General features: G+C 39.8%; 2 protein-coding genes and 3 pseudogenes across 3 annotated transcripts; 3 read left to right on the top strand and 2 right to left on the bottom strand.

Moving 5' to 3' along the window:
- Positions 1 to 3,964: 3,964 nt before the first annotated feature.
- LOC145061966 (uncharacterized) lies at positions 3,965 to 5,559 on the bottom strand (annotated as a pseudogene). The gene is made up of 5 exons (XR_013687357.1): positions 5,346 to 5,559; positions 5,185 to 5,263; positions 4,949 to 5,094; positions 4,734 to 4,847; positions 3,965 to 4,639 (listed from the first exon to the last, which is right to left on the bottom strand). The product of XR_013687357.1 is annotated as an uncharacterized LOC145061966 (transcript).
- A 10,690-nt stretch (positions 5,560 to 16,249) lies between these two features.
- LOC145061968 (putative mitochondrial protein AtMg00860 pseudogene) lies at positions 16,250 to 16,855 on the top strand (annotated as a pseudogene).
- Positions 16,856 to 25,421: 8,566 nt separating this feature from the next.
- LOC145061969 (uncharacterized) lies at positions 25,422 to 28,462 on the bottom strand. The gene is made up of 2 exons (XM_079009567.1): positions 27,184 to 28,462; positions 25,422 to 27,079 (listed from the first exon to the last, which is right to left on the bottom strand). The coding sequence occupies exons 1-2, from the start codon at positions 28,460 to 28,462 to the stop codon at positions 25,422 to 25,424; spliced, it is 2,937 nt and encodes a 978-aa protein (XP_078865693.1).
- Positions 28,463 to 28,720: 258 nt separating this feature from the next.
- Positions 28,721 to 29,302, top strand: LOC145061971 (pentatricopeptide repeat-containing protein At2g34400 pseudogene; annotated as a pseudogene).
- Positions 29,303 to 48,862: 19,560 nt separating this feature from the next.
- LOC145061783 (jasmonoyl--L-amino acid synthetase JAR4-like) lies at positions 48,863 to 52,162 on the top strand. Its single transcript, XM_079009348.1, has 5 exons — positions 48,863 to 49,197; positions 49,650 to 49,957; positions 50,051 to 50,152; positions 50,224 to 51,050; positions 51,401 to 52,162. The coding sequence occupies exons 2-5, from the start codon at positions 49,674 to 49,676 to the stop codon at positions 51,940 to 51,942; spliced, it is 1,755 nt and encodes a 584-aa protein (XP_078865474.1). The 5' UTR covers positions 48,863 to 49,197; positions 49,650 to 49,673; the 3' UTR covers positions 51,943 to 52,162.
- The last annotated feature ends 19,927 nt before the right edge of the window (positions 52,163 to 72,089 follow it).

Here is a 72,089-nt window from a genome sequence, read left to right on the forward strand (position 1 = left end):
ATCATGAAGACATTCTACATCAAGGAGGTGTGTAATTCTAACTTGATATACTCATATGAATCAATGTTGTTATGCTAGTTAGGATGAATACCTTGGAAAGTTCATATTTGCATGTATAATAGAGAAAACATAGATTCAAGGTATTTAGGATTGCATGTACACTTAGGAGTGTTAGAATGCTCAAAACCCAACAATGGTATCAGAGCCAGGTTTGTTTTCAATTATATTTGATGCAAATTGCTGAAAAGTGCTGAAAAAATCGATATTCTGGCTTTTTGGGCACTGGACTCGCTGAGTCCATTGATGAACTCGCCGAGTCCATGAAGAAAATCATCCTACACATCGATTAGGTTGATACACTCGACGAGTAGGAGCCCCAGACAACATATTTTCGAGTTTTTTTTTGCTAGAAATGGACTAGGAACATTACCCTAAGCTATTTTTGAACTTATAAACTTGTTTTTTATGTTGTAATGTTCATACTAATCCAATTTCAAAGATAATTCTTAATAGATTCATGTTTTGTATTAGTTTAAGTGTTATGCTAATTACATGAAAAAGTTTAATTCCAATTATCTTGTTCATATGAGTTGCTTAGATTAATAGAAAATGTTGATTGATTATGTGTCTTTGATCCATTTTAATCTAAGAATTGATCCTAAAATGTGTTTGTGTAACTTGTCCTCAAGTTACATGAAAAGTCACATTAAAGTTTCTTAAAACTCATAAAAGTTGGCAAAGGTTACAAAATGAAGAGTCTCGTCCTCATTAAATGGTTTTATGATTCCATAACTTGTCCTCAAGTTATGGAGGTTCAAGAGTCACTTCATTAAATAATAAAAATGTGTAACCTTAATTAGTTCCATAAGTTACAAAACAAGAAGAGTTACATTCTTTAATAGTTTAAAGTCTTCCATAACTTGTTCTCAAGTCATGGAACTTGAATAGTTTTTAATTAAAACTACTTTAAACACATAAGTTATGGAATTAATTAGTTTTTAATATTTTCAAAACTTGCCCTCAAGTTTTGGAATTTGAAAAGTTTTCTCTTATGAATACTTTAATCCAAGTTAAGCCCTTAGAATTTTAAAAGTTGAAATTCAACCCTTATACTTTATAATATTATAAGTTAATTATATATATATATATATATATATATATATATATATATATATATATATATATGTATGTATAAGAGCAAGTCAGTCTTACCGTTAGTAGGCCTCATTCACGAAGTCGGTCTATAAGGGGGGTATAAGGTTACTGCCTATAAAATGGCAGTTTAATGGGTGTCCACTCTCACCCACCGCTTCCTTGACTGGTGGAGGGTAGTTAGCCGAACGGGTAGGACAAGGAATATAATTCTCCCTTCATTAAAAGTATTAATGATAAATACTAAGTAACTAAACTCTTATAAATTCTCAATCTTAGTTACTTAGGAAAATGTGAATTTGGTGCTAACCCATGAAATTATACTTTGCACTTTGCTTAAGTCGTTAGTGGAGCGTGTGTGGTTAACCGGCACACTAACCTAGATTTAACAAAGTAGGCAAAGGGTAACTTAATGTTTATCATAGTATCAGTGGAGCGCCTGTGGTTAACCAGCACATCGATTGAGGGGTAAATATTAAGGGTACCAAGTATATTTTCATGGTTATTCACACCTTTATTGTGATCCTCGGCATCCCAGTCATAAAACCTAAAGGGCATGCTCGAGATTGAAACATGTCATTAAAAAGTTCAATGAATTTCAAAAGATCTAGGAGTTTTAAATCCAATTAAAACCTAATAATACATTTTTTTTATCTTGGTAGAAATTGGTGAATCGTCATTCGTCTACCTTCAAATATTTTATAACTTGGATTACGGTATCTCTCTTCTAAGTTATAAAATATTTTGTTGTGTCATAATATTAATATTTCATATTGGGTGTCATATTATGGACTTTAGATCAACTATCTTGAATATCTCCAAAAAGATGTCTAAGTTCAGACATCTATGATCTTCCTAAATTTCTTAGAAATTCACTTCCTCCACCTCCTCCAATTATTCTCCCTAACCCACAAGTTCAAGGTCACTCAAGCCCTATTGGCAAGCAAAGGTCTATGTGTGATCACATTTTGGAGATGTAGTCACATATTGACAATCCGGGAGAGTTGGGTGTCAAAGTCTAGAGGAAGTTGATGATCAATCACTTTCTAAGTCACATAGTGAGTTCCTTTGGGACACCTATGAAATAGACTATGGCAAGACCCTTAATGATCTTATATATTTACTTGGTGCTGCTAAATCAACAATGATTTGGAACACTGGTAAAGCAAATGTGATTGGAAGATCAACTTCCCAAACATTGTGGACATTGACAATGGTGACATTGGAAATCTAGAAAAAACATTCTCTTCCCAATGGAAAGGGATCGGCCATATTCAACTTGGTTGACCAAATGGTAAAGAGAAAAGTTAAGCCTGTGATAGTCCCATGTACCATTACCAAAGGGTTCATTTGTTAAAATTGCCAAAGGGGCACTGTTTGCGAAGCTGCCAAATTTACCTAAGGATGTTAAAGTCAATAAGTTTGACTCTACTTCAGGTAAAGTCCATTGTCTAACTCTGTTAACACTACTAGAAAATATCTCTTTAATGACGTGTAAACAATGACACTCGTTGATAGAGGACGCGCATTTGTGCGTGCCCTAAAAATAATGTCAGTTTTGCAAAATTTGAAGGATAGAGGACACGCATTTGTGCGTGCCCTAAAAATAGTGTCCAACAAAAAAAAATTAAAAACACGTAGGGCACTTATCATAAAAAAGTGTGTTGTCACTTTATATTTTTCTTTATGAACACGCGCTTCTCCAATTTTTAATTGCTAAGGGGGGAATGAAATCCGAAAAGTATAAAACCCCGCCTTGATACTCTCGTCCTTCTCGTATGTTGTAAAATCTTCTTCAATTAAAAGAAACCCTAAAAGCATTGTGTGTAAAAGCTCGATAATTTCATACATGAAGTTCCTAAAATCTTCATGGATCAAAAGAAACCCTAAAACCCCGCCTCATATTTGATGTTCCTGTAAGTGCTTTTGTTGTCTTGATATGTTCTGCAATAATCTAATTCCTCAACGACGTTGAGGAGGGGTTATTTCCATCGGTCGGTACTCTATCCCATTATTTCCATAATCTACCAAACATTGGACTAAGTCCAGTGCATTATTCAACTAAAGATCCATCTGTGTGGGGTTGGACTGGTAGTAGAGGGGCAAAGATGTCTAGGCCCACGACCAAGAATCAAAAGATCAAAGCGTGTTACCCAACTTAAACCCTGATCAACGATTCTATGGGTTTCCTTCATCAAAAACGTCTCAAGTTCTTCAACAGGATCAAGGGGTACGCTCGCATAATGGAATGGAATGGAAAGAGAGACGCAAAAGAGGAATTACGTGGGGTTTACACGGAGATCACTTCTATAGGTAAAATACTGAAATTCGAAAGAATCAGTGATAGCATTGTGCAGTTATCACTCTTTCACCCTTTTTGTATTTTTGGAGCTCTGCAACCATATGGAGGTCAATAACGGAGGCTATCCTCTTTTCTCGACTGTTTTTTCCCTCTAAGTCGTTAAAGACGCACCCTCATAAAAATACATCATATACTTATTTGATGTCTTGTGCGTATTCTTGTTGCTACTATTCTTAAGGTATAAAAAACACATCATATACTTAGTTTACAAGATTATTGTTGATTTCGTTATCTTATACTTCTACCTGGGAGCCATAGCCCTCGTAACTCATAAGTGATTCCAAATTTAACCCTAATTACATATTTAAGAGAACTCATTCGCATCTACTTTTTTTTTCCCAATTTATCCAAAGTTAACCCCAAATTAGCCATTTGAAACAGAGGATTCAGCATGTATAAGCTGGTTCATGGGAACTGTATCTTCTATTGATGTTGTTGACCCTTTTCACTAGCCTAATTCTCCATTGTGAGTTCTATAGGTAACACAATAAAGATAACTAAAATGATTTAATTAGGTCTAACTGGAAATGATTTAATTAGGTCTAACTGTGAAACACAATAAAGATAACTAAAATGATTTAATTAGGTCTAACTGGAAATTAAATTGTATGTTTATTATGATCTTGGAACTATTTTAAATTTATATCTAATTAATGTTGATGACTTTTTAACTTGTGTATCATGCAAAAAATTCTTTCTTTGGGATATGTGTTGAATCAGGTTGAATAGCTTGTTGTCGAGACACGTGTAAGGAACAAAAGGGAATAACAACATAGCAACCTAGGTGATATCCCCACTAACTTTGTCCCACCACTAACTCTAGCCTGCAAAAATAATAAAAGACCAAACTAGCCTCCATATTACGTGATCCATTTACTGACCAATATGCCCTTCTACCTGCCCCCTGTTCACTCATCACCAAACAATACCCATGTTAACCTCAAAATAACAAACCACCCACAACATTACAAAATGACCAAAATACCCTCCCACATATAATATAATCAAGTAAACAGCCTCCAATGCTTGGATGCGTATTTCAGTATCGGTTGCAGGTTCCCTCTCAATTGAAAGTGCACTTCCTAATTCAAGTGGCATCTTTGAAGTATCTTGTTCATTATACACCTGATATAAAAAATAAATAAATATAATTAAATCACAAAAATGAGAAACATTCTTATGAATTCTTTAAAAAGAAAATAAAAATGAAAATATAGACCTTGTTTCCAGCAACTGGTAGAAGTAAAGCTGGCCAAAGAAACTCTGATATCAGAAGCAAATTTTGTATTTGATTGTCAGCTTCAAAACAGCAGGTCTGAATAGTGCCTGATACCTATGAAGGGTAAGATGTGAAATATACTCAATCTTCAAGGGGTAAAAATGGTTATTAATATTCTTTAAGGGTTTTAGTTCAATTTTGAAGTTTGAACTTACCCCTTTCTTTCTCAATATGCTTGTGGAATCAAATTGTCTGATAATTTGTTTCAACAACCCACGTTTGGAGTCTAAAAGAAGTGATCTTCCTTCTTTGTTTTTTGAAATGTTTACTAGTATTGATCCAACATGTCCAAATGGATCATCTGCTTAAATTCAATAAAAAAAAGTAAAATTATAAAATCAGTATGAGAATTTAGATATAATCACATGTGTAATTTCTAAAATGATTGGACCTTTTTTCTCATTGGATGATGTACAAAATGATCTCACAAGTTTCATGACATACAACCCCTGCACCTTATCATCTCCCAACTACACACATGATCCACATAAACTACTAATAAAATCATTCATCTATAAAAAGCAATCAATAAACTAAACAAATTAAAGAAACGTGAAGCAATGATTCAACACCAGAATCAAGCTGTGTAAGATTAACAAGAAGCGTGACTAGTAATCCAGTGATCTCACAACCTTGTTTGTATAGAATATCCATGGTTACTTTAATTATACCAATTTCAATCATCTTTGATGCCAAATCAGAATTTTGGGAGAGATTTACGAATCACGAGAGCTTGTGTTGCTGCTTCAGAGACCTCTTGAAACATGATTATTGAAGTTAAGCCATGGTATGAAGAATGAAAGTGACAAGATGACAAACATTCATTTTACTGTTGTTCTACATCATCTTCCTTCTGTTCTAGCTTTTACAACTCCAATCCCAAACAGGTAATAAGTTTTTTTTTACTATTGTTGATAATATGAAGAGTGTGTAAGAAAATTAGGGCCGCTACAAGAAATACCAACAAACATTCATTGATTAGTTTTGTTAATTGTTATAGCATTCTACCTTTTTTTATTCCCATTACTGTAAGGGTAAAATGGTATTCAGTCTACAAAAGGAATCTCAGTTTATGTATTCAACAGTTTATCCATATAGATGTTGTTATCCATTAGGCCATTTTAACAATACAGTTGTTGATTCAACATTACTGGGAAGGAAAATTTGGAGAAGGCAGATCTTGAAGTGGCTTTGAAGGGTCTATAAGACAGGCTTATGACCAAGAATGTGGTATGCTGAAAATTTTTCATTCTCAATATAAAGTTTCTTGGATAAAGTATGAAGTAGTTAGTTAGAAATGACAAATGTGCCCTTTTGGAACAGGATGAATAGATTGTTGAGAAACTTTGCGAGTCTGTAGCGGTAAGCCTAGTGGGCAAAAAACTTGTTTCTTTTACTAGGGTATCATTAATAGTTCAGGCGAGTCAACTCTGTTTTTTTTGTCATTTTATAATTACTTGATTTGTAAAATCTGAGTAATATTGAGTGTAGTGCAGGGTGCAGGGCGCAATGTGAAAATTGAAATTGACCTTTCTTTTGAAAAATTTAATGATTATATTAATTATTTATGAAATTCAAAAAGAAAAAAGTCAAAAAAAGGATCCAAGCTGCTGACTTTGTTGTTTTGTGTAGGCTCAATTTGGTGTTAATGCTATGATTGATGATTGGGAAGAGAATTTGGTGCTAACAGGACCAAAGATGATGAATTGGTGCTTTTCATCTTGGAGATTGTTTGTGGAAGGAAACAAATAATGTAAGTTCCATAATTCCAGTAAGTAATAAATTTAAAAAAAAAAAAAAAGAATATTCATGTTTGATTATTAGGTTGTGATTACACTTCTTGATGTCTACACTAAAGGCTTGTACAAAACCTTGAGAAAGCTCAAGAGGAGCTCTATGGTTGCTGTAAAAAGACTGTTGGACAAAAACCTAAGCAACATGTTAAAGTGCTGATGCCTGAAGAATATTCATGTTTTATTAATATATCTTGCATTTAGCTCATTCTTTTATACCTTTCCCTCTTGAAGTTTTTTCGGTTTTTGTTCTTATATAACTCTTGGTGTACTTACTATTTTCAAATGGTAGTTATAAGACATTAACTATATTATATCATTACCCATTCAGCCCCTTTACTATTTTCAAATGGTAGTTATAGGACATTAACTATAATAATAAACTTCTCACACCCAAATAATAATAATAATAATAATAATAATAATAATAATAATAATAATAATAATAATAATTGTTATTATTATTATTATTATTATTATTATTATTATTATTATTATTATACAATCAACAATTACTATTTTCTTAAGCATGTTTTTATTTTCTTTCTAAATGACAGGTCACCATGCTCCCGAAGAAACCTATAGATGGAGCTCATGAGATACAAAGTTACTGCCTTGGCCATACAGAGTGAGTGAGTTACTGGAAATGCCATAGTTGACTGCTCAATGGCAGATTTGTCTCCTGCCTAGCCTTTGTCTACAATCAGGAATTTCCACATGGGTATTTAGTCTCTGGAAGTGGCGATTCAATAGTAAGAAACATTACAACCTTAACTTTTCTACAAAATTTGTCATTATGAGTTTTTTTTATCACTCTAATAATTTGGACATTCTTTCTTGTGGTGTAGGTTCGCTTATGGGATTTTACATCTGGATTGCTTCTTCATACATGTGAAGTTGGATCAGAGGTATCTTATTCTACTTCTACAAATGATTTATTAAATTACAAATGATATTTTAAACGTATAGTTTTAAATTATACTGACTGCTTATAGGTGGGACATCAACAGACAAATGGAACAGAAAATAATCATTTTGTAGTTACAGATCTCAGTGTGACACCTGATGTTTTTATTCTAAAATACAGGTTGCCAGGAATATTGGTGTTGAGTTGCCAGGAAAACTCTCACATAGACATGGTTAGTTTCTGCAGCACATCAATTGGGTTGTGTAATTTTTGCAGAACTTGTTGATGCATGACTATGGACAATTGACACCAAATGTGGACTCTTTGCATCTCAAGTCAAATTCCATGGCCCATTGTTCTTGTGAGACCAATTAGCTACTGTGTTATCCTTTCTAACTGACTAAACAATCTATTTTCAAAGACTTCTTAAGAGATCAAGATCATCACAGAGTTAAAACGATGGTTTTGTTGTATTAAATGTTAGTTTTCACTCACTCTCTTGAAATCAAGCTCAATTGATATACCTTAAACCAAATCAAGTTTTATGTTGATCAGGAAACCATTGGGATTTGACTACTTATCTAAAACAATGTATCTTGAAGTTCGTACAGTTCGTCTGCAACAAACAGCCAGGACAGACATACGAATGAAAGTGGAAATCCCTCAAGATACAAAGCATGTGGAGCCGCTAGATGAAGCTTGTATATGGCGCCAAACAAGAGGCACCGCCACTAAAACTTTAGGAGCCGAGAACAAAGCTGAATCCATAGAGAAAGTTGAACTACAATTTACAAATCTGCCCTTCTGTTTTCTTGAATATTTTATTAATCCAATATTATCATATCTGTGAAACTTAACATCAGTTGTTGGTCTTCCTCTTGGTGATCCATCAATGAAGTGGCCAACTTGCATCATGTAATAACATTTTAGGCGAAGATGTAGGTATATGTTTTTTTAATGAATAATGTAATCATATGTATGAATATGAAATAAAGTTTGTTATTTAGTATGTGATAATCATGTATAGGGAGAAAACAACTTCTATTGATTTGTTTTATCTTTCCATGGATTGATTATTTGTATGACATTAAATTTCATGCAATGGATTGTATTTTTTATATATGGTATTTTATTTTTTTGTTATGAGACAGTAAATGCAAATTTAATTTGAAAATTAGTAAATCTATAAATAATATTTTTTTTAAACATTTAAAATTACGATACGCAAAAATGTGTGTCATCTTCATTTATGACATGGCCTTTCTTGACAGGGGCTTCCTTAATACGTATTGCGTGTCATAACTGCACGTCGTAAATGCGTGTCATAAATGTGCGTCGTAAATAGATGACGCGCAAAAGCGTGTCGTCTCTCGTTATGAGAGGGCCTTTCTTGACACGCATTTGCGCGTCGTCTGAGCATTTTACGACACGCATTGCGCGTCATAAAAGGATGTTTTTTCTAGTAGTGTAAGCTCCTATTTGGAGATTCTTATTACATAATGTGACTGAGTCACATGGTGATGTTATAAGAATCAAAGAAAAGAGAGAAAACTTATAGGAAGTATATGCTGCTTTTGATCGCGAAGATGGACTTCGATCGTATCAGAATTTTGAAGTTGATACTTAGGAGTTATGACACATTGCTTAGGAATATATAACAACAAGGTTTTCATATGGATTGTAAGGATAAGTTTTACCGAAATTTTTTTAAAATAAAAGGAAATTTTTGATTTTATTTATTTTAAGTATCCTTACAATGGCATTTGTGAAAAAAAAATTGTTGTTTATATGATTGCATTGCTAGTAATATAGGAAAATGTTTTTGATTCTTTCATTTGTGGTAGTGTCTAAATTTACCAAATAATGAAAGTTTCTCATCACCCAAGTTTCAATTGGACCGAAACTTGGAATCATGCAAGTTGTATAGTATGATGAATGAGAACTTTCAAGCATTGGAAAATTAAGAGTAATTACTTGTTCATATGGATGTGTCAGTCAAGTAAAGGACTAAGGGATCGAGTACACATTCTTGTGCACTGATCAAGCCCACAAATAATCGTTAAGACTATTCGTCATGATTTACTACAGTTTAGTAAATATGGTTATACTTACAGGCTTAAGTGTAATTCTGATACATTGGAAAATTTTCGATGTATGGCAGAACGAATGAGAAGAATCAAATTAGGCAGAAGGATAAAAGTTTCTCAAATCTGAAAAGATGGGAGAGTACTTTAGTATCATGTTTTAAGACCATCTTAATGATTTTGAGACCTTATCACAATTCATCCTCTAAGTGGATTCTGATAGTTAAGAAGAGGAGTTATGAATTATTGAAGTGGTTAAATCAAGAAGATGATTCATACTTCGTTCCAAAACCAATTTTTAGAGTTATACTCTAAGATTGTAACTTGAGTGACATGTCTTAAATAAGGTTTAAAACATTTGTCAAATGTAAGAGTAAAAGTCTTCTACTCTTGTACATTGGAAATTGGTAAGTTGTGGTGTTTTGGATAAAACAAAGACCAACTAAGGCCAATTGTGTGAAGTGTTTGTCTTGATTAGAATCCACAATATCTCTTGAATATTTTACAAGAGATTCTTATATGTCAAGAGGACAGTGGGAGTCTTAAAGGTCTTGAAAGTCTAAAGAACTAATCAAGAATAAAACCTGAAGTTCTTCACTAGCACACGAATTGAGGTTTATAACCTATCGTGTTGATATATTCTGTGCCCATTCCAATTACATATGGCTTTGCATATGAGTTCTTAGAGTTCTCAATTGGTTGCACAATAGCTTGGAAGCAATGGCAGACCCTTGAGTTGCCAGGTGGCAAGAATTTAAGATTGCACAAGTTCAATCCATATGAGTTAGGATTTGTCACTAACCTAGTCTTGTGATTATGGTGTTAACAATTCACATGGATAAGAACACATACAACATTAAATTCAAGTGTCATAAGGTTTCTCTCCGATTCTCAAAGTTGTTAGTGGAGCGTGTGTGGTTAACCGGCACACTAACATGGACTTGTGAGAAGTGGCAAAGGTCTAAACAATCGAGACTATGATTACGGAATTCCTTTTCATAGTTCTTAAAATTGTTTAGATATACCTGTGAGCTATCTAAGATAAGGTGTATGATATTGATAAAGTTTTATCAAAGCAATCTAGTATCAGAAATCTGAACTTTGGTAAGAAAGTCAATAAAGTATGATAATTATGAGTACATGTCAAAGCTAGTGGGGGCATAAGTGTTATGCTAATAATTTTCATGTTAGTGGGAGCATGATAATTATGATACGTACTGCGAGTTAGCAATGTTAATTATAGAAAACAAAAGGTTTCAATTGGGAAAAAAGTTGTTTTGCTATAATTAAGGGAGAGGAAATTATACTTCATCTCAAATGTAAAAGCTTAGATTGAGGTTTCAATCGTATTTAGTCAAGGATATATATATATATATATATATATATATATATATATATATATATATATATATATATATATATATATATATATATATATATATATATATATATATGAATTTCATGTTAGAATGGCTCAACATAAGGAAATTCTATGTATGGGTCTATTATTTGCGTTCTAAAATTCGATTATGATTACGACATCCCTTTTCATAATCTGAAATTATGAGAACTTGGCAAATAGAAATATTGTAGCAAAAGGACTGGTCTAGTATCATGTCTTTATGTGAGACATCATGAATCGTGTCCCATATGCTTCAGATATAGGATCGATTGCATGTGCTATAATATTCATCCTTTCTAAAATTTTCCAAATGCATGGGGCATTAAGAAGGGAAAAGGTCTAGAATTGGATATGACTAAAAGGATTTAAGCAATTGTCGAGGACAATCTAAGGTTTACCAAAGATTGGTTGCTCAAGGACAGTTGGAAGTATAGTGTTAATTTTTGGAAGGACCATATTGTTATATTCAAAAAAGAGGCAACTCTTGTTCAGAACTGATAGTCAAAAGGGGAATATGGAAATGATCCCATAGGTGGAAGTTGTTCAATAAATCTGTGTAAGAATAGGAAACTTAATGCAAGAAGGATGTTTCCAAGGAGTTGATCTCCTTTGGAATGCTCTGTAATGTTTGTTTACAAGTCTTTGTGACTTTGTGCATAACTATTACAAGAGGATCAATGCATATAAGTTTAAAATATATAACAGATTTCGGTAAATGATAGGAATTTGGAATTCTTACATTTTCGATAAGGATTTGGGAGTGTGAAAAGAGATTCATTGAAGTTATGTTCAATCGATCTAGTTCACAAAGTAAAGATCATAGACAAACTTAGTATGCATACTTGGTGTATGGCATGACTATTGTTTAGAAGAACATACTGTACATGCTTGGAGCATGGGACAACTAGTGTTTTTAATTCAAGTATAAAGTTGATAAAGCCGAAACAATGAATAATGAGTAATCAGTATGGTGATAAATAAAAAGTGTTCTATTTATATTCATAGGTTTTGATACCATACTAGATTCAATTATTCTTGTGTTTCATTTTGCATGTTTTGACTTCCAGAATAACTAGGTCGTTCTTCCTAAATGGCTAAGTTATTCAAACCATCCACAGTCGATAATACGTTGGAAGTAGGTATTAAGGCAAGACTGTCATGAATTGGGTTTGTAGATGTCCAAGGTATGGGACATAGCCAAGAGGTGCTACAACATTCATGAGTGCTCATAATTTCTGAGTATTGGATTCAACCCAAGATCATTTGAATCACTTCATGGATTTTATCATGAGTGATCATGAGACGATAATATCTTATATTCTTCAAACCTAGAGATATGAGTTGTTACTATGAGTTGGTTATACATTGATTGCACGAAAACGCATTGGTAACTCGATGTTATAAAACGTGGCTTTGTGTATGATTCAACAAGTAGTAGAACAAACCATATGAGTCGAAGTTTATCCATTCCTTTTACCTTCGGGATAAAGGTGATATATGTGGGCCCCTCGATGATTTGGTGATGACAAATGTAAGTGCTCGGTCGGGCCTGTACTGATTTGATTTGTTCAATTAGTCAGTCGTCATAAATCAGAAATTGGGAAACAACAAATGGACAGAGAGAATGATTATAATCCATGTCTCATTCCATATGATATCTAGAATGGAGGAATATATGATCCCTTATCTAATGGACAAGTCATTGACAAAGGTCAGAGATAATCGGCAAGGTCAGAGTTCGACAGAAGCTTTTGAGAGCTACGATTGCAGACGGTTCTTGAAGTCATACTTGCAATAATAGTTATAGACTTATCCAAGTGGGGGACTATTGGATTAATGTCTAAGTCCATAACTATAATTGGTAAGACTTGACCCGACCTGGCATGGTCCATTTGGGTTGCATGGCATCATGCATTTGGATAGACTAAAATGAGAGAAATAACACTTAAGGTTTGTTAATATATTATAAGTTCTAATATATTAATAGATTATTTAATTAATATTTATCAAGAATTAATCTACAATTAATTAAGTGATCAAAAGAAGACTAATTAAATATATGGGTTGATTGTGTAAATCATCCATACTTGTATAGTGGGCTAAGACTCCATGGACTATCAAGTTGGGCTAAAACCCATAGGATGCTCCATGGTGTATTTGAACCCATGGATCCAAGGAAATGGAAAGCCAAGACAATTAGGGTTTACCCTAATTGTGACACTATATGAAGATCTTATTGTTGACAAAATCGGCACTAGAGAATATGTGAAAGGGCTAGCCGATTTTCATGAAGTGTGGATTTCTCTCTAATCTATTCCAAGTGTATTTGGTGTTGTGTGAACCATTTGAGGTGTCACACTTGGGGCACTAGGCACTCAAGCTTCATGAAGGCATTCTACATCAATGAGGTATGTAATTCTAACTTGATATATTCATATGAATCAATGTTATTATGCTAGCTAGTTCGGATGAATACCTTGGAAAGTTCATATTTGCATGTATAATAGAGAAAATATAGATCCAAGGTATTTAGGGTTGCATGTACACTTAGGAGTGTTAGAATGCTCAAAACCCAACATCTGTAACTATTAAAGTTATGTCATAGACGCTGGTGATGGTATCTGCCACACACCCACCACTCTAGTTCACCTATCACAGGAGAAATAAGAAGGAACCAAAAGATCATGGGAAGCAACCAGCCATTAGGGAGGATTCCACTAATGATGTCAGCCAATAGAATAGTAGAAGGGTAATTTGGGAATTAATGTTTTATGCTCATTTATATATAGCACATTAATCGACGGGGGTGGGAGGTAGGAAAAGACTAGAATTGTTCTTTGGAGATTGTAGCATCTCGAACATCTATCAGTTTCTTTAATCAATCATTCAGTTATGTGGCTATTCATTCTTGTGTGTGTGTGCACTTGTTGTTGATCTTATAGTTCACAACAAATTGGTATCAGAGCGAGCAATCATCTGGGATCATGGCTGGTGTAAAAGAAGTGGGAGGAACCCAACTCAAGAGGGTTGAATTTTTGGAGGCAGAGTTAGGGCATTTGAGTGACCAAATGGAGAATTAGGGTCACCAGATCCAGCAACAAGCCGACTCCATAGCTTCAATGCAGATGAAGATGGACCAGAAGTTTGAAGAAGTACTGAGGGCTCTCAATAGAGGAAAGAAGACAGTTGAGGAAGAAGTTTTCGACGAACCTGTGTTTTCCACGATGGATACTCCGAAGAATAACAGTGGAGGCTCAAAATTGGTGGTGAGCGGTGGTTCCGGTTCCGGTGGAAGCAGCGACGGTGGGGGTCGGCCACCGGGTGGCGAATACGGGAGATGAACAAATTGGGAGGTTTAGAAAGTTGGATATGCCCCTGTTTGATGGCGAAAATCCAGATGGATGGATCCTGAGGGCTGAACGTTACTTTAATTTTTACAAAATCTCAGAGACTGATAAATTGGAGGCAGCAGTGGTAGCCCTAGAGGGTAACGCTCTGCTGTGGTTCCAATGGGAGCACTCCTGTTGACCAATGACACGATGGAAGGAGATGAAATCGCTGCTATAGCGACAATTTTGCCCTACTAACGCAGGTACATTACACCAGTAATGGCTCGCCCTAACTCAGACTGGGTCGGTTTTAGAGTACCAGCGATCATTTATTGAATTACTTGCCCCGATAAGCAATATACCCGATGACATCACTTTGGGCCATTTCCTCAACCGGCTAAATGATGAAATCAGGTCTGAGGTCCAAATATTAAGCCCCATGTCCGTTGAACATGCCATGACACCGGCTATCAAGGTTGAACAAAAGCTACAATCCCACCTCCAACGAAAATCACAACCTTCCACTGTCAATCAACGAACGAACCCCACCGGAAGCATAGCAGGAACACCTCTGATTACACCCATAAAAAATACTTACTTCACTCCTCGTGCGTCCCAGATCCAGAACCCTATTTACACCAAAAGCAACAAGTTGCCCACAAAACCTGAAGGAGAGATCAGACGGTTATCAGATAAAGAATGGCAACAGAAAAGAGAGAAGGGATTGTGTTTCAGATGTGAGGAAAAGTGGCATGTGGGGCACCGTTGTAGGCGCAAGGAGCTCAGCATGCTCCTAACCCAAGAAGGAGAAGAAAGCGACAAGGAATTGGACGAGCCCCTTGGTGAGCCATCACCGGAGACCAACGAAACCACCTTATCGCGAAAATGCATGAGCTCGATCATGGGCACTTCGAACCCAAAAACGCTAAAGTTGAAAGGAGAAATAAAGGGGCACGTGGTGGTGGTGATGATCGACCCCGGAGCCATTCACAATTTTGTATCCCTCAAAATTGTTTCAGAATTACAACTTCCGGTCACTTCCACTCTGGGTTTTGGGGTATCCTTGGGAACAAGAGAATCAACGGAGGGAACAGGGAAATGTCAAGGGACGTATTTACAATTGCAAGATGTCAATATCATAGAAGAGTTCCTACCAATGACCCTAGGAAGTGCTGATATCATATTGGGAATTCAATGGCTCGAGAAATTAGGGACAGTGACCACCAACTGGAAGACACAGGTGATGAAGTTTCAATTGAATGTTCACACTGTAACACTAAGGGGGGATCCGACCTTAGAACGAGCTCAAGTCTCGCTGAAAACCATGATTCGTACGTTGCGTTCCATGGGTGGGGGATACTTGATCCAGTTTAATCATCTGGGGCAGAACCTGGACCCCCAATCTTTGCCCCCAGCACCCGATATCTCAGGAACTTGCTCAGTAGGTACTCCAGGGTGTTCGATTGGAAGCTTGGGATACCTCCCAAAAGGGATCAACAACACATCATCAGGCTCAATGAAGGCACAGATCCTGTATCTGTCAGACCCTATCGTTATTCTCATTCCCAGAAGGCAGAAATTGAAAGGTTGTTGAGCGAAATGTTACAAGACGGTATCATCCAAATTTCACGCAGCCCATTTTCCAGTCCCGTGATTTTGGTTAAAAAGAAATATGGGTCTTGGAGGTTTTGCGTGGACTACCGCAACCTCAACAAGATCACTGTTAAAGACAAATTTCCGATTCAGGTAATCAACGAGCTATTGGATGAGCTTCACGGATCCACAGTCTTTTCCAAGTTATATCTCAAGTCCGGGTATCACCAAATACGTATGCGGGAAAAAGACATTCCTAAGACGGCTTTTCAAACCCATGAAGGCCACTACGAATTTTTAGTAATGCCCATCGGGCTTACTAACGCTCTCGCCACCTTCCAATAATTAATGAATGAGGTGTTCCGATCATATCTTAGAAAGTTCATGCTGGTGTTTTATGATGATATCCTCGTTTACAGCCCAAATGAAATCCAACACCTCCAACACTTGGAATTGGTTCTAGAAGTCCAATACACTCATCAGTTGTATGCAAACCTAGGAAAATGTGAACTAGGCAAAACTCGGGTGGCGTATTTAAGGCACTTCATATCAGCTGAAGGGGTGGCTGTGGATGAGGAAAAGGTGCAAGACATCGATCAGTGGCCCACCCCAACCACATTGAAGGAACTCAGGGGGTTCCTTGGGTTATCCGGGTACTATAGGAAGTTCGTGGCGGGATACGCCAAGCTCGCTGTCCCTCTCACGGATCAGCTTAAGAAAGACTGTTTTGGTTGGTCAGAAGAAGCGGAGGAGACCTTCCAAACCTTGAAGTCAGCTCTTCAACAGGCCCCGGTTCTTGCCATGCCGAATTTCCAACGACCTTTCGTAGTGGAAGCCGATGCATTAGGGGCAGGCTTGGGGGCCGTGCTTACACAGGATGGGCACCCATCGCGTTTTATAGCCAGGTGTTGGGAACACGAAACCGATCAAAACCTATTTATGAGAAGGAGCTAATGGCCATTGTTTTGGCAGTAAAGAAGTGGAGACACTATTTACTGGGAACTCACTTCATTATTAGAACCGATCAAAAGAGCCTTAAGTTCCTTATGGATCAAAGGGAAATCGGACCGGAATACCAGAAGTGGTTGTACAACATTTTGGGCTATGATTTTGAAATACAATATAAACCAGGTTGTAACATCCGGATTCCCAGGTATATTATTTTATTCCTTTATTTTTGGAGGTTAGGAGGGGACTCGGCGAGTTGGTGCTTAGACTCGCTGAGTATGGTCGCAGATTCTTATCCGGGTTCATAGTTGGACTCGGCGAGTTCATGAGTGGACTCAGCGAGTCCACGCTGTTTAATGAAACCCTAATTTCCTGGGTTTGAGACCTATTTAAAGGCCTTTAGGGCCGTCATTTGCAGCTACCAAACCCCAGAGAGAAACCCTAAGAGATCTAGAGCGTTTGTGAGGAAGGAGAGGCCACTTTTGATCATTTTGTTGGTGTGATTGCAAGAAGGAGGTGACCAAGGCAAGAGGAGGCTGAAAGAGGAGCGATTCTGGTGATTTCAGAGTATAGAGACTTCATCTTGAGGTATTTATTCTGACCTTCTTCAGATTAGGTGTTAATTCTTAGAGTTAGGGTTTTATAACCCCTTTAGAGGATGGATATGTGGAGCAATTGGTCCCTTCTCGAGATTATGCTTTGGATCTGGACTCAAAGAGGTCCAAAGACCTTAACCCTTGGAGCTTTATGAGTTATTTTGGGAGCCATGAACTTAGGAGGTTATTTTTGGGGCTAAATCACCAAGTGAGACCGTCTAGATGTTATATGAGTGTCAAGGTCTGAACTTTACGTGATTATCATACTTAGGAAGGTCAGATCTATGGATTTAAGGAACAGATCTAACCTCAGGAGGTCAATGGAGTTTGTGCATGGCATGAACTCGCCGAGTCCAAAGATCAGACTCGCGCGAGTAGGGTTAAGGTTTCCCGTAAATCACTCAGTGAGTAGACTTACCGAGTTGGGGAAATAACTCAATGAGGCGGAGGGGGGATTAGAGGACTGGAGTTCAAGGTGGAACTCGCTGAGTTGTTCTTGAGACTCGGCGAGTTGAGTCGGGGTGGCCCCGCGATTCATGCCAGGTGTGACTCGTCGAGCAAGGGGAGGAACTCGACGTGCCAAGCGGGACTAAAGAGTTAGTGGACACGTGTAGACTCGCCGAGTCGCCCAAGTGCACTCGACGACCCGGGTCAAGTTGACCGTTGACTTTTGTTGACTTTTAGGGTTTGGTTAACAATGGGGGCCTTTGAGCCAAGAGAAGAGTAAAATGGTCTTTCACCCTTCTGATGGTGCCATGAGAGGGTTGAGTCTAGTCTCGAGAATTATATTCATGAGGGTATTTATTTTATGTGATTAGGCGGAGGCTAGATCATATTCTAGCGAGTCAGAGATTTACCGAGACATCTGAGGTGAGTCTTCTCACTATACTTTACCTAGAGTGGTAACAAGGTTATGTGATAGTATAATTTAGAGCTATGTGCCAGTGTATTTGTATGCTATATATGTGTTGAGATTTATTGTGATATGTGATATACATGATTCAGAGTTTTAGAGTTACGACCAGTGGGTCCATAGAGTTAGGACCTTTGGGTCCACAGTGTTAGGGCCAGAGGGCCCACAGAGAGTTGGAACTGGAGGGTTCCACTGGGACACACCGACCAGAGGGTCAGTAGAGTTATAGCCTTGAGTGGCTAATATGTGTTAGAGTGGTATTTTAGGGAACTTACTAAGCATTTATGCTTACAGTGTTTTGTGATATGTGTCTCAGGTACCAGCGATGATCGCGGGAAGGCACCGGCATGATTTGTACACACACACACACACACACCCGTGGAGTTTATTATGATTTGATCTTGGGATTTGTAATGAGATAATGTTGATACAATGTTTTCTTGAAAATGATTATTAATGAATTTCATTTTAAAAAGTGAAAAATTGTCTTAATTTTTACGGTGTTACAAGTTGGTATCAGAGACTTGGTTTGAGGGATTCGGATGCACCTTCGGGTGTATCTGAACTCAAACTGAGGATTTTGAGGAAAATTTGAAAATAAAACAAATTTTTAAAAGAGTAAAAAGAGTTTTGAGACAAACAAAGCAAAGCCGTGTGTATAATCAGTCAGCACCCGAACGGTGTTTTCCCAAAATACCCTCGCAATAGGTGTTATATGATATGCAATGATACGCTATATGATGAGTTATGTTATGCATGCTAGAGTAGACTAGGTATTCTTATTAGGACTAGAGTGGCCTGATATGTGATGCCTTAGTCTAGGAGTTTTCCTGCTAGAGATGCTTGAGATGTTTAGATAGCAGCGAGGAGCATACAAGAGGTCTGCTAGTGAGTAGCATATCATTAGAAAGAATAGAGTACTTGGGATTTGGGACTCTGGGAGGAGGACTTGGGATGAATGTTGATGCGGTGTGGACGGTAGTATTGGGCCTGTACTACTGAAGACACCGGATCAGTGTGCAGTCTAAGTAAAAATCCTCAGAGTACTAAGGAACAAGTAGGGTGGAGTTATCGAGTATGAGTATGCTCGAGCGAGTTCCTAATATTACTTATGTTGTATTTCCGAGAGAGATCATGGTAGGGACACGCCACACACCAGAGACCAGTGGTACGAGTGATGAGGTGATCCATATGATCATCCATAAGGAAGTGGTTGTGGCCATCAGGGCAGAGATACCAGAGATGTTCGGGTCTATCAAGACCACACTGATAGAGACATTTGACGAGAGATACGCTGCTATTTCAGAGGCTGCGGTTGTTGCGGCCACTGCAGCTATAGTTGTGACTAGGCCGCAGGGTGGTGATGCGTTGCTGTTCCAAGAGTTCAGCATCACAAAACCACCGGAGTTTGATGGGACCCAAGAGCCGATTGCAGCGATGAGGTGGATTTCGGACATTGAGGGGTGTTTCTTTACTTGCTCCTCTCCAGAGCATTTGGGAGTCCGGTTCGCGTTGAACCAGCTTCGCTTGGGGGCGAAGGACTGGTGGAAATTTGTGACGACGCATTATTTGCCTGCTGAGCTTGCCGCAGTGACTTAGGAGAGGTTCACTGCTATGTTCCGAGATGAGTATGTTCCCCAGGTGGAGAGGGATCGTTTGGCCCAGGAGTTTTTGACCCTCAAGCAGGGTACTGAGTATGTCACAGTGATTACGAGGATGTTCCATGAGCGGGCGATGTTCTGCCCAGAGCACGTGTCCTCCGAGCATGCACGTATGAGCCGATATCTGAGCATTTTGAGGAGGGATATACGGGAGTTCGTGCCGAACTCGACGTACCGGACATTTTTCGAGCTTCAGGAAAATGCCCGGAAGAGGGAGATGGAGCTGGAGACCCAGGCTAGGGAGGAGGCTGAGTCTCAGGGGAGGGATCGGCGACCGGCGCAGTCTCAGCCGGCAGCCAAGCGGGCCAAGCCCGCTGATTCGAGACCTGGGAGTCAGCGGGGCCGCACTTGTGGCAAGTACGGCAAGAGCCACGATGGGGTATGCAGAGCGGGGTCTTGCTACAAATATGGCAATGAGGGGCATATGGCCAAGGATTGCCCTCAAGGGGTTTGCAGTATGTTTTCACTGCAACTAGACCGGACACCGCAAGGCAGAGTGTCTACAGTTGCGAGGGACAACCCAGGGAGCATCTCAGGGGTCTGCCCCTGCTGCTATCAGATCCACTGAGAGCCGGCCAGTGAAGTCCGAGGCACCGAGGGCACGAGGGAGAGCCTTCTAGTTGACTGCGGAGGAGGTCCACGCAGCGCCCGATGTCGTAGCTGGTATGTATTCTTTCATGTATTTATTTTGTTGATGTGATATCGTGTTTATATTATGTTATGCATACGTACCTTTCTTGTGAGTCCTGTACCTGCCTTGGTGTTATTTGACTCGGGTGCGAGTCGGTCTTTCGTATCTTTGGCTTTTAGTCAGCATATCAGTGTTAGTCGAGAGGCGTTGAGTCGACCTCTGAGAGTTTCCATAGCTGACGAGAGGGCGGTGTATGCCACCGAGGTTATCCGAGGGTGTCTACTTGAGATTTTCGGAGTGGAGTTTCCGATTGACTTAGTTCCTATCGCGATGGGAGATGTCTGTGTCATCGTGGGCATGGACTGGTTGAGCAGATTTGGAGCAGTTATCGACTGCGAGCGTCAGCTGGTGACCATACGAGACCCTAGTGGGGGAGTTCTTATGGTGTACGGCAAGGGTACACGTTCTGGGTCAGCATTTTGTTCGGCCGCTAGAGCGAGACAGTGTCTACAGCAGGGTTGTAGGGGTTTTGTAGCGTATATGATGGATACGAGGGTAGACTCAGAGAGACCGAGGTCAGTTGATGAGGTTCCGATAGTGCGTGAGTTCCCGGACGTATTTCCGGAGGAGTTGCTGGGCGTGCCTCCCGAGAGGCAGGTGGAGTACAGTATCGATTTGGTTCCGGGGGCCGCGCCTATCGCCAAGGCGCCCTATCGCCTTGCGCCTCCAGAGATGCAGGAGTTATCCTCGCAGCTTCAGGAGTTGATGGGGAAGGGGTTTATTCGGCCGAGCAGCTCGCCGTGGGGAGCACCTATCCTTTTTGTCAAGAAAAAGGATGGTTCACACCGGATGTGCATTGATTACCAGGATTTGAACAAGCTGATGGTCAAGAACCATTACCCGTTGCCGAGGATCGACGATTTGTTCGATCAGTTGCAGAGAGCATCTTGGTTCTCCAAGATCAATTTGAGGTCTGGGTATCATCAGGTGAGGGTGCGAGATGAGGACATCCAGAAGACAGCGTTCATGACTCGTTATGGGCATTACGAGTTTGTGGTAATGCCTTTCGGACTCCCCAATGCATCGGCAGTGTTCATGGATCTCATGAACAAAGTATGCAGGCCGATGTTGGACCGCTCGGTGATCGTATTCATCGACGACATATTGGTGTATTCGAGATCCAGAGAGCAGCATGAGGAGCAATTGAGGGAGATCCTCGGAGTTCTGAGATCGGAGAGGCTTTATGCCAATTTCTCCAAGTGTGATTTCTGGTTGCGAGAGGTTCAGTTCCTAAGGAACCTCGTTAACCAGAAAGGGAAATTGGTCGACCCGGCCAAGATTGATGCAGTGATGAGTTGGGAGGTACCGAGGTCACCTACCGAGATCAGGAGTTTCCTAGGGTTGGCTAGTTATTATCGGAGATTTATCAGGGATTTCTCCAAGATCGTCGTGTCACTCACCAAGTTGACCTGGAAGGGTGTTTCTTTTTCATGGGGCCCAGAGCAGCAGGCCTCCTTCGAGACACTTCGCCAGAGACTATGCGTAGACCCAGTGTTAGCTCTTCCGGAGGGGATGAGGACTTCGTAGTGTATTGTGATGCGTCAATATCGGGGTTGGGAGCGGTGCTTATGCAGAGGGGTCATGTGATAGCATACGCATCGAGGCAGCTGAAGCCTCATGAGATGAGGTATCCCACCCACGATCTGGAATTGGGGGCAGTGGTGTTCGCCCTCAAGATCTGGCGTCGCTATCTGTATGGGGTTCGGTGTACCATATACACGGACCACAAGAGCCTGAAGTATCTAATGGATCAGCCCAACCTGAATATGCGCCAGAGGAGATGGTTAGATGTGGTGAGGGATTATGATTGTGAGATCCTGTACCACTCGAGCAAGGCTAATGTTGTAGCCGATGCACTGAGCTGAAGGGCAGAGAGCGCCCCGATGTGAGATGTTTGTTTGAGATTGACATTGATGACTCCGGTGTTGGACACCATTCGTCGGGCCCAGGCTGAGGCCGGGAGATCAGAAAACCAGAAGAGAGAGTGAGTTGTCGGGCTGGTATCAGAGTTCGTTACCGATAGTCGGGGGCTTATGACATTTCAAGGTCGGATATGGGTACCGTTTGTGGGCAGGACGCGTACCATTTTGATGGAAGAGGCTCATCTATCGAAGTTCTCGATCCATCCTGGGGCCACTAAGATTTATTTGGACCTGAAGAGGGAGTATTGGTGGCCTTGTATGAAGAGGGATGTCCCATGGTTTGTAGAGAGATGCTTGACCTGTCGTAGGGTTAAGGCCGAGCATTAGCGTCCACATGGTAAGCTGCAACCATTAGAGATTCCCGAGTGGAAATGGGAACAGATTACCATGGATTTCATCACCAAATTTCCGAGGACTACGAGAGGTGTCGATGCAATTTGGGTGATTGTGGACAGGTTGACAAAGAGCGCTCATTTCCTTGCTATCAGTGAGAGCTCTTCCACGGAGAGATTGGCAGAGATGTACGTGAGAGAGGTGGTATCGCGGCATGGAGTGCCGATCTCGATTGTCTCAGATCGAGATGTGCGTTTCACTTCCAGATTCTGGAAGAAATTCCATGAGGAATTGGGTACGAGGCTACATTTTAGTACCGCATACCATCCACAGTCTGACGGTCAGAGTGAACGGACGATTCAGACGCTCGAGTACATGCTTCGAGCATGTGTGTTGGATTTCGGCGGGAGTTGGGACATGTACTTGCCCTTGGCAGAGTTTTCCTACAACAAAAGCTCTCATTCGAGCATTGGTATGCCACCCTTTGAGCTATTGTATGGGAGGAGGTGTCAGACCCCTATTTGCTGGGGAGAGGTCGGGAAACGTGTGATGGGTAGTACAGAGATTGTGCTCCAGACGACTGAGCAGATACAGTAGGTCAGACAGAGGTTGTTGACCGCTCAAAGTCGTCAGAAGAGTAATGCGGACAGGCGCTGGTCCGAGCTCGAGTTTCAGGTTGGCGACTTCGTGCTCCTGAAGGTCTCTCCTTGGAAAGGAGTGATTCGATTCAGGAAGAGGGGAAAGTTGGGGCCCCAATATATTGGTCCTTTCAGGGTGATCGCGAGAGTAGGCAGGGTAGCCTACCGTTTGGAGTTGCCTGCAGAGTTGGATCAAATTCATGACACTTTCAACGTGTCACAGTTGAGAAAGTGTATAGTCGACGAGGCAGCAGTGGTGCCATTAGAAGATATTCAGGTGGATGCGAGCATGAACTATATTGAGAGACTGGTGGCGATTAGGGATCGGAAGATCAAGGTTTTGAGGAACAAGGAGGTGCCTCTGGTGCAGGTCCAGTGGCAGCATCGGAAAGGGTCAGAGTTGACTTGGGAGCCGGAGCGTGAGACGCGGGAGCAGCATCCAGGGTTGTTTGTGTTGGATTAGTGTCTAAGTCCATAACTATTTTGGTATGTACTTGACCCGATGGTGCATGGTCCTTTTGGGTTGCCTTCACCAAAGCAACTTGATAGGATGAATTATGGAGAGAAAGGATTAAATATGATTTATTAATATATTATGAGAAATCATATTGTTTAATTAATATTAGTCAATAATTAATAAGAATTAAGTTTGTGGCTAAAAGAGATTAATTAAACTTAAGGGACTGGAATTGTAATTATAAGATAATTGCAATTGGGCTATGGATTGCCTTATATTATAAGGTTGGACGAATTCTATGGGGAAACCCATTAGAAATCGTCCAAGGCCTTTAAGGAAAGGAGTCCATGGGTTGCTTAGGGCTTAAGCATCCAAATTAGGGTTTCCTTGTTAGATAACCCTAATAGCCTCACTATATATAGAGTCCTTATGCCCCAAAAACGTGGTGAACAAGATCCTTAGGGTTTCTACACGTTTTGGGCAACTTCCTTCTCTTCTCTTCTTCATCCTCTTTCTCTTGGTGTTTGTGAACCATTAGAGGAGTGACATTTGTGACTCCATGCTTTCTAAAGTCAATACAAGAAGGATTTGAGATTGTTATTGCTATATAACAATCAAGGTATGATCTAAACCCTTAATTATATGTTATATTGATTATCATATGATAGATCTAGGGTTTATAGTCTTGGATAAATTGCATGTACAATAGAGAAACCTAGATCCAAGCATTATGGTTTGTATGAGCACATAGGATGTTCTTATAGCTAAAACCCATCAACGGTATCAGAGCCTAGATTGGTTTCTATTGTATTGATGTATTATGTAGCTGAAAAACGAAATATGGCTTACTGTTTGACCTGACTTGGCGAGTCACTACTTGGACTCGGTGAGTCAGCACTACTCGGCGAGTTCCAAAGTGTGACTCGACGAGTCGGAGCGTTAGACAGAGGAAATCTCGGATTTTGTTGCTATTTTGCTTAAGGATAATTACCATATTCGTTTTAAACCTATAAAATACGAATTTTATTGTTTCTTAAAGAACTAGGTGTGAGACCCGTGTAATACACGGGTTTTTTTTTAAAAAAAATTAATATATTTTGTTAAACATTACATGTTTTTTATAGTATTAATTTAACATAAAGACAAAAATATATAAAGAATAAATTAAGTATTTCGAAATATAAATAAATAAAATAAAAATGTACATATTTATAAAATGATAATGACAATAATGTTATAAACATTAAACATTAAATAAATAAAAATTGCTAAAAATATAAAAACAAAATGATGAATAAGTAGATAAGATAATGTATAATAATAAAAACAAACATTGAAATATTGAGACTTATTTTTATAAATTACAAATTTCTAAAGACTTCTTTGAATACAACATTAGATGTCTTATTGGTAAGTTTACCATCTTTATCTAAAATTAATATTTTTATTCCATTTTTACTCTTCACTCTCGACAATGCAACATACAACTGCCTATGAGTAAATACTGGTTGTCTAAAAAACAACCCCACCTTCGATAGTGATTGTCCTTGGCTTTTATTTATTGTCATCGCAAAACATACAGCCAACGGGAATTGTCGTCTTTGAAATATGAAAGGAATCCTTTTGTCCGAAGGCGTCAAAGACATTCTTGGAATAAACGTACGGTTTCCAATATTACTTCCAGATATTATCTCAGCTTCTATAACACGTTTGCCCAACGCAAGAACCCGTAGCCTTGTTCCATTACACAATCCAGATTTTTGATCAATATTTCTTAGTAACATAACTGGAACACCGACTTTTAATACCAACTTATGAATTGGCATACCTGAAGGTTTAAGACCATTTAGAACATCAGGGGAGTATAAAGTTTCATCAATGTTATCATGAACAAAATCTGCATGTGAAAGACTATCTGAACTTAGATGCTCCTGTTGGGCTCCCGGAAATAATTTTAACAAACGCTCGTTAATCTCTTGAACAACTTCATTCTTCGGTGCAAGGATTGCTCTTTCTTGAAAATAAATCGGATTCTTGGCATTTTCAACGATCGAAGGATAGACAAATTCAATTAATGAACCAATAGGATCAGTAGAATCAACAATAAGAAGATCATCAGGAATATCAATAATTGTCTCTCCATCATTTAAACCACCAACCTTTCCTTCTCCTATATCCAAAATCCAATTTGCAAAATTTGTCGTTTCTTGAATATTGGATGCGAGAACACTTAACCTCATGTTTTTTGTCAATGTTAACACTTTGCAATTTGACCAAATGTAAGAAGAAGATAAAGAAGCATTAACAATTTCTTGCCTGCTTCCGTTAGGAATAACAGGTAGAATTTGTCTAAAATCTCCTCCAAAAAAAATTGTTTTTCCTCCGAATGGCAACTTTGAGTTGGTACGAAGATCACAAGTGAATATATCTTTCATAGAATGATCCAAGGCTTCAAATGCATGCTTATGAATCATAGGTGCCTCGTCCCATATAATCAATGATGTTTTTTTTAACAATTCGGCTACATCACTGTCTTTCCCAAAAGAACAAAAAGAATCCTCTGTAAGATTTAGAGGAATTATAAAGCGTGAGTGTGCTGTTCTACCTCCGGTTAGTAACAACGAAGCAATACCACTTGAAGCAACATTTAGGACGATATCACCTTTAGACCTTAAAGATGCAGATAAAGTATTCCAAAGGAAAGTTTTACCAGTACCTCCATAGCCATAAACAAAAAACACTCCTCCTTTATTCTCTTTAACAGCTGTCATGATTTCATCAAAAATTGAGCGTTGTTCAACTGTTAATGATTCAAGTAGCTGATGAGATTCTTTTTGTAGAATCGTTATATCAAAATCTAACTCCTCAGTAATTAAACGATTGTTTGTCGAAGATACCAGATCATGATCAGGGTAAGGCATCCCAACAAAATCTCTTAGGCTTGAACTATTTTGGAGTAGAATTTTTTCAATCTCATATAGCGTCAAGTTTTTAACCTGATCGTCATTAAGTGATAAACCTGTACAATAGTAAAGTTAATTTAAAAATATTTGTATAATTATTCATGTGAAAAATATATATAAATAATGTGTCTAATGTAAATAATAGAAAAAATAATAATACCTGGAGTCTTTAATCTTATTCGTTGATTGTAGAGAATTCCATCAGATAAATATTGCCAAGTATTTTCCCAGACATAATATGGTCTAGACAAACTATTAGACTTTAGCATAGTTGCAAATAGAAACCGTAAATAATAACCAGATCCTGAGTGACTTGCTTCCTCGATGGCATCAATATATTCTTTATCATCTTCTAAAAGTCCAAGCGCATAACATGCATCTCTAAAAGTAGGACAAACTTGTCCATTAACCTTGCGAATATCTTCAAATGATTTCGGCCCTTTGACTTTATTTAAAAGAATTCTCAAAAAATATGCTTCACCTAGATTAGGCGAGACTATGTGAATTCTTCCAATAGAAAACCCTTTTTTTCTTGGCTCCCAACAACGATCTTCCTGTTTCCATACAAATTTTGTAGGAAACTCAACATAAGAAAGTTTTCGTGCATCAGCATTATGTTCATTACAGCTCATCCAAGATAAGAACATCGAAGAAGAAACAGATTGTTTGTTGAGGACATCTTCAATATCATCGTCTGCTCCATATACAACATTTTGTTTTCCAGGAAGATGGAATGGAAGCCTTACAACAGAAGGATATCTGTAATGAACATCAAATGCAAAGATACGCCATGAAGCTTCACATGCAGACAAATACCTACAATCATAGTAATTTTGTATTTCATCAACGGAAACATCATCACTATTATCTCCGTTATTTTGTACAACTGCAACAGTAACCCGATCAGGACCCTTGTTAATATATTTAAACAAATATTTTATGGAAGCCGCTTGATTGCACCACTCAACATTAATGTGAGCCTGATATCTTTTCAAAAGGGCTTTGTGATATGGAACGACACTTCTGTTGTCTAACCTAACACCAAACTTTTCAACAAAAGATCCATCATTACGTCTCCTATATATAGGATAACCATTTGAATCGACAGAGGTATTTTCTAAGAATGACTTTGGGAAATTTTTTGAACACTTGTTGTCACTCATGCATGGGCATTTAGGATTATCAGAACCACATGGACCATGCATCATAAACTCACTGACAAGTGCATACAATTCTGGATCATTTTCTTTGTTTGGAATTTCAACCGAAATAACTTGATCAATATGTTCAACGGTTGGGAGTTTGTAATCAGAATGCATGAATAAACATACCCTTTCGTCCATCAATATCATTCCAATCATACGAATCTGTTTCCACAGACGGATGATTCGAACCTTGATCATGTAGTCATCTTTTGCAAGCGCCAAGTCACTGATCATGGTAACATTGGTGTTTTTCATTAAACTGTAAACAAAACGTAGTAACAAAGATTAGTTGTTATATAACAGAAAAGTATTATAAATAAATGACAAAAATAATTTAAGGAAATATAAATCAGGGACATATAAGGAAATATATTGTGAAATGTCCAAAATACCCTTATGTGAAAATACCAGCAATATATGTAAAACCAAACAGTGAAAAAAAAATATGTTACACTTTTATGTTCAAAAGGCAATTATGTTGTGGATAATAAAATGAAGGTGAATTTTTTTATTGGCTCATCTTTAATTGGTATGTATGCAAAGTGTGGGGATTTGGTGTCATCAAGGAAGGTTTTTGATAAAATGACAAAAAAAGATTTAGTAACCTGGAACTCCATGATTACAGGGTAAGTGTTTTTCATTTATGATTCTTCAATTATGAAACAAAAAACGTTAATCTCACTTTTTTAATGTTTACATGGCAGGTATGCGCAAAGTGGATTATCACATGAAGCAATTTCAATCTTCAACATCATGAAAGAAGAAGGCGTAAAAGCAAATAATATCACATTAAGTGGAGTTTTATCCGCATGTGCATCACTTGGTGCTCTTGATATTGGTAAATCAGTAGATGAATATGCATTAAAAAATGGTCTCCAAAAAGACATATATGTAGCCACTGCTTTAATCGACATGTATGATAAATGTGGGAATGTAGACCATGCATTTCAAGTTTTTGAAAACATGTCGTTCAAGAACATTGTCACATGGAATGCCATGATTTCTACTTTTGCTTTCAATGGAAGGGCAAAAGAGGCAATATTGTTATTTAACAGAATGTTGGTTTTCACTTAAATGACAGCATATAGTTTTTTTAACTCAGAATAAAAGTGCAAAAAATAACAATCACAATTGTTGCAGGAGGGTGTGTGACAGGGAAAAAAAATTCTTTGAGGCATTTAATCGAACACCTTATATGCAGTAAAAAATGTGTAAATAATTAGTATATAAATTTGTATATAAATCGACCATATGATGGAAAGGAGAAGAGGAAAACATCAAATGTTCAAATAAAAAACAATCAAATAATTTTGGTCATTCTGTAAAGTAATTTTATCGATAATTACATAGGCTAACCTGGTGTAGAAGATATTGTTGATAATGGAGTTTGATGATGAACTTGAAGGTGCTGTAAATCTTCAATCTCTCAATAAAAGGCATCATATGAATAAGAATGAAGCTGTATATATTTTTCAAATTTGATTTTGGAAAGGATATGAAGAATAGCTGTGATTGAATTGATTTGATAAGTTTCTGCAAATAAGAGTCAATATGAGTGTTGATTACCGACAATTGTGTATGTTATTTAGGGAGATATATTTGGAGTAAATGTATTCATTGACAAAAAACTAAAGGATATCGCCGGTTCCTTTAATTTTGTATAATGTAGTAAATAAATGAGAATTTATAATTTGAAAAAAAAAAAAACAAAAAATCCATAATTTGCCGAGTGGAAAAGAATTTAATTGAAAAAACTATAAAAATGCCATTTGTCATATTAAATGAGAGGCTGCCATGTGGCAGAGTGATTTTCATTTATTAAGGGAGATATCCTTGCCAAAACACAAGATAATTACCAATTAATTAGATAATAACTTCCTTATATGATTAAAGTTGATTATTTGTATTAATTGGGTAACTTATTTTGCAAGAAATTGAAATTAGGTCAAATATAGATAATGACAAAATTAATTTGTTAATTTATATTATTTGTTATTTGATCATTGAGTAATGAAAAGTTTCAATTTTCCCCTTTAGGTTTTATAGTTTAAATTTGAACTCAAAAGTTTAGTTTTGAAATTTAAATAGTTGAAACCCTAATGTTTTGAAAAGGTTTCAAAACTTGCCCTCAAGTTTTGGAATTTAAATTTTGATTAAAAGTTTAATTTTGATGTATATTTAAATTCTAAACCCTAATGTTTTGAAATGTTTCAAAACATGCCCTCAAGTTTTGGAATTTAAAAGTTGATTAAAAGTTTAATTTAGGAATGTTAAATTCTAAAACCCTAGTATTGTTTTGAAAAGTTCAAATCACACCCTTATGGTTTTATTAATTAATTAAGGTGTATAATTAAAAGAGGTTTAATAAATCCATAAAAGTTTTGGTTTACAATTTAATTGAACTAAAAGTATAATTGTTAAATTTGGCCACCTAGTATTTTTAAAAGTGTAAAATACACCCTATACTATATATAACATTAAAAGTCTAACATTATATATATGTATGAGTAAAAGTCAGTCTTACCGTTAGTAGGCCTCATTCACGAAGCTAGTCTATAAGGGGTGTTTAAGGAAATTGCCTATAAAATGGCGATTGAATGAGTATCCACTCTTACCCACCGCACTCTTGACTAGTTGAGGTTCGTTAGCCGAACGGGTAGGATAGGACAGAAACTTTCCATTATAAGTATAATGAAGTAAAAAAGTAACTAAATGTTTTAAAAATTCACAATCTTAGTTACTTTAGGCAAAAGTGAATTGATGCAATTCCATGAAATTACACTTTGTACCCTTGCGAAGACGTTAGTGGAGCGTGTGTGGTTTACCGGCACACTAAATGGTTCTAAGAAAAGGTAGCAAAGGGTGACTCAATGTTTGTCATAGTTCGGTGGAGCGTGTGTGGTTTACCGGCACATCGAATAGGTGACCGTAACATGTGAGGGCACCATGTAAGTTTGCATGGTTATTCACACCCGCTTTGTGATCCTCGGCATCCCAGTCACAAACTAGAGGGGCATATCGAGATTTAAACATGCCATTGAAATGTTCAATGAATCTCAAAGGATCTAGGAGTTTTCATAGATTTAAAACTTAAATTTCTTTTTCGTTTTTCATGGTGGAAATTAGTGAATCGTCATTCACTTACCTTCAAATATTCTGCAACTAGATTACGACATCCCTTTTCTAGGTTGTAGCGTATTGTGTTGGGTCCTAGCCTTAGTATCTCATTTGGGTGATTTACTAAGGACTCAATCAACCAACTAACTTGAATTCGTTTTCTCCCGTTTTGTCGATGTCAAAGTACGACAACCATGGTCTTCCCAAATCCCGTGGAACAAGCATTCCACATGAAGATGATATTCCACAATTCGATCGAGGAACAAGAGATCATGCTTCACTTCCTCCACCTCCTCCAATTATTCTCCCTAACCCACAAGTTCGAAGGCTTGAAAAGTTCAAGCTCACTTAAGCCCTTTTGGCAAGTAAACATGAAGAAGGAAAGTCGGTGTGTGCACACGTCCTAGGGATGAAGTCACACATTGATATGTTAAGAATGTAAGGATCCGTTGTCTGTGAGGAGATGGCTGTTGATTGGGTTCTTCAGTCACTTCCTAACTCGTATAGTGAGTTCGTAAGAGAGTACTATATGATGAACCACGACGTGACCCTTATAGATCTCACTTATATGCTTATTGCTGCTGAATCAACAATGATTTGGCGCAATGGAGAAGCAAAGTTGATTGGTGAATCTGCCTTCAAGACCTCTATGGATATAGACAATAGCAACGAAAGACATGCCATGATCGAAGAGTTTGATCATAAGAGAAAGGCAATATCTGAAGTAGTTCCATGTGCTGTTCCAAAAGAGCCGATTTGCTTTTATTGCCAAGAGAAGGGGCATTGGAGACGAAGCTGCCCTATTTACCTAAGAGATCTAAGAGATGGGAGAGTCAAAACATATGGCTCTGCTTTAGGTAAAATCCATTGACTAACTCTTTTAAGCTTCTATTCTAGATTCTTAATACATAATGTGATAAGATTACAATTGATGTTTTGTAGGATCAAAGAAAAGAGAGGAAGCTTAAGGGAAGAAGTGAGCAAAATCTAACCGTGAAGAAATGGATTTCGATCGCTTTACTTGAAGATTAGATTCTTGAGCTACTACTTAGAGTTAGAATTAGAAATATGTATTAGCATAGTTTTTCAATGAATTGCATTGTAATGACAAATTTTTCCGCAATAAAATAAATTTTGATTTTAAATTATTTATTTATCCTTGCAATGGCATGCATGAAAATTGATGTTTGAAGGTTTCTAATATTAGCAATAATGGATTTGATTCTTAATTATGTTGTTTATGGAAATGTCGAGAATTTACCAAATAGGGAGAGTTTCTCATCGCCCAAGTTTCAATTGGACAGAAACTTGGAATCATGCGACTTGGTTGCACGATGAATGAGAAATTTCATATTTGGAAATTAGACTAATTCATTGACAAAGTGTCAAGTGAAGGACTAGGAGATCGAGTACACAAAGTTGCGTATTGATCAAGTCCACCATAAGAATAACAAAGATATTCGTCATGATTTACTAAAGGTTTAGTAAATATGATTATACTTATAAGATTAAGTGTAATTCTAAATTGATTGAAAAAGTTTAAATCAATAACAGAACGAATAAGAAGAATCAAGTAGGCAGAAAGATAAAAGTTTCTACATTCTAAGAAGAAGGGAGAGTACCTTTTATGCTTTATGATAAATCTTAATGATTAAGAACCATATATCAATTGATCCTCTAAGTGAGTCTTAGTACAATTGTATGTCTAAGAAGAGGAATCAAGAATTGAAGAAATGGTTAAATCAAGAAGTCAATCATACTTCGTTCCAAAACAAGTCTTAGAGTTAAGACTGTGACATTGAGTGAAAAGTATTAAGAAGGTTTATAGCATTCATCAAGTGTGGAAAGTTGTGATGTCTTGGATAAGACAAAGACAAACTAGGACCAATTTATGAAGTGTTTTGATAAAAACTACACTAACTCTTGAATATTTGTTTGTCAAGAAATGTTTATTGACAAGAGAATCTTATATGTCAAGGAGTCAGTGGGAGTCTTAATGGTCTTGAAAGGTTTCAAGAACTAATCAAAATAAACCTTATCGATCATCACTAGCACACGAGTTTAGGTTTACAACCTATCGTGTTGACACTATTTTGTTTCTATGCCATTCCAATTGAGTTAATTATGCATGTGATTCTATGAGTTCTCATTTGAATGCATAAAAGGCAAGGACCTTGATCAATGGAAAGTACATTGATATGAAATGGTGAGCTGCTTAACTACTTGGAAGACATGGTGGGCAGCTGTGTTACCATAAGGCAAAAAGTCAAGATTAAGAAAGTTCGGTCCATATGAGTTTGAATTTGTCCTAAACTTTGGTTTTGACAAATTCACATGGATAGGAATACATACACCATTAAAATCTAAGTGTCATAAGATTCCCTCCTTCATGAAAATGACTATGAGGAAATGCTTTCACTAATAGAGATTTTAAGAAGATAGTGATTGTGAAATTGTATTCTCAAATTCGATTATAGTTACGGTATCCCTTTCCATGATTCGAATTGTGAGATTTGGCAATTAGTCTAAATTGTTTAGACACACATATGAGCTATCTAAGGGAAAAGTGTATAAGCTTAGATAAAGGATTATCAAAGCATTAAGTATTAGAAACATGAACTTAAGAAATTCAATAAGTATTGTTTTTCTGGAAGTTAAGCTGGTTTCTGAATACATGTCAAAGCTAGTGGGAGCATAAGTGTTATGTTTATAATAATCATCATGATAGTGGGAGCATAAATGTTATGATTGTATGATTATTAAGGCAAGTATTGCAAGTTAGCAATATTAATTATAGAAAAACAAGAGTTACACCTTGCAAAGTCGTAAGGGTTGTAAAGTTGTTTTGCTATAGTTAAGGGAGGGAATATTATGCTTCATTTCAAATCTAAAGGCTTAGGTTGCGGAATGTTAATAATTTAGTCAAGGAAACATTGTGCGTTCTTAAAAATCCGATTATGATTACGGCATTCCTCTTCATAGTTCGAATTTTGAGAACGTAACACATAAAATATTATGGCAGAAGATTGATAAAGTATCGAATCTTCGTGTAAGACATTATGCATCGTGTCCCATATGCTTCGGGTATAGGATTGATTGAAAATGCTATAATATTTGACCATTCTAAAATTTTCCAAATGTCTAGCGCATTTAGAGGGAAAAAGGACAAGAATCGGTTTTGACTAAGATATTTAAACAACTATCAAAGGACAATCCAAAGTTCGTCGAGGATTGGTCGCTTGTGAGTAGTTGGAAGCATGATATTGGATGGACCATATCGACGTTATTATGAATAGATAAGATTCTATTGAGAATGAGTTGTCATATGGTAAGTATGGAAAGTTTTCCATATTGGGAATTGAATATTGAAAAAATCTATGTCTAGATTAGAAACTTTTATGCAAAAGGATGTTCAAAGGAATGTACTTTGAGTGAGAGACATCATATCTAAGGAATTGTATTGTAACAATCTCCGATAGAGGACTTTGTAATATCATTGGCAATAGTCATTGTGACTTTTGTGCTATGACATTACGAAAGGATCATTGCATAAAATGTTAGAATCTAGCATATTCCATAAGTGGCAAGAATTTGATATTATTTCACTTATGGAAAAGGATTAGGAGTTGTCAAATGAGTATGATTGGAAATATGTTAATTTGATCTATTTCACAAAGTAAGAACCATAGGTAAACATTGTGTGCATGCTAAGAGCATGGGACAAGTGTTGTAATAATTCAAGTAAAAAGTTGATTACCCGAAACAACAAATAATGAGTAATCGATATGGTGATAAATAAAAGGTGTTTTATTTATACTCAAAGGTTTGAGACCATATGGGATTAGTATTATCCTTGTGTTTCACTTTGCATGTTTTGACTTCCTGAATAATTTAATTGGTTTTGAACAGTCAAATTATTCGAACGGGCCACAGTCGTTCATATGTTGGAAGTAGGTATGAATGAAGACTGTCGTGAATTGGTGTGTGGATTGTGTAAAGAGTATTATACATAAGCAAATGTTTGCTGCAACGTTCATGAGTGCTTATGAATATGATTTGAGCATTGGATTAAACCTACGCTCGCTTGGATCACTCCATGAATTGTATCACGAGTGATTGGTGAGACGATAACATCTTATATTCTTGAAACCGAGATGTGTGAGTTGTATCTTGCAAATCGGTTGCACATTGATAATATGTAAACGCACCAGTAACTTGATGTCATCAAACATATTGTTGTGTGTGATTCGGTGAGTGAGTGCAAGCGAACATTGAATCAAAGTTTATCCGTTCCTTTAATCCAAAGTAGGATAAAAGCGATATCTTTGGGCCCCTCAATGATTTAGTGATGACAAACGTAAATGCTCGGCCGGGCTAGGGCTAATTTGATTTGTTCAATTAGTTAGTCGTCATAAATCGGAAGTCGAGAAATAGTACGGAGAGAATGATTAGACATCATGTCTTTTACGATATCTAGAATGGAGGAATATATAATCCCTTATCTAAAGGACACGCGTATCTGATAGGATCAGAGTTGAGAGCGGATTTGGAAAGCTACGATTGCAGATCAAGATCTGAAGTCATACGCAGAAGAGTTATTAGACTTATCCAAGTGGGAGACTGTTGGATTAGTGTCTAAGTCCATAACTATTTTGGTATGTACTTGACCCGATGGTGCATGGTCCTTTTGGGTTGCCTTCACCAAAGCAACTTGATAGGATAATTATGGAGAGAAAGGATTAAATATGATTTATTAATAGAAATCATCTTGTTTAATTAATATTAGTCAAGAATTAATAAGAATTAAGTTTGTGGCTAAAAGAGATTAATTAAACTTAAGGGATTGGAATTGTAATTATAAGATAATTGAAATTGGGCTATGGATTGCCTTATAGTATAAGGTTGGACAAATTCTATGGGGAAACCCATTAGAAATCGTCCAAGGCCTTTAAGGAAAGGAGTCCATGGGTTGCTTAGGGCTTAAGCATCCAAATTAGGGTTTCCTTGTTAGATAACCCTAATAGCCTCACTATATATAGAGTCCTTATGCCCCAAAAACGTGGTGAACAAGATCCTTAGGGTTTCCACACGTTTTGGGCAGCCTCCTTCTCTTCTCTTCTTCATCCTCTTGCTCTTGGTGTTTGTGAACCATTAGAGGAGTGACATTTGTGACTCTAAGCTTTCTAAAGTCAATACAAGAAGGATTTGAGATTGTTATTGCTATATAACAATCAAGGTATGATCTAAACCCTTAATTATATGTTATATTGATTATCATATGCTAGATCTAGGGTTTATAGTCTTGGATAAATTGCATGTACAATAGAGAAACCTAGATCCAAGCATTAGGGTTTGTATGAGCACATAGGATGTTCTTATAGCTAAAACCCATCAGTTTGCAGAGTGAGACTTCGAGGATGAAGTCTAATTCTAGTGGGGGAGAATTGTAACATCCGGATTCCCAGGTATATTATTTTATTCCATTATTTTTGGAGGTTGGGAGGGGACTCGGTGAGTTGGTGCTTAGACTCGCCAAGTATGGTCACGGATTCTTATCCGGGTTCACAGTTGGACTCGGCGAGTTCATGAGTGGACTCGGCGAGTCCACGCTATTTAATGAAACCCTAATTTCCTGGGTTTGAGACCTATTTAAAGGCCCTTAGGTCCGTCATTTGCTGCTACCAAACCACTGAGAGAAACCCTAAGATATCTAGAGCGTTTGTGAGGAAGGAGAGGCCACTTTGATCATTTTGTTGGTGTGATTGCAAGAAGGAGGTGACCAAGGCAAGAGGAGGCTAAAGGAGGAGCAATTCTGGTGATTTCAGAGTTTAGAGACTTCATCTTGAGGTATTTATTTGGACCCTCTTCAGATTTGGTGTTAATTCTTAGAGTTAGGGTTTTCTAACCCCTTTAGAGGATGGATATGTGGATCAATTGGTCCCTTCTCGAGTTTATGCTTTGGATCAGGACTCAAAGAGGTCCAGAGACCTTAACCCTTGGAGCTTTATGAGTTATTTTGGGAGCCATGAACTTAGGAGGTTATTTTTGGTGCTAAATCACCAAGTGAGACCGTCTAGATGTTATATGAGTGTCAAGGTCTGAACTTTACGTGATTATCATGCTTGGGAAGGTCAGACTCGACGAGTAGGATTAGGGTTTCCCGTAAATCACTCAGTGAGTAGACTTTCTGAGTTGGGGAAATAACTCAGTGAGTCAGAGGGGGGATTAGAGGACTGGATTTCAGGGCGGAACTCGCCGAGTTGTTCTTGAGACTCGGCGAGTTGACTCGGGGTGGCCCTGCGATTTATGCCAGGTGTGACTCGTCGAGCAAGGGGAGGAACTCGACGTGCCAAGCAGGACTAAAGAGTTAGTGGGCACGTGTAGACTCGCCGAGTCGCCCAAGTGCACTCGACGATTCGGGTCAAGTTGACCGTTGACTTTTGTTGACTTTTAGGGTTTGGTCAACAATGGGGGCCTTTGAGCCAAGAGAGGGGTAAAATGGTCTTTCACCCTTCTGATGGTGCCATGAGAGGGTTGAGTCTAGTCCCGAGATTTATATTCATGAGGATATTTATTTTATGTGATTAGGCGGAGGCTAGATCGTATTCTACCAAGTCAGAGATTTACCGAGACATTTGAGGTGAGTCTTCTCACTATACTTTACCTAGAGTGGTAACAGGGTTATGTGACAGTATATTTTAGAGCTATGTGCCATTGTATTTGTATGTTATTTATGTGTTGAGATTTATTGTGATATGTGATATGCATGATTCAGAGTTTCAGAGTTAGGACCAGTGGGTCCATAGAGTTAGGACCTTTGGGTCCACAGTGTTAGGGCCAGAGGGCCCACAGAGAGTTGGAACTGGAGGGTTCCACTGGGACACACCGACCAAAGGGTCGGCAGAGTTATAGCCTTGAGTGGCTAATATGTGTTAGAGTGGTATTTTGAGGAACTCACTAAGCATTTATGCTTACAATGTTTTGTGTTATGTGTCTCAGGTACCAGCGATGATCGCGGGAAGGCGCCGACATGATCTGTACACACACACACACACACCCGTGGAGTTTATTATGATTTGATCTTGGGATTTGTAATGAGATAATGTTGATACAATGTTTTCTTGAAAATGATTATGAATGAATTTCGTTTTAAAAAGTGAAAAATTGTCTTAATTTTTACAATGTTACACAGGTGTTACTAATCGTGTGGCTGATGCTCTTTCCAGGGAGTTTTTGTTTCGACACGAAGACACGAAACTTCTAAAGATGGCCTCATCATGGTCGATACACTTAGGCGAACTGGAAAAAGAGATCGCAGCTGATACCTTCCTGCAGCAGATTAAGGAAGATATCACTCAACTAGGAAAAAAAACATGTGGGATTCACAGTGGAAGGAGGCAAGGTGAGGAATAAGGGAAGATTGGTGATACTGAAATCTTCGTCGCTCATTCCCAGGTTGCTGGTAGAATTCCATGATTCAGTTGTCGGGGGACATGCGGGAGAGTTCAAAACTTATCTAAGGATAGCTGAGGAATGAGAAAATCAATCCAAAAATATGTGCAAGGATGTGACGTGTGTTAACGACAGAAAGCTCTTACCACCCACCCAGCAGGCCTTCTCCAACCCCTGCCCATTCCGACCTTAATCTGGGATGATGTATCCATGGACTTCATTGAAGGGCTGCCACTATCACAGGGACAGATACGATACTTGTGGTGGTGGATCGACTCTCAAAGTACGCCCATTTCATGACTCTCAAGCACCCTTTCACGGCCGTGACGGTAGCAACCGTGTTCATCAAGGAAGTGGTCCGGCTCCATGGATTCCCATTATCAGTGAATTCTGACAGGGACAATATTTTTATGAACACTTTTTGGAGGGAGTCGTTCCATGTGCAAGGAACCAATCTTCTTCGGAGCACCGCGTACCACCCCCAAACGGACGGTTAATCGGAGATCGTCAACAAGTCCCTGGAACTATATCTCCGCTGTTTTTGTAACACCCCAAAATACTGGCCAAAAATTTCATTTTTAATTAAGTGATTTGCAAAACGTTTGTAACAAAATATCATTCAACCATATCATTTAATAAAACATGTCTCGTGTCTGTAAACCAAAATGTAAATCATAATAATATCAGAGTACAAACCCCAGAATGTCTCATAGTGCGGAAAGACAAGAGCGTGTGTGTGATATGTCGCTACCACGCCAGCTCCTTCCCCTTGGCTGAAGAGGTACCTGAAACAACAACTAAAAACCGTAAGCACGAAGCTTAGTGAGTTCCCCCACTATACCACATACCATATAACCACATATCATACATATATTGTCAGACATATCTGGGTGCCCGACCTACCCCTTCGGTCCTCTCGACCGGATATTAGCTAGCATATCTGGGTGCTGGCCTCCCCTTCGATCCTCTCGACTAGATACTAACTAGCATATCTAGGTGCTGGTCTCCCCTTTGGTCCTCTCGACTGGATGCTGGGGACTATTTGACCCCCTACTACTACCATATAACACATATCACATAATCTATATAGCATGGCTGGGCATGACTGCCCCTTCGACCCTATCGACCGGTAAATCGGGGACTATCTCCCCTACTGTCACTAGCACATAGCAGCATATCATACTATCACATAAACATACCACAGGTAGTAGCAACCCTATATGAATATCACAGAGACAATCATATAATCATACAACTCCTACTGGTGAGCCGATGTTGTGGCCGTAGACCCACTGCTACTGGAAGGTAACTCACCTCAAAAGTAAAACACAATCTCTACCTCTAGAGGGCAATCCAACATGCCCGAAGACTCAGTAAACTTCTTGCTAAGCGCAAGAGAAACAAACGATCGGGTGGCACGCGAGTCAAACAACACCTGAACTGGGATACCGTTCACATGGAACAATCCTAATGCATAAACACAGAGCACATATCAATATCATAACATCATATAAATAAAATAGAGGAAAAGAATCATACCCATCACCACATCGGGTGCAGTGCGTGCCTCCTCGGTAGTCAGCTGAAATGCTTGACTCCTCACCACTGGAGCCTCTGCCTTGCCCTGCCAGCCATCAGTGATCCGCAGGGTCGCTGGAGCTGGCGCCTTCACTGGCGCCGATGCTGCTGTCAACTGGGGGCAACTGACCTTCTTGTGGCCCCTCTGGTTGCAATGGAAACATAGCAACTCAGACGTCTTTATCACAGGTGCAGGGGCGGTACAATCCCTACTGAAGTGCCCTGACTTGCCGCACTTATAATAGCATGACGATCCCAACTTGCACGCTCCCTCGTGCGTCTTGCCGCATTTCCTGCAGCGGCCCCGCCTCTATTGGCCTTTCGGCCCCACATCTGGTCCCTTGGGCTTCTTCCCTGAAGCCCCCATAATATGCCCCTCTTCCGCCTTCCTCTTCCGGATGTGCTCCAGATCTATCTCCCTCTCCCTTGCCCTGGCAATCATAAAGTCCAAGGTAGGGCAAGCTGAAAAACTAACATGCTCCCGAATATCAGCTCGTAACATGTCATGATAGCGGGTCCTCCTCATATCCTCATCACCCGCGTACTGGGGCACCAACAACGCCCTCACCTGGAACTTGGCGGTGATCTCCGCCACAGTCTCTGTCATCTGCCTCATATCTAAAAACTCCCTGGCCAGCTGCTGAAGCTCGACAGCCGGCGCAAACTCTGCCCTGAACCTGGTCACAAAGTCCAACCAGGTCATAGCCTCAACAACCGAGGCTCCCAACGAGTCACCGGCAGACTCCCACCAATCTCTAGCTCGGTCTCTCAAACATCCTGCTACAAATCTCACCTTCGACCCCTCGGGGCAGAAGCTAGTCAACTGTGCAGACTCAATGTCTGCAATCCATCGCCTGGAAGCTATGGGGTCCTTCGCCCCGTGAAAATCCGGCGCACCACTGCCCCTGAAGTCCTTAAAGGACAGTGTGCGAGATCCTGACTGGCCAGATGCCATGTCACTTCTGAATGCCCTGAGGCGGTCCTCCATCAGCTCGACTATCCCTTCCTTGACTGACCCGAAAATGATGGGGGTCAACTCAAGGATGCCCCAGGTGATCTCTGACGCGATGAACTCGCGTAGCCTCTCATCTACTGGCTCGGATCCGGATCCTGATCCCGAACCCGATCCCTCTCCAGAACTGCCACCCGCTGGCCTCTGACGTAGTACCACCATTATGCAATACACACAGGCAACCATTAGTGATACTGATACCTCTAAAGGGATCACATCTGTTTCAAGTTCCCTGGTCTTGTCTCGGCTTTCCTTAGTTCGGGTACGGATCCTATGCTTTCAGTAGTACATGCCCATACTACCTTCCACATCTATCCGTACCTTCTTTAAGGACTGCCTCGACTCCACCAGATCCCTTTCACTACTACTAATCACTACTATTCCCATTCTAGGCTTGCCCTAGGGAAAATCTTTGACTCCACCCAAACCGGTCCTCAGCTGCTGAAGGCTTCCTTGTAATGCCAATAAGCCATTACCTGAATACCATCACATGTGATGAGGCTCAGATAATCCTTCGAGTAACATACTCGTCCCTACAACGGTTAGACTCAAACAAGAGTTGCGCAATAGGGCCAAATCGAGCACTCTGAGATTATTCAACCCTGATCATATGTGACGTGACGTATTCACCTAATGACTAACTCCCATCACTCAGAGTCCCACTAAGCACAAAGCAATCAACATTCGGACGCAGGAAAACTACTCAAGCAAATATGTCCTCATTATGAGAAGCTGAACTAGCATATAATGCTACGCTCATACAACCAGGCATAACCTAAATAGGTTGTCCTAATACTGCCTACTCATTACTAGCATGCAATTCTCATAAGCTGAAGCACATAAAGCAGGCACATAAGGCATCACTCCTAGATCCTTAGTCCTATTCTAGCATGCTGTTCTACTGAAACTGTTAAACATAACATAAACTCGTATGGGTACTTTGGGGAATACTTACTTGAGCTTGGCCGGTTGCACACATCACACACTTCGTTCTTTCTTAAAACTCTTTACTTAATCCTTTATAAAACTTTTTCTTTTTCGAAATTCCTTAATCCCTCGATTTGAGTTCAGACACCCCCGAAGGTGTGTCCGAATCCCTCAAACCAGGACTCTGATACCAACTTGTAACGCCCCAAAATACGGGCCAAAATTTTCATTTTTAATTAAGTGATTTGCAAAACGTTTGTAACAAAATATCATTCGACCATATCATTGATGTCTCGTGTCTGTAAACCAAAACATAAATCATAATAATATCAGAGTACAAATCCCAGAATGTCTCATAGTGCGGAAAGACAAGAGCGTGTGTGTGATATGCTGCTACCGAGCCAACTCCTTCCCCTTGGTTGAAGAGGTACCTAAGACAACAACTAAAAACCGTAAGCAAAAAGCTTAGTGAGTTCCCCCACTGTACCACATACCATATAACCACATATCATACATATATTGTCAGACATATCTGGGTGCCCGACCTACCCCTTCGGTCATCTCGACCGGATATTAGCTAGCATATATGGGTGCTGGCCTCCCCTTCGGTCCTCTCGATCGGATACTAACTAGCATATCTGGGTGCTAGTCTCCCCTTCGGTCCTCTCGACCGGATGCTGGGGATTATTTCACCCCCTACTACTACCATATAACACATATCACATAATCTATTTAGCATGGCTGGGCATGACTGCCCCTTCGGCCTTATCAACCGGTAAACCGGGACTATCTCCCCTACTATCATTAGCACATAGCATCATATCATACTAGCACATAAAAATACCACAGGTAGTAGCAACCCTAGATGAATATCACAGAGATAATCATCTAATCATACAACTCCTACTGGTAGGCCGGCATTGTGGCTGTAGACCCACTGCTACTGGAAGGTAACTCACCTCGAAAGTAGCTGCTGAAAGTCTGCTTGCTGAGCGCCTGACTGCTGAACCGGTAATCCTCCGGCTATAAATCATGAACATAGATTAGACACTCATAAATACCTTTAAGTCAAATGACTGACCCTCCCCTGGTCCAAGGTCGACTCCTTGGTCAAAGTCAACTTCTAGTTGACTAGACTCGTCGAGTCATGGCATAGACTCGCTGAGTGCTTCTCCTACTAACCCGGTCCTACTCGACAAGTCCCTCTTCCCACTCACTGAGTCACCCCTAACTCACTACTTGGGACGATTGAATCGACTCGCGACCCGACTCGCCGAGTCCAAGAACAACTCGCCGAGTCCCCATGAGCAGATCTCCTGTTCGCTTCTAAATCCTCACCAGAGCATCCTTTTTGAGGATTTGGGTTTCTGGGACTATTGCTACACGCTAAATTGCTAATTCCGCGTGCATATACGAAGGGTTGGACCTCCAAGACTTAAACTCCTCTCCCTCAGTAACAGTTCATCTGACTCGCCGAGTTTGAAGAACAACTCGTCGAGTACCAGGCAATCTTCATAGGACTCGCCGAGTTGTTCATCCAACTCGCCGAGTCTAAGGCCATCTTCATAGAACTCGCCGAGTTCCACTTTGGGACTCGCCGAATCCCTTGACCCATTTCCCATATAGACCAAATCTGAGACATGCAACGCTTCAAAACCATAGATCTATGTTCCTAGGGCATGCTTATCACGTAAAGTTGCAAACTTTACGTGCATGCATGGCCCTACAAGCTCCAAAAGGCAAATCCAAGCTTTTTATGAGGTCATACACTCAAAGGGGACCTCAATCACTCCAACCACAGAAACTTTATACTTCTAATACGTCCATAATGTCTAGATCTGAAGTCCTTTCGGATCATTAAGCACAAATACAAGGAGTATGGTGTTTTAGGGCTTGAAAACCACCATTTTAGGGACAAAAAGGGAATCTAAAGAACTAGTGATCAAGGTAGGGGCTTTTCTTCCTGAATGGAAGCCTCTTGCAGTGTAGATTCCGGATCTACCTCCCCTCATTGCACACTACAACCTCTTTCTTCTTCTTCTAAGCTCCAAACCTTCTTCACAAAGCCAAAATCACTCTCAAGAACAAAATGGGGGCTAGGGTTTCGCTCTTCAGCTCTCTGGCAGTGTTAGGTTCAAAGGAGGCCAAGTTAGAGGGTTTAAATAGGGTGCAAACACCTGGATTAGGGTTTTTCCCAAACAAGGTCTACTCGCCGAGTCCGAGAACCGACTCGCCGAGTCCAAAGTTCAGTCCCCACGTCTTATCCCGCTCTTACTCGGCGATTTGGTCCATCAAATCGCCGAGTCCAAGGCAAAAATGCATTATTTTAAAAAATGTTAATTACAAGAAGTACGTACCGGGAACCAGGTGCTATAGTTTTGTTCAAGGAAAACCAAGAGAGTGGGCACGGTGGCTTCCATGGGCTAAATTTTGTTACAATACCGCTTATCACACATCAACCCACTTCTCCCCATTCAATATAGTCTGCGGGAGAGATCCACAATGGATTACTCGAATACCTCGTGGGAGGACGGGGGTTTCGTCCCTCAAGGAACAACTCATCGAACAGGATAGCTTATTGGATGATTTGAGAGGCCATCTCATTTACGCGCAGTAGAAGATGAAGGTTCAAGCAGATCGGAAGCGTAAGGAACTCAGCTTCAAAGTGGGAGAGAAAGCATAGCTCAAACTACAATCTTATCGACAGAAATTGGTGGCACGGAGAACTTGGCAGAAGCTGGCTGCCCGCTACTATGGACCGTTCCTAATCCTGCAATGGATTGGTGATGTTGCTTATAAATTGGATCTGCCAGAAGGGGCAAAGGTGCACCCTGTCTTCCATGTCTCTCAACTAAAAAAAGTAGTTGGAGATAGAGCAGTGCAACCTGAACTTCCCCCACAAATGACAGACAACCTCGAGTTAAAACTGGTACCAGAAGTTGTGTTAGGGGTTCGTCAAGGGCACAAAGAACAAGGGCAGATGATGGAGGCACTTATCAAATGGAAGGGCAGCCCGGCATTTGACTCTACGTGGGAAGACTTTGAGAACATACAAGGAATGTTCCCAGAATTCGATCTTGAGGACAAGATCAGTCTTTTGGGGAGAGGTAATGTTACACACACACCACTCCAGTTCACCTATCACATGAGAAAAAAGAAGGGACCACAAGATCATGGGAAGCAACCAGCCATTGGGGAGGATTCCACTAATGATGTCAGCCAATAGAACAGTAGAAGGGTAATTTGGGAATTAATGTTTTATGCTCATTTATATATATAGCAGATTAGTCAACCGGGGGGGGGGGGGGGGGGGGGAGGTAGGAAAAGACTAGAATTGTTCTTGGGAGATTGTAGCATCTCGAACAGCTACCAGTTTCTTTAATCAATCATTTAGCCTTGTGGCTATTCATTCTTGTGTGTGTGTGCACTTGTTGTTGATCTTATAGTTCACAACAGTATCCCATTTTTTTGGGGATTAGCTATAATGTAATGTTGTTGTGTATTGCAGTTTGTAATATAGTTCAAAGGCTTATGTAATACTATGATATTTCTTGAAGTTATTTACATCTTCATCTTTATTCCCTAAGATCGAAGTAGGATGTAACTTCCTTTTTTCATGACATGAGTTGGAACTTTTTATCAGATCTAAAACTTTTTATATTTTTTTTTTCATGGTTCTACTATTATCCAGATGAATGGTTTTATGTTATTAAAAATATAAAAACAAGTTGAATAAAATTGTTCTGAAAGTTGAAATGGCAATTGTTAAGGGCAATTTTGTCTTTTTTACATTATGTTTATTTATATTTGTTTCTTGTAGGGCTACTTCATGTGTGGGAGGGAACCAAACTTTGAGCTTACTTCGAAAAAAAATCGAACGAAGTCAACTCAGTTGGGACGAGTTCATAGCAAGGGCTCTATCTGCAATCAACAACAAGAGTGAATTATATTTTTGAGATATTTTTCATGTTAAACTGATTCTATAAAATTTTTTTGATGAATTTTTGATTTTATCAGAAAGCCAAAGAAGGGTGAGTTCAAGGATGAAGTTTGAGAATTACCAACAGAACATAGAAGTAGAAAACGTAGTTTATGGTACACTGTGAATTAGCAATGTACTTTCATAGAAAAAATGGTATATAAAGCTGAATAAGTTTCATGAAAATGATTATAAAACCTATAATATTTACACCAAAACCCTCCCGACCCATGCATAGCATAGCATGGGTTACATCAGTAGTTTGATATCATTATATGCGAATTTCAATGATAAATCATATTTTTTTATGCTTCATGTCACCATAATTGCTATTTTCTACAAAAACTCCGACGATAATTTTTTAATGTAAGTAAAATAAGTGTTGTGATACGAGATTGCAATACAATGAAAGTTACTTTCATGTTGTGATTTTCATGGTACTATATATATGATGTTGGTCGAAACACTATTTATTTATTAAATGGGCATAAAATAATAAGTTTCTCGTATCGAATAATGGGTTAATAGTAGGGGTGAGCATTTGGACCGGTGGACCGAATCAGACCGTTTTTTTGGACCCCCGAGCCAGTTCTCAATTCTAGGAATCCATCAAAACCGGTCCGTTTTTTTTCCCGGCCCGGTCCGGTTTTACCGAGTTTAGAACCAGTTGGACTCGATTTAAAAAAAATGTAATATGTGAAATTTTGTAAACAATCATAACTCATTCGTTTTAAGTCGGATTGACACGCGGTTTTTTCCAACGTTTAATTTACAGTTTGTAGATGAATTTAGACTATAATTTTTTTGATTTTGGTATTATATTCAATGAATTATAGTCTTTCAAAGTTGAGCTTTCAAAGCTGAAAATTTCCAGCTTTTCAACAACATTTTTAAGATTTTGTAATCTGTAAAAATTTTTAAACAACCATAACTCGTTTGTTTTATGTTGGGTTGACACGTAGTTTTTTCAAACATTTAATTTACAGTTTGTAGATGAATTTAGACTATAGTTTTGTTGATTTTGATATTATATTCAATTAGTTACAATCTTTCAAAGTTGAGCTAGCAAAGTTGAAAATTTTCAGCTTTTCAGTAAGGTTTTTAATATTTTGTAATCTGTGAAAATTTTTAAACAACCATAACTCATTCGTTTTAAGTCGGATTGAGCTACGGTTTTTTCCAACATTTAGTTTACAGTTTGTAGATGAATTAAGACTATAATTTTGTTGATTTTAGTATTATATTCAGTGCATTACAATCCTTCAAAGTTGAACTATCAAAACTAAAATATTTCAACTTTTTAACTATTATTTTAGACTATAATTATGAATTTTATGTATCTTTGACAGATAAATCATATGAAAGGGATCTTGATGAACTTGATTTATATGTTAGTTGTTTTTATTTGTAAAAATTAATTTTGCAAAATTATAATATTATTAAATCAAGGTATATTAGTTATGTATGAAACGTAAACGTAATCATTTTTACAAGTTGTATCGTATCAAACCCAATAACATATTCGTTTTAATGAATTCTATCAAACCCAAAAACTTATTTTAACGACTTGTACTCTATTCAATTAAAGTTGTACCGGTCCAAACGGGTCCAAGAACCAGAAAACCCGGACACGGACACGACCCATCCGGTCCGGTTCACGGTTCACAATATTCTCCATAACTCGTCCGGTCCGATTCGATCCAAATGTCCACCCCTACTTAATAGTTTACTATTATTTACTCCGCCGTTTCCAAAAAAAATATTTAAAACATATCTTCATAAACTTTTAAAATAATGAAAATACGTTAAACTTTCTTTTCTATTTATGATTTTATTTATTTATATATACAGAAATTTAAATTTAAATAAATAAATATATTGCTCCAACCTACAAAGAATCCTTTCACTGTCCACTCCCCCTTCATCTCTTCTAACTCTATTCACCAAGAAAAGTGGGAATGAAATACGGCCAGAAAGGTAGTACAAGTTCACACTTCTCTCTCTCTCTCTTTCTTTTTTTCTCTCTCTCTCTCTCTATATATATATATATATATATATATATATATATATATATATATATATATATATATATATATATAACCCGTGGAAATCACGGTTATAAAATTAATTAAACTTTTATAATAAAAATTTAAAATTATTAATCAATTATTTTAAATAAATTATTAATTAAGAGATCTTTTTAGTTATAAAAATTTTAATCATTAATTTAAATAAATATGTGAAATTATATCATTTTATAATTTATATTACTTTTATTTTAATATTTATTATAATATTATTAATTTAATATAATTAAAATGAGAATTTTTTTAAATTTGAAATTAATAATTAATAGGTTGACAAGTGGAATGCATTAATTAATAGAAATAATAGGGTGACATATGACAAAAGAGAATAAAATATACATTAATTAGGAGGCCTAATAAAATGGCACATAAAGAATAAAATTATTATTTTATATATATATATATATATATATATATATATATATATATATATATATATATATATATATATATATATATATATATATATTCCATCATTGCATTCTTCATTGGTGTGTGGCTTTTGTATGTTCATGGGAAATCTCAATTCTATTGATGCGCTCTTGTTGCTGTGTGTGTAATTGTGAAGAGTACAAAGAGAAAACGAATCAAGTTCACGAAACACCTCACCTTCTTGTCTTATTCTCTCTCTTTCTCGCGTAAAACTTCAGGGTTTTTCTGTCTACAAAAAAGCATAAACTTATTTTCCAGATCAGGAGGTTCCTTTTCGTCATTTTTGAGAGACCCACAAGATTTCAACCATTAATAAACTCTCCCAAATAAATCTTTCGACTCTGATTGACTCTGTGATTCTTGATCATCATCACCATCTCAATTGGTATTGCCTAACTCTTCAGAATTTTAGGTTTATTTTGATGAAATAACTATTTTGTTGATTGTAGATTCTACTTTTTTTTTTCAATCCCCTTTCTGTTATTAGAACTATATATCTTGAGTGTACTTAAGATTGGTAAGCTTAGTTCTCATGTTCTCTTTGATCGTTTTTTGAAAATCCAATAATTTTTAAACCTATACATACAATATTGATATAGTTATATATGTGTGCGTGTGTTAGTATGTCTCTCTGTTGTTCTAACTCCCCCTGAAATTTGTTTGAATTGATATTTGATTTTCTGTTCGATGGTTCAATCATTCATTGGCTTAGATTTTACTTTTTGGCGTTGACTTTTTTTTTTTTTTTTTTTTTTTAACGTAGAAGTCGAACAATCTTTTTCTTCACCTTCATTGATCTGACACGAACACACACTCTGTTTGGTCCTCGTTTTATAGGAACAAGCAATTAGGTTGGAGAAGATGGACACAGGATTTGATCCTGAACAAGTGATTGAAGAATTTGAGGGTTTAACCAAAGATGCTAAGAGGATTCAGACGGAAACTTTAAAGAAAATCTTGGAAGAAAATTCTGAAGCAGAGTATCTAAAAAAATGGCGTCTTGATGGTAAAACTGACCCTGAAAGTTACAGTTCACGTGTCCCTCTTGTTACCCACAAAGATCTCGAGCCTTTAATTCAACAAATTGCTGATGGTGCACCTTACCCTATTCTCACTGGCAAACCAATTACCACAATTACGTTGAGGTACTTTCACTTTGTGCTTGTGGTCAACTTCATCATTTCCATGCTATAATTGTTTGTACTTTGTGCATTAAAGTTGTTTCTTGAAATTTATAGTTCTGGGACTACTCAAGGGAAGAGAAAGTTTGTACCTTTCAATAATGAGTTGACCGAAACAACAATGCAGATTTATCGGACTTCTTTTGCCTTCAGAAACAGGTATATAAGTTATAACACTAAAAGATTGATGATAAAGTACAGTTTTTCATATGATTTTGTTATGTGTATAGGGAATTTCCGATTGGAAATGGGAAATCTTTAAGCTTTATCTATGGCAGTAAACAGTTCAAGACAAAAGGTGGTCTACTAGCAGGAACTGCAACTACTAACGTGTATCGAAGTGAACAATTCAAGAAAACAATGAAAGCAATGCAAACCCCATGTTGTAGTCCGGATGAAGTTATCTTTGGGCCTGATTTCCATCAATCTTTATACTGTCATCTCCTTTGTGGTGTTATTTATCGTGATGATATCCAGGTTATATCATCTACTTTTGCACATAGCATTGTGCATTCCTTCAGAAGCTTTGAGTTAGTCTGGGAAGAACTCTGTTCTGATATAAAAACCGGAACTTTATCTTCTCGAATCACTGTTCCATCTATCAGAACTGCCATGGCCAAGATCTTGAAACCAAACCCTGAGTTAGCAGACAAGATTCATGAAACGTGTTTAAGTTTGACAAATTGGTATGGATTAATCGAGCATTTGTTTCCTAATGCCAAGTACATTTATGGGATCATGACTGGATCAATGGAACCTTATTTGAAAAAACTAAGGCATTATGCTGGTGGAATACCGTTGTTGAGTGCAGATTACGGGTCATCAGAAGGGTGGATCGGGGCAAATGTGAACCCGACCCGCCCGCCCGAAATGGCCACCTTTGCTGTGCTTCCTAACATTGGATATTTTGAGTTTATACCATTGAGGGAGATTGATGTAGCTAGCCAAGATCGAACCCTAACCGAGTTTGGTTCACTCATGGTCGAACCGAGGCCCGTGGGTTTGACCGATGTCAAGGTCGATGAAGAGTATGAGGTTGTTGTCACCAATGTTGCAGGTACAAATAGTTTTTATTCATTTTGATTATCTTTAATGATTTTATACAGATGGGAAACTTAAATCCATATATATGAAAATGAGTTAATTTTGATTTTTTTTTTGGGATGACGGTTTTGGTTACATTCATGATTTAAAAGTGTAAGCCAATTGAAAGATCGGAATGGGACCCATTCACTTAGTTTTTTAGTGTGGTCCATGTGGGTGTTTTAATATAGGGCACAACTTCTTAGTCAATGTTGTTAGTTGTCTTATCTACCCCAATATCTCAAGCTAAGCTAGTGGTACGGTACCCCATGATGTACAGTGATTCATTTAGGATTGACTTTATTTGACTTTTTATGTATGTAGGTTTGTATCGTTACAGACTTGGGGATGTTGTTAAGGTTGTTGGGTTCCATAACTCGACTCCAGAGCTTCAATTTGTTTGTAGAAGAAACCTAATGCCAACAATCAACATAGACAAAAACACAGAGAAAGACTTACAGTTGTCAGTCGAAGCTGCAGCCAAATTGTTGGCGGCTGAAAAACTTGAGGTGGTTGACTTTACGAGCCAAGTTGACCTTTCCTCGGAGCCGGGACATTATGTGATATATTGGGAGGTAAGTGGCGAAGCAAGAGAGGAGGTGCTTAAAGAGTGTTGCAATTGTTTGGACTCGGCGTTTGTTGATGCTGGCTATGTGAGTTCTAGAAAGGTTCATGCCATTGGACCGCTAGAGCTTAGAGTCTTGAAAAGAGGGACATTTCAAAAGATTTTGGACCATTATGTTGGATTGGGGTCCACCTTGAACCAGTTCAAGACTCCACGATGCGTGGGGCCAACTAACCAGATAGTGTTGCAAATACTCGTCAACAATGTTGTAGAAAGTTATGTTAGTACTGCTTTTGGCTAGGGTTCGGGGTGGTTGTAGGGGCAGGGCAGGGTTGTTAATATGTATTATCATAGTTTGCATATTTCTCGAAAGGCTTGAAACAATATGCTATCAAGGTTGTATAGAGAAGTTTGTGCTTCTTTTGTACTTGTGGACATTCTATAAAAAAATCTTTTAGAACTTCTTCTACAAATAATATTTATCATTAAACATATTTAAGATTATATTGTTTTACTTTAAATATGTGTACAATTAAAGTGTATGTTTTATTTTCAGATATTTGTAAAAAATGTGTAAGCTACTCGTTAAGATCAATTCTAACCGACCACTAAAATAGTGGGATGATATTAAAAGTTAGTCTAACAACAATTAAAAGCCATACTACCTTTGTGAGATTGAATAATGGCCAACTTACCATTATAATCTACGAAGCATTATTCATCACACTGGAACATTCGGTTTTGGAAAGTTTCTTATTTCAGAATGATGGGCCTTAAGTTAGTCAAGAGTATGTCTTGGGATTCAAAAGATAAGCTTGGACCTTATTTAACATTGGTAATGTTGTTTAAGTGATTTAAGCCTTTGGATTGTGTATTGGCGCCAAAAAGGGGTAAAATAGGAAAAAGTGATATTTTGGAGTTTTTGCAGGTATTAATGAATTAAGTTATGTAAGAATTAAGTCAAAAGTAATTGCATAAAGTTATGGGGCTTGTCAATACCTTCGTGTGCATATAATGATCAGTGAAAACGGATTTAGAATGAAGAAGTTATGATTGTTCGAAGCTGAAAACTGAAAATCTATGGAATTACGTTGAAAGCGCGGAGCACTTCTTGAAGGGGTAAAGAGCACTTTCGGTCCAGTTGGTTGTTTGTTTTTTATGGTTTGTGGGGTATTAAAAGCCATTAACCCTTGGGGTGAGATCATTCTTAGCCTCCAACATCCCCACGTCATTCCTTGAGAAACCCTACCCTCTTTCTCTTTTCTAAGTGATTTTGGAGCTTTGGTGCATTGTTCTTCCATTTTTTGTGTTCTTGACTAGTGAAAACAAGAAATCTTAACCTTTGGACTGTGGTTTCTGTAGTGTGAAACTTCCTTTCAGCTTCTGGACCTTGGTTAATCATAAAAATTCTTGCTTTATGATGTTTTCTCTTTGGATCTAAGAGTTATTTGAGTAAATGGTCCATTTTAGCAAGTTTTGGTCCTTTAGTGACTTGTTCCTTAGAGTTTGAAATAACTCCAAAGATGTTTGATGATAATAGTATATGGATTTAGAATGGGGTTTCATATATGGTGCATGATAGGGCTCTTCAAGCCCCGTGCAAGTTGATAAGTGCATTTTGGGACATTTTGGTGAATTAGGGTTTGAGATCTTAGTTGTTTGGATCAACCAAATGGATAAAAGTTTGAAACCTTATCCAATAAGACATCTTAGAGATTCAGATATGAGAGTTGTGGTCCTTGGATTTATGGTTTAAGTTTTTTAAACATTGGTGGGAATTGGAATGTTCGTGGAGCGCGAAACGCTTCTGGTAAAAAGTGTTCCGTGTTCGACTATCCTGTCTTGTAGTGAAGCGTGGGGCATCTAGGGTGGTGTACCTGGTTATAGTCAAAGTTTGATCGATGACCATTGACTTTTGGCAAGTTTTGGATTTGGGTCACACTTTAGGGTTATTAGTGTAGACTGGTTTTTGGTCTTTATAAGTGTGTTTGCGGTTCACAAGTCTGATTTGAACTAGAGTTCAAGTGTGCGACTGTGATTCTTTAGATTTCCGAGCAGGTGAGTCTCCTCACTACGTTATGTGTAACGATATATGCCCTTCTAGTATAGGATGTAGAGGAGTGATGGTATGTTGTTAGGGAGAGCAGGCTTGTATACCTTTTGTATGTTGTTATGTTGGTTGGAGTGTAGATGGTATTGATGATCACCAACTGAATACTATAGGGTTAGTGTGTGGTCAAATAAGATAGCTTGTGAACTCTTGGTCTAGGACTTATTGCATGTTCCTTGTTTGGTTGTAGGTTTAGGATAGGGTCATCTGTTTGACTGTCTATCTTATCTCTGAGTATATACAATTATGCATGCATGTGGTGGTTGTCAATAATAACACAGAGTGTTGTATGAGTCCTTAGTATGTTTGAACGTGATTGTGTCGGTGTATGTTGTTAGGTAGGTAGACTAGTTTAGACAGTTACATGTGTTGCTGGATTGTTGTTGATTATTTGTTATATATATATATATATATATATATATATATATATGTGTGTGTGTGTGTGTGTGTGTGTGTGTATGTACGCGTGTGTGTGTGCATGTGTGTGTGTTATTGATATATTTTGTGATGAGTTGAGGGTGGTTCAACAATGCGGGGGTCCATGTTTATGCTAAAGCCCATGGGAAGACTAGCTTTGTGTTGAAGGTCGAGGGTAGAGGCAGACCACCTCTGAGTTGAAGGCCGATATGTGTACGCAATGTGTGTATATTGTGATATGTGGTATTTTAGGAACTCAGTAAGCTTTGTGTTTACAGTTGTGGATTAAACATTTTTCAGGTACTTCAGATGATCATAGGAAGGCGAATGCATGATTGTACATACTCATCAACAACTTTCGTGTTTTGTGATTCCACGTTAAGTATTATACTCTGATTGTATGATTTCACCTTTTAGAACAATTGTTTTTATTGGCTGTGGTTTCTAAAGAAGATATTTTATCTTAATTAAAAATTAAAAAAATTATTGTGAAATTGGGATGTTACACACACTAAAACCACTTTTTGTTTAAAACGATATAATTTTTATTGGTTTTTACTTTGTGGTGAGATGTCGAGTCCACTAAGCAAATTACACCATTTTGCTTGCAAATTAAACATAATATAATAGTAAAAAGGGGGTCGATTCACCGAGAAATTGTTGTATTCAATCACCAATGCAATCCAATTGAACAAATGAAATACAACTAACTACAATTAAAGTAAGGGCGGTTGTGATTTGTTTAAAAACTAAAAGACTTGAAGAATCAAAAAGTATGCAATCAAGAAAGATGGTGAGATGCTTAAATATTGGAGAAAGTTGGTCAACTAAGGCAATTCAACACAATGAACATTTGTGTATTTATCATTAGGATTCAATATGTAAGCTTATCATTTAACCCAAATTTGTTATAGAAATCATGAAGCATGATGTGCCAAAATTCCTCAAAGGTAGTATGGAGGTTAGGAAATCCCACAACACACCTTCTTAATCAAAACCAAGGATTCAATTGAATCAATTAAACCCAAGAAAATTAATTAACCTTAACAATGAAGGAATGCACAATTCTTGGAGGATGTTTATGATTACACATACATAAAGGAGTCATGATTCATAAGCTAGAGATTATTTCTACCATCATAAAGCCCTTGTTCTAAGAAAATTCAATGATTCATTGTTAAATCAAAGAAAAAATCAACAATTGCTCATTCAAGTACTAAACTCATGATCACAGTATTAAACAAGCATAAGAATTATGAACTAAGAATCAATAACATGATATAAATGAAAATCAAACATGAATCCTTCAAAATCCACAAATATCCAAGGTTTTTAGCCCAAGTTAACCAAAATAAAGAAGTTAGCCACTTATGGCGACAAGAGAATAATCATAAAAGTGTTTTGACATCAAGAAATTAGCAAAATGCCTCTCTCTCTCAAATATCCAAGGGTTTTATCTCTATCTCTCCAAAATCGCCTCTAAGATGCTCTAGTGGTGGAAATTCTTCCATTACTCCACCTCACTACCTTAGATTCCCTTGGTCCCCTTTACACCTCACATGATTCAAAATGAAGCAATCATCTTCAGGCTTCAATATAGATTGTCTAAGCCCATTTTAAGAGTCTATGACCCATCTTCAAAAGTCCATATCATCCAAGTCTTCAACACCTTAAACCCAATTATTTCTAAAATGGATTTGTAAAGCCCAATAACTGCTCACAAGCCCACAAAGCCCAACAACAAGTGAATCCGCAACCGCAACGAGACTCCAAAAACCTAAAAATACCTTATGCAAAAGAGAAAGTACCCAATACGATCCAAGATAAAAATGGACAAAATATGAAATGAAATAACAATAAAAAGGCTGAAAATGCTAAAATAAACTATAAAAAAGAAGTAAACAAAACAAACTTTCGCTTTGTTTAATTGTTGGATTAGAATTTATGTTTTTAAAGTAAACTTTTAGCATGTTTGACACAAAACGAGTGTAACGTGTTATACATAGTAATGTTATGACTCCAAGATCTATAGATGTTGTTTTTAATAGAATTAGTTTTTCCATCCAAAAAGGGGTTGCGGCACCGCTTGTTGCTTGTTTAGTCGCTACGTCTATGTGAATCTTTCTTATGAATTAAGTAGCAACGCTTTACTGTAAATGTAACACCCAAGATTTTGAAAGCCAAGAAAGTAAAGGAAACCCTAAATTTAAGAGGGACTCGGCGAGTCCAAGGAAGGACTCGGCGAGTCGGAGCGGGATCCGGGTCGAGGAGTAAGTGACCAACTCGGCGAGTCAGCTAAGTGGACTCAGCGAGTCTGGTCTGTGCGAGGAAAACCCTAAATCCGGGGCTTGGAGCCTATTTAAACGTCTCAATCTTCTTCCTAGGGCTCCTTTACTGTCTCTCACACCCAGAACGCCGCACCCTAAGCCCTCATTGTGATGATTCATGCTTTTGGCCATTTTTGAGTGATTTAGAAGAAGAGGAAGAAGTGGGAATCTTTGAAGCATCAAGGAGTGGCTTTGGATCTGAAGTTTGGGGAACATTTCAGAGCATTTGAAGGTATCAATTCGTTTCCCTCCTTTAGATCTTCTTTGGTTATGAGTTTTGGGGCTTTTAAGCCATGCCTAAGATCAATTTCAAGCTTGAGGTCCAGATCTGAGGTTGCTACCTCAGATCCATGCTTTTGTTGGTTTAGAATCCCCTAAAGTTTCAGCCATTGGGTGGATTTTGGAGCCTCTTGGTCTTAAACCCTAGTTATTGGTGCATTTTGCCTAGATCTCCCTCCTTACACGTAAAGTTTGCAACTTTACGTGGGGAATAGGCTTGGGAAGGGTAGATCTACAGTTTGGAGTTCATGCATGACTCGGAAGTCCTCTGCATGTAAGTGGATCTTATTGGACTCGGCGAGTCCTTTGAGTGGACTCGGCGAGTAGCTTGAAGATGAGGAGGAACTCGACGAGTGGGATGAACAGCTCGTCGAGTCGGATGAAGATGAGCATGAACTCGGCGAGTTGGATGAAGATTGTCGTGTGCTCGGCGAGTCTGTTCTTAGACTCGGCGAGTCAGGTCGCATGGTCCCAAACCCTTCGAGTTAAGTCTCGAGTCAGCGAGTCGAGCTAGGACTCAGTGAGTTGGACAGGACAGGAATCGGGAATCAGTAGACTCGACGAGTCAGGGGCTGACTCGGCGAGTAGAGTCGCGAGTGGAAGGACTCTGGACTTATGAACTCGGCGAGTCAGTAGGGTGACTCGACGAGTAGGGTTGACCTGGAAGGTTGACTTTGACCAGGACGTTGACTTTGACCAGAGTTGACTTGGTTGACCTTTGAAGGTCAGTTAGACTAAGTGTTATGTTGATATTGGTAGCTCGGGGAGCTAGCGGAGCAACAGTTCGTAGTCAGTGGTCAGGTAGCAGTCAAAGGGGTTAGCAGCAGCAGTTCAGCAGTATCAGGTGAGTTTCCCTTTGTATGAATGGGTCTACGGCCATAATGCCGGCCCATGTAGTTATGAGTAGAAGACCCGGGGGTTAGCCCTAGGCACAGTATGCTAGTATGATATTCGGACGAGGTCCAATGATAGAGGGCAGGTGCCCAAGGAGCGGTTTATGTGATAGTTTATACTTGTTGTCTGTGTGATTCTTATATGTGCCTGGTAGGGAGGTGAGTGTGGGCGAGGTCCCGTATCTCACCAATAGCAGAGTGTGGATGGTGTTCCACATCTTAGTAGCAGCAGAGCAGGGGTGAGGCCCAAGTCAGGAAAGGAGTGAGGGTGGGCTGGGCCCGTATCTCACTATTAGCAGGAGTATGGACGAGGTTCCATGACTCATCAGTAGCAGGACACGGGCGGGGCCTAGGGATAGGCGAGGCCTTAGAGCAAGAGTTGTTAGTATATGTTTAGTTTATGTAATGATATGTGATATGTTTATGTGCTATTATATGTTAGTGGGCGAGGCCCTGTGACAGGCGAGGCCTAAGTGAAACGGATCTGTATCCGAGCGGGGCTCGAAGCCAGGCGGGGCCTGGAGCGGCAGGGCTGTTGTAGCGGGTGAGGCCCGAAGTAGAGGGCGAGGCCCAGGATAGCGGGCGTGGCCCAGTATGTGAAGTATATGGTTTTGCATGGTATGTGGTAAGGTGGGGAACTCACTAAGCTTCGTGCTTACGGTTTTCAGTTTTGTTTTCAGGTACTTCCGGTAGCGGAGGGAGGAGCTCGGGGTGATCGCATGGCACACACCATAGATTAGTCAGCCTGGGAATGTTTACTCTGATAATAAACATGTGTTTTGAAAACTTATACTCATATTATGTTTTGGAATGATGTCTTTGGTTAAAGTATTGTTTTATTAAAAAGAAATTTTTGGTCTTGAATTTTGGGATGTTACAGTAAATATGTAACACCTCGTTCTTGGTACGTATTTAAATTCAAATATTTTGGTATTCTACGCTGGGACTCGGCGAGTTGGAGGCCCACATTGTCGAGTAGACTCGACATTATTTTAGTGATCTACTCGACGTGTCAGGGGACCGAGGCGACAAGTAGGAGTTGTCTGGGCAAACCCTAGTATTTAGGGTTTGCACCCTATTTAAACACTTTATCTCGTCCCAAACCAGCCTCCATCACCCCTCCTAGCATATAGAAGCCCTAGATTGAACCCCTAACCTCGTTTAAGTGAAATTGAGCAATTTTTGTGTGTTTTGTGGTAGTTCGAAGTTTGAAGAAGAGAAGGAAGCTTGGAAGATCAAGAGAGGATTGGTAGACCCAGAGGTTTTGAGTCATTTCCATCCCATTCAAGGTAAAAAGCTTCAACCTTGACTTCTCATTTGATAGATCTCCTCTAGGGCTTAGATCTTACCATTTGGGGGCATTTCTAAGGCCATATTCGGATTGAGTACGTAGGATGGAGTTGCACTTCAGATCTTGAACCATTGAGGGTTCTCATGGCATAAAGGTGCCAACTTTATGGCCATGGGAAGCCCATGCATCTTATAAACCTGATTTTATTGATTTTGGAGCCAAAAACCCCATGCATGGACATCAAGTTCGTAGCTTTACGTATGAAATGGACCCTAGGAATCCAGATCTATGGTTTTGATGCATTAAGACCCATTATAATCAACTGTATAGTTTTTGACTGGGAGGGACCCGACGAGTCGCTTGGGTGACTCGGCTAGTCGGGATGCATTTTCCCCTAAACGTCTTTTGGAAATGGTTTTGGTTGAGTGGAAGGAACACTCAGCCTGCTAGGGGTTTGATTTGAACCTGGAAATCACAGAACTCGGCGAGTGGATGAACAGACCCGATGAGCTTAAGGTAATGTCCCAACCACATGAAGACGAACTCGATGAGTTCAAGGATGAACTTGGCGAGTCATAGACTAAACATCTTCATATGGATGAAGATGAACTCGACGAGTTCAAGGAAGAACTCAGCGAGTCAGTTGAAGATAGTCAGATGTGTTGGTGAAGGCGAACTCGTCGAGCTTTTTCTAGACTCGACGAGTAAGGACGGGATTATGGCAGTAGGTGAACATGGGGACTCGGCGAGTTGGTGGACCAACTCGATGAGTCGAGTCAACCAGATGTTGACATTGATCAGATGATTGACCATTGACCAAGGTGTTGACCTTGACCTTGTCTTGGACTTGAGTTGACCCTTGTAAGGGTTACGAGTATGAATTGATAAGTTAGAAAAGTTGTTGTGTAAGGATTGAGGATTCGAGGAGAGTTGGTTATCATACCGAGATCACTACAGACACTACACGACTTTGATGTGAGTTTTCTCCTAGTAGGAGTGGGTCTACGGCCACAATGCTGACCCACAAGTACAAGTATTGTATAGATGATTGTCTTTGTGATAATTATCTAGTGTTGATATGAGATATGATTATTGTGCCTGCTATGATTGTTGTTTGATATGTTTACTGTGCTTGATATGTAGTAGAGGGTGAAATACTCCCTGGGTACCGATTGAAAGATATCGAAGGAAGGTAGCTCCCAGTTACCGATTGAAAGATACCAAAGGGGAAGTTAGTTCCCGGTTACTGGTTGAAAGATATCGAGGAGGATCCCAGCTCCTGGCTATGCCCGATAGTTACTGGTTGAAAGATACCGAAGATTATGCATTGTTTGGTATGAGTATGATGGGGGGAACTCACTAAGCTTTGTGCTTATGATTTTTTAGTTTTGGTTTTAGATACATCTTCATCTAAGGGGAAGGAGCCGGCAGGGTAGCAGCGCATCACAAATTCACACATGATATTCCGCATTTGAGAAACATGGGATTGTACTATGATATTATACTATTTGCTAATATGGTTTTGAGACTTGTGATTTGTGACTTTATGTTTGAAAGGATTTCAATGTTGTTTTTCGTTAACTATTTTTACAAGTAATATACTCTAGAACAAAAAAAATTTGGGTCTCGATTTTGGGATGTTACAAGTTGGTATCAGAGCCTTAGTTTGAGGGATTCGGGCACACCCTCGGGGGTGTCTAGACTCAAAACGAGGGCTGATGGGATTTTACAAGAAAAATAGTTTTCTAAAATTTAAAAATAACGATATTGGGAAAGAACAAGGTGTGTGATGCGTGTGACCAGACGAGGTCAAGTAAGTTTTCCCCAAGATACCCATACACGCTACGTTATGTTATATGATATGATTATGAGAACTGCATGTTAGACTAGGGCTAAGGATCTAGGGAAGATGCCTTGTATGCTTGCTGTATGAGTTTATTGAGCTATATGTTTGGATTGGTTAGTCAACAGTATGGTAGCCTGGTTAGGTTATGCTTGGGAATGGTTACTCAATGCATAAATGCTGCTTGTTTCGTGCTGATAGGGGTTCCAGCTAGCTTTAACTAACTAGTAAGCGAATATGTAATAATATCCGCAAGTTAGTTAGGGACGGATGGTAGGGACTCCTTGTGCAGTTGATAGCGGAGAGTAGGTCGGAGAGTGCCCTAGGATGAGATAAGCTTGGAAAGAAGTATTAGTAGAACAGACTTAGCGAAGCCGAAGCAATCCTTGAGGAAATTACGGATAGATGTGGAAGGTAGTATGGGCTCGTACTATTGGAAGCAAATGATTCGTACTCGAATCAAGGAGGGTTGAGATAGAACCAGGAAACTTGGAGAGTGTGTGAGATCTCTCGAGAGTATGTATAACCCTGACGTTTATGTATTTTATTTCAGCATGGTGATTATGCAACATGGGGTAGGAGGTTCCGGATCCGGATCAGGATTAGGCTCGGGTGCGGGATCCGAGCGAGTTGATGACGGGATACTCGAGTTCATCGCGTTAAAGATCACGAGAGGTATCCTTGAAGCGACCCCGATCATTTTCGGGTCGATCAAGGAGGGGATTATTGAGCTGATGGAGGATTGCCTCCGGATATTCAGGAGTGACTTGGCGTCCAGCCAGTCGGGCTCGTGCACAGTGTCCTTCAAGGACTTCAGGGGGAGTGGTGTGCCAGACTTTCATGGGGTGAAGGACCCCATTATATCCAGGAGCTGGATTGCAGGCATCGAGTCTGCACAGTTGACGAGCTTCTGCCTGAAGGGGTCGAAGGTCTGCTTTCCTGCGGGTTGTTTGACGGATCGAGCCAAAGATTGGTGGGAGTTAGTGGGTGATTCACTGGGGGCCCTAGCCGTTGAGGCTATGACTTGGTCAGATTTTGTGACCAGGTTCAGGGCTGAGTTTGCGCCAGCTATGGAGCTTCAGCAGCTGGCCAGGGAGTTTCTTGATATCAGGCATTCTACTGAGACTGTGGCAGAGATCACCGCCAAGTTCCAGGAGAGGGCCTTGTTGGTACCTCATTATGCATGGGATGAGGAGATGCGGAAGACCCGCTATCATGATATGTTCAGGGCTGACAATCAGGAGCATGTCAGCTATTCTGCTTGCCCGACTCTGGATTCCATGATTGCCAGGGTGAGGGAGAGAGATATTGATTTAGAGCACCTCAGGAAGAGGAAAGTGGAGACAGGACAAGCTGCTGGGGTTTCAGGGAAGAAACCCAATGGGTTTGACGCTAGGTCGAAGGACCAACAAGGCTGGGACCGCTGTGGGAAATGCGGTAGGTCACACGAGGGAGTTTGCCACACTGGGTCGAAATCGGGATGCTATAAGTGCAACAAGACCGGGTATTTTGGCAGGGATTATACTGCTCCTGCCCCCACTGTTCAGATGTCAGACTTGATTTGCGTTTATTGCAATCAGAGGGGCCATAAAAAGGCCAACTGCCCCAGGTTGACAGTAGCAACAGTTGCACTTGTGTTGGAGCTAACTCCAGTGACTACACGGGTTACGGTTGGCCAGAAGGTCAAGTCAGAGGCTCCAGTGGTGAGGAATCGAGCGTTCCATTTGACAGCCGAGGAGGCACGCGCCGCACCCAATGTGGTGACGGGTATGGTTTCTTCTCTCTAACTTATATTATTATGTCACTTGTGATATTGATGTATTATGCTATATGTTTTTTTAGGATCATTACATGTGAATGGTATCCCAGTTCAGGTGTTGTTTGATTCGGGTGCTAGCCGATCATTTATATCTCTTGCACTTAGCAAGAGGTTTCCTGAGTCTTCGGGCATGTTAGATTTCCCTCTAGAGGTCGAGATTACGGACGACCGATCAATGCGAGCATCAGAGGTTTTCAGAGATTGTGTTTTGAGGTTGTACGAGGAGCACTACTTGGTAGATTTGGTTCCCATACCATTGCGGGGGAACAAGGTTATTATAGGGATAGATTGGTTGAGCTCCAATGGGGAAGTGATCGATTATGTGCAATAGTTGGTTCGGATCAGGACCTTAGGTAGGGGAGAACTGGTGATTCAGGGCGAGAGGCCACAACACGGACCGACCTTATGTTTAGCAGCGAGGGCTAGGCGCTACCTCCAGCAGGGTTGCGTAGGGTATGTCGCCTATGTTATGGATACCCAAGAGGCGGGTCAGGCGACGGTGAGTGATGTGCCAATGGTACGAGATTACGCAGATGTATTTCTAGAGGAGCTGCCTAGGATACCTCCGGAGAGGCAGGTGGAGTTCAGGATCGACCTGGTCCCTGGTGCAACTCCGATAGCTAAGGCACCGTATCGGTTGGCTCATCCTGAGATGTAGGATTTGTCTACACAGCTGCAGGAGATGTTAGACAAGGGATTCATCAGACCGAGCAGTTCACCTTGGGGAGCCCGATTCTATTTGTGAAGAAGAAGGACAGGTCGCATCGGATGTGTATAGATTACCGGGAGCTGAACAAGGTAACGGTGAAGAACCGTTACCCACTCCCGAGGATTGATGATCTCTTTGACCATCTTCAAAGAGCATCTTGGTTCTACAAGATTGATTTGCATTCAGGATAACATCAGATGAGGGTCATAGAGGAGGATGTGCAGAAGACTTCCTTTCGGACACGACGAGTAAGGACGGGATTATGGCAGTAGGTAAACATGGAGACTCAGCGAGTTGGTGGACCAACTCGGCGAGTCGAGTCAACCAGATGTTGACTTTGACCAGATGATTGACCATTGACCAAGGTGTTGACCTTGACCTTGTCTTGGGCTTGAGTTGACCCTTGTAAGCGTTACGAGTATGAATTAATAAGTTAGAAAAGTTGTTGTGTAAGGATTGAGGATTCAAGGAGAGTTGGTTTTCATACCGAGATCAATACAGACACTACACGACTTTGAGGTAAGTTTTCTACTAGTAGGAGTGGATCTAAAGCCACAATGCCGACCCATAAGTAAGAGTGTTGTACAAATGATTGTCTTTGTGATAATTATCTAGTGTTAATATGAGATATGATTATTGTGACAGATATGATTATTGTGCTTGATATGTTTACTGTGCTTGATATGTAGTAGGGGTGGAATAGTCCCCAGGTACCGGTTGATAGATATCGAAGGGGAGGGTAGCTCCCAGTTACCGGTTGAAAGATACCAAAGGGGAGGTTAGTTACCGGTTAACGGTTGAAAGATACTGAGGAGGAGCCCAACTCCTGGCTATTCCCGATAGTTACCGGTATAAAGATACCGAAGATTATGCATTGTTTGGTATGAGTATGATGGGGGAACTCACTAAGTTTTGTGCTTATGGTTTTTTAGTTTTGGTTTCAGATACCTCTTCATCTAAGGGGAAGGAGCCGGCAGGGTAGCAGCGCATCACACATTCACACATGATATTCCTCATTTGAGAAACATGGGATTGTACTCTGATATTATACTATTTGCTAATATGGTTTTCAGACTTGTGATTTGTGACTTTATGTTTGAAAGGATTTCAGTGTTGTTTTCTGTTAACTATTTTTACAAGTAATATACTTTAGAACAAAAAAATTTGGGTCTCGATTTTGGGATGTTACAAGTTGGTATAAGAGCCTTGGTTTGAGGGATTCGGGCACACCATCGGGGGTGTCTGGACTCAAACCGAGGGCTGATGGGATGTTACAAGAAAAATAGTTTTCTAAAATGTAAAAATAAGGAGTTTGGCAAAGAACTAGGTGTGTGATGTGTGCGACCGGCCGAGCTCAAGTAATTTTTCTCCAAGATACACATACATTCAAATAAATCTCCAATAAATTTCACCTTGAACTAAATTTCATCTTCAGTGAAAAATCTTCAGTCACTTTGAAAAATGAAAATACATGGCTCGTGTCATAACCACTCATGATTAATCTTGAATACCAAATAAGCTTAAGCTAGGTTCAAGCTTGGACGTCGCACATGGCTTTGTTATAGTTTTGAACTTCACGTTTTGTGTTTACCAAGTTGACAATGTCTAATCATGATGAAATCTATTTTAGAAGAATTGGTTGAAAAAGCAAGGATAAAGATTATTGAGGATTTTAACGTTTTAGAAGTAGAAGAGCTACATGAAGTTTTTGATTTAGTATAGGATGAGGAGATCAAAATGACAGTTGTAGCCGCACCTATACATGTTGTGCCCGAGCCATAGTTACAGCATTTTATTATTAGACATAAGCATTTATCACAACTAGAGAACCTTTTATGGTTTTCAAAATACTGTCTCCATATATATACATGTAACCCTTTTTGTGAAAGATTTAAAGATGTGGGGTTGTTCTTCGTCTTGGGAATGAAACGAACATTGTCTATTGTTTTATAGTGCCATGAAAACTCTTGATTTGGTAATGAGAATACCTCTAATTTTGCATTAAGTGTCATTGAAACTAAGAACTAAACCAACATTATTAATTGGTTCTAAGGTGGTAAACCATTCCTTTTTACCGACACATGGTAAGTATAAACAAAAATAATAACCCATTTCCCAATAATATAGACACATCCATCAATAACAAGAACCTCTCCTTCAAAACTACTATCATGGGCACAATTTGTAGAACTACCATCATCATCATGATTTAATTTATTTTTTGCATTATTTTTCATTGTTATATAGTTTGTATCATTAAGATATCTCATGTTCGTATTTGTTGTAATATCTTTTAGTTTTGTCATCCTCTCTAGATTTTGAAATGTCATGAGAGAATAAACTATATACTTGTGAACTTCTTGAACCCTCGAAAGAACAATTTGTTTCATCTTTTTCATGGAATGAAAGGCTTTCATAAACCTTATTGAGAGTGTGTAACTTGACTATAATTTGGAATTGGAATACAAACTGAAAAGTGACATAATAAGATCAATCCCAATTCTTCCTCATCGTACTTATATTATATTGTTTCCAAATTGAAAAATCTATTTGAAATAATACAAAAAAAACTAGATGGTAAAGGTTTCTTCCATCTTGTAGTTTGTGTAAAAACAACTAATGCTTTAAATTCATCTACTGGTAAGATTTTTTTTCATGCATACAAATTCCAGTTTCAGCCAAAGAGTTGATGCAATCTTTTCCATTAAAAATTCTTGCATAATGTTGTTGTGAAGATGAAATTACTGTAACACCCAAGATTTTGAAAGCCAAGAAAGTAAAGGAAACCCTAAATTTAAGAAGGACTCAGCGAGTCCAAGGAAGGACTCGGCGAGTCGGAGCGGGATCCGGGTCGAGGAGTAAGTGACCAACTCGGCGAGTCTGGTCTGAGCGAGGAAAACCCTAAATCCGGGGCTTGAAGCCTATTTAAACATCTCAATCTTCTTCCTAGGGCTCCTTTACTGTCTCTCACACCCAGAACGCCGCACCCTAAGCCCCCATTGTGATGATTCATGCTTTTGGCCATTTTTGAGTGATTTAGAAGAAGAGGAAGAAGTGGGAATCTTTGAAGCATCAAGGAGTGGCTTTGGATCTGAAGTTTGGGGAACATTTCAGAGCATTTGAAGGTATCAATTCGTTTCCCTCCTTTAGATCTTCTTTGGTTATGAGTTTTGGGGCTTTTAAGCCATGCCTAAGATCAATTTCAAGCTTGAGGTCCAGATCTGAGGTTGCTACCTCAGATCCATGCTTGTGTTGGTTTAGAATCCCGTAAAGTTTCAGCCATTGGGTGGATTTTGGAGCCTCTTGGTCTTAAACCCTAGTTATTGGTGCATTTTGCCTAGATCTCCCTCCTTACACGTAAAGTTTGCAACTTTACGTGGGGAATAGGCTTGGGAAGGGTAGATCTACAGTTGGAGTTCATGCATGACTCGGAAGTCCTCTGCATGTAAGTGGATCTTATTGGACTCGGCGAGTCCTTCGAGTGGACTCGGCGAGTAGCTTGAAGATGAGGAGGAACTCGACGAGTGGGATGAACAGCTCGTCGATTCGGATGAAGATGAGCATGAACTCGGCGAGTTGGATGAACATTGTCGTGTGCTCGGCGAGTCTGTTCTTAGACTCGGCGAGTCAGGTCGCGTGGTCCCAAACCCTTCGAGTTAAGTCTCAAGTCAGCGAGTCGAGCCAGGACTCAGTGAGTTGGACAGGACAGGAATCGGGAACCAGTAGACTCGGCGAGTCAGGGGCTGACTCGGCGAGTATAGTCGCGAGTGGAAGGACTCTGGACTTATGAACTCGGCGAGTCAGTAGGGTGACTCGACGAGTAGGGTTGACCTGGAAGGTTGAATTTGACCAGGACGTTGACTTTGACCAGAGTTGACTTGGTTGGCCTTTGAAGGTCAGTTAGACTAAGTGTTATGTTGATATTGGTAGCTCGGGGAGCTAGCGGAGCAGTAGTTCGGAGTCAGTGGTCAGGTAGCGGTCAAAGGGGTTAGCAGCAGCAGTTCAGCAGTATCAGGTGAGTTTCCCTTTGTATGAATGGGTCTACGGCCACAATGCCGGCCCATGTAGTTATGAGTAGAAGACCCGAGGGTTAGCCCTAGGCACAGTATGCTAGTATGATATTAGGACGAGGTCCAATGATAGAGGGCGGGTGCCCAAGGATTGGTTTATGTGATAGTTTATACTTGTTGTCTGTGTGATTCTTATATGTGCCTGGTAGGGAGGTGAGTGTGGGCGAGGTCCCATATCTCACGAATAGCAGAGTGTGGATGCTGTTCCACATCTCAGTAGCGGCAGAGCAGGGGCGAGGCCCAAGTCAGGAAAGGAGTGAGGGTGGGCTGGGCCCGTATCTCACTATCAGCAGGAGTATGTACGAGGTTCCATGACTCATCAGTAGCAGGACACGGGCAGGGCCCAGAGATAGGCGAGGCCTTAGAGCAAGAGTTGTTAGTATATGTTTAGTTTATGTAATGATATGTGATATGTTTATGTGCTATTATATGTTAGTGGGCGAGGCCCTGTGACAGGCGAGGCCTAAGTGAAACAAATTTGTATCCGAGCGGGGCTCGAAGCCAGGAGGGGCCTGGAGCGGCGGGGCCTGGAGCGGCGGGGCCGTTGTAGCGGGCGAGGCCCGAAGTAGAGGGCGAGGCCCAGGATAGCGGGCGTGGCCCAGTATGTGAAGTATATGGTTTTGCATGGTATGTGGTAAGGTGGGGAACTCACTAAGCTTCGTGCTTACGGTTTTCAGTTTTGTTTTCAGGTACTTCCGGTAGCGGAGGGAGGAGCTCGGGGTGATCACATGGCACACACCATAGATTAGTCAGCCTGGGAATGTTTACTTTGATAATAAACATGTGTTTTGAAAACTTATACTCAGATTATGTTTTGGAATGAATGCTTTGTTTAAAGTAATGTTTTATTTAAAAGAAATTTTTGGTCTTGAATTTTGGGATGTTACAAGTTGGTATCAGAGTCTTGGTTTGAGGGATTCGGGCATACTCTCTGGTGTGACTGAACTCAAACTGAGGGGTCGGATAAAAAGTTTTCAAAAGTGAAAAGACAGTTTTGTAAAAAGAATTTTGAGAACGAAAAACAGTTTTAGAAAAGCAAAAAAGAATTCAGAAAGAAAAGAACTTTGAAAAGAGAAAAGAGGTATGGTGCATGCAACCAACTGAGCTCAAGTAAGTACCCCAAAATACCCATACAAGTTTATGTTATGATTATCAGTTGATGGAACAACATGCTAGAATAGGACTAAGGATCTAGGGATGATGCCTTATGTGCCTGTTATTTGTGCTTTTGAGCTGCATGATAGTGCTGATTAGACAGTAGTAGGATAGCCTGTTTAGGTTATGCCTGAGTTTATGAGTTTGTGTTGCATGCTAGTTCAGATTCTTGCTATGTGGATATGATTGCTTGAGTATGTTGTGGTTAGACTTTCCCCTTGTCCGAATGCTGCTTGCTTTGTGTATTGTGGGATTTTGAGTGATGGGAGTTAGCCATTAGATAGATACGTTACGTCACATGTGATCAGGGTTGAATAATCTTAGAGTGCTGGATTTGGCCCTATTGCGCAACTCTTGTCTGAGTCCAACCGTTGTAGGGACGAGTCTTTTACTTGAAGGATTATCTGAGCCTCGTCACATGTGATGGTATCTAAGTGATGGCTAATTGGCATCACAAGGAGACCTTCAGCAGCTGAGGACTGGTTGAGTTGAGTCAGAGGTTCCCTAGGGTCAGCCTAGGATGAGATAGTGTTGGGAGCAGTAGTAGTGGATAAGGGACCTGGTGGAGTCGAAGCAATTCCTGAGGAAAGTACGGATAGATGTGGAAGGTAGTATGGGCCCGTACTACTGAAAGCAGAGGATCCGTACTCGATTTGGGAAAAGCCAAGACAAGACCAGGAACCTAGTAGGGAGTGTGTTTGGTCTCGCAGCGGTGATGAGTTTCTGATAGTGATTGTGTTATATGTTTCAGCACGGTGACGTTGAGAGAGAGACCAGCGGGCGGATCAGGCGCTGGAGAGGGATCAGGCTCGAGTTCAGGAGCCGAGCAGCTCGAGGAGCGGATGAGAGATTTTAATATCAGCTGAGGTTACGCGCAATATTTTAGCTCAGACTCCTGTGATCTTTGGCACGGTCAAGGAGGGGATACTGGAGATTTTGGATGAAAGGCTGGGAGCCTTCTGTACTGAGATGATGGCATTGATGGGAGCGCGTACCTTGACGTTTCGAGAGTTTAGAGCCTGCGGGGCACCAGATTATCATGGGGCTAGGGACCCCATTGCTAGCAGCAGATGGTTGGCTGATGTTGCCAACGCTTTTCGTACGAGCAAGTGTCCCGAGGGGGACAAGGTTAGAATCGCCTCCTGTCTTCTGAAGGACAGAGCGAGGGATTGGTGGGAGGAGATTGGTCATGCTTTGGGGGATGATGTCGCGTTGGACGCGATGACTTGGAGCGATTTCTCGGCCAGGTTCAGGGCGGAGTTTTCGCCAATTATTGAGGTGCGGCAGCTGGCACGAGAGTTTCAGGATTTGACGCAGACTACTGAGATTGTGACGGAGATCACCGCCAAGTTCAGGGAGAGGGCTCTTCTTGTACCGCAGTATGTCGCGGATGAGGAGATGAAGAAGGCTCGGTACCATGAGATGTTGAGGGATGACATCAGGGAGTTCGTGAGCAGATCCAGCTGTAAGACGCTGGAAGATATGATTTCTCGGGCTAGAGAGAGGGAAATTGATTTGGAGCAGATCCGGAAGAGGAAGCCGGATGAGGTTCAGGTAGCTACGGGTTCGGGCAAAAGGCCCAAGGGATCGGATTCGAGATCGAGGGATCCTCAGGACCGCAGTCGGTGCGGAAAGTGTGGTAGGGCGCACGGGGGCGCGTGCAGGAGTGGTAGCGGTGGTGAGTCTGGCTGTTTCAAGTGCGGTCGGACTGGTCATTTCAGCATGGATTGTACTGTTACCGCCGCGCAGGGATCAGACTTGATATGTTTTCATTGCAACCAGCGGGGCCACAGGAAGGCCCAATGCCCTAGTTTGTCTTCGGCAAGACGGGTGATGGCACCCGCCCCTGCAACTCTGAGGATCACAGATGGCCGTCAGGGCCGAGTAGAGGCACCTGCGGCAGGGAGCAGGGCTTTTCAGATGACGACCTTGGAGACGCGAGCAACGCCAGACGTTGCAGGTATGCAATTTCCCATTTTCAGTTCTTTTATTTGTGCATGATTTCATTGTTATGGTTCTGCATCATTAGCGGTAAAAGTATTTTCTTTTGATTGGTTGATTGTGATCGAGTTATATGCCATCTGCATACCTTGGATATTTGTACTGGTAGTTAGGGGGATGTGCTCTATTGAAGAAGGTTTCGAAGGATGCAGTAACTGTAGCATGCTTGGGAGGGATTTGGTACGTTTCGCTAGTTCGGAGTGGTGCAGTGATTGTGATGGATTGGCGAAATCACTAGCTATGGCGGGCTTGGGTTCCTCAGTAGATGGGTTATGGAGTGGTAGCAAAGATCGGGATCTCTTTGAGTATTGAGAAGCAAGGGGTAAGCAGGATTGAAGTGGGGGAGAATCCTCCGGGTGTGCCCAGAGAGGAGCACGCAGACCCAGAATGAGTACGTGACCTCCGAGAGGGAAGAGAAGTAGTTCAGAGTTTGATGGATTGAGGATTTCAGGGTTGGGATTTTGAGAAACTCCACATCAGCTAGCGCGTGTGATGGTAATGGTTAGTTAGGCTTGAGAATTCAGGTTGTGGATTGCCCGAAGGACTCGCGGGAGTCGGAATAAGGATCTTGAGAAGCTAGTGGCACATGGGTGCCTTCGTTTTAGCAGTCAGTAGTGGAAGTGTTGTAAGACTACAGGGCAGCTGTAGCATTCACTAGAGGTCAGCAATGGATGGTGATGTAAGCCTATGGGTAAGCCGTAGCAATCCTTAGTAGTTCCGTTAGTGGAGTTGGGGCGAGGCCCTTATCTCCTAGTGATCAGGTAGGGATCAAGATTGAGTAGTGGATGAGAATGATAGGGAGTTGCCTGTATAGGTCTAGAGAGGTGAGGCCTTGGGAGAGGCCGCTCTAGGATATAGTTGGGTGAGACCCGTGGGCGAGGCCCGTATGAGATTAGCAGTGTAGATGAGACCTGGGAGCAGGGTTGCTCAGTAGTATGGTTGGGTGAGACCCGTGGGCAAGGCCCGAGCGAGAGTGACTAGACTAGTGAGACTAGAAGGATAGAGGCGGGTGGGACCCGTGGGCGAGGCCCATGAGTTTTAGCAGCGCAAGTGGGACCTGGTAGGGACCTTAGTGTCAAGTTAGGGGATCGGGGATCCCAGGTTTGTAGTGCCTGGATGGCAGGATTGATTGAGCAGTTATAGGTGGTCGAGGTTCTTTGGAAGTCGCTGAGAGCGACCAGTGATGGTGTTGGGACTAGCTACCGGTGGGAGCCGGTAACCTAGTCATTGATAAGTTGGTAGGGACCAGGGCGGTCCCAGTTTATCAGGGAGACAGACGAGGAATAGTAGAATTGCCAATCGGTGGCAGTGCGAGTATGCAGCGTATGGTGGAATTCAGTTAGTTGAGTCGAGGGGTGCTCGACACCAAGTGTTGGCAGAAAGGAGTGTCAGTGAGTACTGACGGTGATGACCCGTTCTGGGAATAGCGGGGGGGTGATGGAGTTAGTGAAGGATAGGACCTTCACAGTGTCAGAGGAAAAGTTGGTTATGAGGCTTTGCCTTGGGAAGGCAAGGAAATTGCGCAAGGAAAGAA

Source organism: Lactuca serriola, chromosome 7 (genome assembly GCF_051521515.1).
Source record: "Lactuca serriola cultivar US96UC23 chromosome 7, Lser_US96UC23_V15, whole genome shotgun sequence".
Lineage (NCBI taxonomy): Eukaryota > Viridiplantae > Streptophyta > Magnoliopsida > Asterales > Asteraceae > Lactuca > Lactuca serriola.

Bases quoted from the DNA above. Each gene is read 5' to 3' on its own strand.
- LOC145061783 (XM_079009348.1), top strand. From the start codon at position 49,674: ATGGACACAGGATTTGATCCTGAACAAGTGATTGAAGAATTTGAGGGT. The intron at 49,958-50,050 runs GTACTTTCACTT...TGAAATTTATAG, and splicing joins ATTACCACAATTACGTTGAG to TTCTGGGACTACTCAAGGGA. The intron at 51,051-51,400 runs GTACAAATAGTT...TTATGTATGTAG, and splicing joins TGTTGTCACCAATGTTGCAG to GTTTGTATCGTTACAGACTT.
- LOC145061969 (XM_079009567.1), bottom strand. From the start codon at position 28,462: ATGATCAGTGACTTGGCGCTTGCAAAAGATGACTACATGATCAAGGTT. The intron at 27,080-27,183 runs GTATTATTATTT...ACTATTGTACAG, and splicing joins AATAAGATTAAAGACTCCAG to GTTTATCACTTAATGACGAT.